Genomic DNA, 60,948 nt, shown 5'->3' with positions numbered 1-60,948 from the left:
GTAGGGTCCCCGGGGCTTGGCTTTCCCTGAGTCTTTCTGTGGACTGAGCCTGCAGTGTTTATCCTGGGACTGCCAGCAAGGTCAGGAGAAAGAACACAGGCTCAGTAGCTGTGTGACCTTAGGAAAGTCTCTGCCTTCTTCCTCTTGTGCAAGTGATCTTACGTGCGTGGTCACTCAATCGTGGACTCCTTGCAACCCCATGGACTGTAGCCTGCCATATTCCTCTGTCCATGGGATTCTGGCCTCTTTTCAAGTCAGAATACTGGAGTGCGTTGCCATGCCCTTCTCCAGGGGATCTTCCCAACGCAGGGATCGAACCCATGTCTTCTGTGTCTCCCACATTGCAGATGGATTCTTTACCCTCTGAGCCCAAGTGACCTAATACCTACCTCAAAATTTTATTGTGAGGATAAATATATGATCAATACAGGAAAACAGTAGTATTCAATAAAGTCATTGACCACTTAGCCAAGTGAAAGTGACTTTTTTCTTAACTGCTTCTTTTAGGTGGGGTGGGGTGAGTGAGGCATTTGCCTTACTCCTCTTTGTAACAGAGACATCCTCACAAGAGTCCTACTAGATTATGACTTAGCACAGTGCCAGGCACACAGGGCAGTGGAATTTGTAGTCCATAGAGGTTTGATGAATGATGGATGAACACATGCATGATAATTGAGTCACTAGCCTCTGGAATCTAAAATCCTACTTCTAGAAACTGAAGGAATGTAAGCTGTTGCTGTTACGGTTGTTCAGGTTCAGGCAGACAAATTCTTTTCCTCTAAGTGGTTGATCCAGCCCTGTGACCCTCCAGGGCTTCTGGCTAGAAGCCGAGGGGAGGCTGTAGAGGCAGCGGTGGAAGAGAGGCTCAGCTTGTGCGAAAGGGCAGTCACCCTGTGCTTGACGGCTGAGCCGGAAAAGAAACAATGCTTTTTGTCCTTATCGGGTCTAGGGTGGGGAAGAGAAAGCCACAAGTCACTGAGTCTTGTGAATCAGTGCAGTGCCCAGAAAATGGACATTGGCCAAGGCTACACAGCTGTAGAGTTCTCTGTCCTGTAGATTGTCCAGGGAGGCTGAGCCCTGGTCAGCAGCAGAGAGGGCCCTCAGGCTGAGCAGTGGGGAAAGACAATGGCTGGGGAGGTGCCTGGGGATAGGGCAGAAGGAGTCCAAACTGGCCTTGACAACTTCCATGTGAAACAGGAGGGAAGGGTGCAGGGCACAACCTTTAAAAGAATATCCTAGCCATAGGACATTCCAAGAACTGGTTAGAATTCACTGGGTCCAAGATGGCGGAAGATTTGACTTCCAGTGGACCTTGCTGTTGTTTAGTCACTAAGTTCTGTCTGACTCTTTGCAACCCCAGAAACTGCAGGCTTCCCTCTCCCTCTCCTTCACTGTATCCTAGAATTTGCTCAAATTCTTGTCCATTGAGTCAGTGATGCTATCCAACTATCTCATCCCTTCTCCTCCTGCCCGCAATTTTTCCCAGCATCAGGGTCTTTTCCAATGAGTCAGCTCTTCACATCAGGTGGCCAAAGTGTTAGAGCTTCAGCTTCAGCATCAGTCCTTCCAATGAATATTCAGGGTTGATTTCCTTTAGGATTGACTGGTTTGATCTCCATGCTGTCCAAGGGACTCTCAAAAGTCTTCTCCGGCACCACAACTCAAAAGCATCAATTCATCAAAGAAAGCACTCAGCCTTCTTTATGGTCCAGCTCTCACGTCCATGATCTTGAGCCTTTTTATATCCTCATTGTAATATATTAGCATCTGAATGACCCACCCACAGGTGACATTCCTGAGCTAACCATAAAAAGCAAAAAGGTGGGTGGTGGCCCAATTCTGCAAATCCCCACCCCTTCCCCCAAAATAGCTGGACTACTCCTCCCACTCATTAGCCTATGAAATTACCCACCTTTATAAAAACTGACAACCCCATACCCTGGTACCTCTCGCCCACACTCTGTGGAGTCTTTCTCTCTAAATAAATCCACTTCTTACCTATCATTTAGTCTCTCACTGCATTCTTTCTGTGATGAGACATCAAGAACCTGAGCTTTGTTAAGTCCTGAGACCAGGTGAGTGATTGTATTTAGAAGATCATGGGTTCAAGTCCCAGTCTGGGTTCCGTGGTTTCACATGCACCCAGTTCCCCCTGTGAGATGGGCCGAGTTTGGAACACATCACAGAAGGTTCTGGGACCAGCGGCACAGAAGGCTGATGAGGGTCTCCTTCCTGTAATCTGAGACTAGTGCATGGGATGTGGCATGTGTGGGTGCACCCTGAAGCGAAACCTGTCTTGCTGCTGTCCAGAGGTCACTGATCTGCTGGTCAGAGGACCCTTGTGAAACCGTACAGCTCACACTGGGTCTCAAACCCAGTCACACCTCAGATGGGACTTGAACCCAGCCAAAACTCAGACTGGGACTTGAATTCCCGGGCTGGGACTCAAACCCACTGTTTTTTAACTGAAATTGCACTCCTGGTTTCAGGACTTAAAGAACGGGAGTTTTGTTTCGTGTTGGAGTCTCTCCTATGGACCAGATTTTTTTTTCTAAAGTGGCTTCTTCCAGGCTTATTTTTAAAATCTAATTATAGAGTATATGAACACTGTATATACAGTTATTTTACAGTTTTTTTTATAAATGATTTGCAGAAAAAGCCCTATGATCAAGACCAAAAAATATGCTTTCCCTTCTCTCCAGACCTGTTCCAGGTACTGCTGAAAAGATAAGGTAAGCTTTGCTTCATTTTTCTGTAAAGGATGTCATGTTGTTCCTATTTCAGTAAGTCAAACTTTTGTTTTAGAGACAATTTTAAAAGAAATTGAAAAATAGCAAGAAATTCCTTGTAATGTTACAGTGAAAACTAATGCAACTTTTGTGCCCCATCTTTTTCTTCTACATATCTTGCAAATTTGAAATCATAGTATCTGTGTGATTTTGTAGCCTTTTCATTTAGCATGCTCTCATAAGCATTGTTTGTAAAATTTTTAGCAAGAAATGTCAATGCTTAAAATTGTTCTTTTCCAGACTCTTACTGTTTCCAAAATGATAAAAGAATAACTAGAGTGACTAGATATTAACTAAATGTATTCACAGTTATTATCAGGAATGTATTCAGTACTGTATGCCAGGTTTTGTTTTAGGAGGTATCAGTGAACAAAATAGACAAGGACCCCAGTCTTCACAGAGCTTACTTTCTAAAGGTGAAAGACAGAAAATAGGCAAAATAAATAAGAAAATTAGATAGTGCATTAGATAAATAGTTTGTGAGAAGGACACATGTACTATTAAAAAAGGTAAAGCTGGAAAGGAGGAGAGGGAGGGCTGGAGCTGCCAGGAAATACATAACATTTAAAGGGGGACTTTTGGGTGAAGATTTGAAGGTTACAAGAGTGAACCAAGAGGCTAACTTGGGGTAAAAATGTTCCAGGCCTCTGCTAGAAAATACAAAGTTTCAGAGGTGTGGGAACATGTAAAAGGCTGGTCTGACTGCAGTAAAGTGAGCAAAGTGTAAAGAAGATGACAGCAGAGATGGTGGGACCAGATTGTATACAACTTCATAGGTCCTACAAGGACTTTGAGTCTGACTCTAAACAGGGAGTCTACAGCCATACCGCCCCGAACGCGCCGGATCTCGTCTGGCCTCAGAAGCTAAGCAGGGGTGGGACCTGGTTAGTACTTTTGGAGGCTTCCGTGGTAGCTCAGACAGTAAAGAATCTGCTTGCAGTGCAAGAGACCTGGGTTTGATCCCTGGGTCAGGAAGGTCCTCTGGAGAAGGGAATAGTTACCCACTCTAGTACTCTTGCCTGGAGAATTCCATGGACAAAAGCAGGCTACAGTCCATGGGGTCGCAAAGAGTCTGACACGACTGAGCAACTAACACTTTCACTTTTCACTGAACTGGGAAGTACTGGAGGGTTTGGGGCAGAAGAATATCATAATATGACCTTTATAAACTTAGTTAAAATAGGCTTTTCCTGGGTTCTATGTTAAGATTAGACTTGGAGGGACTTCCCTGGTGGCGTAGTGGATAAGAATCCACCTGCCGATGCAGGGGACGTGGGTTCGATCCCCGATCAAGGAAGATCCCACATGCTGCGGAGCAACTAAACCCCTGCACCACAACCCGTGAGCCCGAGCTCTAGAACCCGCAAGCCGCAACTACTAAGCTCACGTACCTAGAGCCTGTGCTCCGCAACAAGAGAAGCTACTGCAGTAAGAAGCCGGCACCCCACATCTAGAGCAAGCCCGTGTGCAGCAATGAGGACCCAGCACAGCAAAAATAAAATTAAAAAAAATTTTTTAAAGTAGACTTGGGGATAAAAAAACAAAAAAGAATAGGCTTGAGGAGAATAAAAATGAAAGCAGGGACACCAAGAAGCTATTTCATTAGTCCAGGTAAGAGGTGACAGAGACATGAACCAGTGTGGTTATAGTGAAGGTAGTGAGAAGTGGTCGGATTCCAGGTGTATCTTGAAGGAAGGGCTGATGTAATTTGCTAATGGGTGACTCTAAGGGCCCTGACCTGAACAGGTAGCAGTGTGGAGTTGCCATTACCTGAGACAGAGAAAACCTGGGAAAAAGCAGGTTTAGGGAGGGAGATGAAGAGTTCAGTGTGGGTCATGTGAGGCTTAAGATATCTATTAGATGTCCAAGAGGACTAGTCCATCAGGCAGCTGGGTATTGAAATGTAGAGATCAGAGGAGAGGAAGGAGCTCAAGATGTAAATTTGGAAGGAATCCAATGGTATTTAAAGCAAAGGTAGCGAGTGTAGCAGAAGAGATGAATGATTCTGGCCTAAGGCACAAGGTTCAGAGGTCAGAGAAATGCATTCATTCATTTAACCTTCACAACAAAACCCTCTGAGGAAATGACTATGATTGTCACTATTTTGTTTTTGTTTTTAGTCGCTCAGTTGCATCCGAAACTTTTGTGGCCCCATGGACTGTAGCCCACTAGGCTCCTCTGTCCATGGGATTTCCCAGGCAAGAATACTGGAGTGGGTTGCCATTTCCTTCTCCAGGGGATCTTCCCAACCCAGGGATTGAACCTCAACTTCTGTGTCTCCTGCATTGTAGGTAGATTCTTTACCGCTGAGCCACCAAGGAAGCCCTGTCATCATTTTACAAGTGATGAGATTCAGGCATAAAGAGATGAAACAACTTGGCAAAAGTCACATAGGCAATAAGCAGCAGTACTGGGATTTGAACCAGCCAGTCTGGTTCTAAGTACCATGCACTTAACCTCTAGGTTATGTGGGTGGGTTCTAGTCACGAGCACTGGTGGAGAAACTGAGCCTTGGGCTAACTAATTTGCTAATTGGTGACAGAGCTGGGATAGGAAATCTCTCGCTGACTCTCTGCTTTGAGAGATCTCTGCTTTTTTAAAATCATTCTGCCATGGTGGTGATTTAGTCGCTACGTCGTGTGTGATTCTTGCAACTCCGTGGACTGTAACCCACCGGGCTCCTCTGTCCATGGGACTTCCCAGGCAGGAATACTGGAATGGGTTGTCATTTCCTCCCCCAGGGAATCTTCCCAACCCAGGAATCAAACCAGGGTCTCCTGCATTGCAGGCAGATTCTTCACTGATGGAGCTGCAAGGCAAGCCCCAACATCTCTCAAGTTAAAGCCCTTAAACAACCGGGCTTTCCTCCTCTCACACAAACATTTTTTGACTTGTTACTGTGATTGGAAAAATGGGATGCCAGGTCTAGCTGCCAAGGCAGCCTCGGACCCTTCGACCCTTCCCCTCCCCTCTCTCCCAATCAGGAAGCCCATGGTTGGATATGGTTCCAATTTCCTGAAGCTCGGGTCTTAAGGTGATTCCTACATAATGGTTCTGTGTGGCTATTAGCAAGTTGCTTCCCTTCCCAGCCTCAGTTTCCTCTTCAGTAAAACAAGAGGATTGGGTCAGGACAGTTGTTCCCAAGCTGGTTCCATACCTGATTCATCCACCTGGGGACTGTTCAGAGTCTGTATTACCCACAACAGACCTATTGAATCAGACTCTGCTGGGGCGAGGCCCAGCCAGGAACTTGATGGTTCTGACACAGCTCTGGTTAGGACACCCTGGGTGAGATGATCTTGAAGGCCTCTTCTCAGCTCTGTGCGCTGATCTTGGACTGAGCTTCTCTGATGTCTCTCAGGCCCAGAGCAAGGTGGACTTCTGAGTAGAGGTCAAGAACTTGAGTTCTCATGCTCATCAAGCCCATAATTCAGCTCAAACAGTACCTCCCTCTGGACCCCAGTTTCCCCAACAGCAAGAATAGTTTATTGAGGGTGGGGCATAGGATTGCCCCAGAGTCATTCACCCAGCAAGTGAATTCACCCAGCAAGTTGAGCACCTACTGGACTCTCTACCAAGCTCTACAATTTGCTGGGTCGGAGTCTAAATCACATGGAAGGGTAATATCACAAGAGGTGAGGGTGGGAGGGTGGCTGCTGCCAGGCAACTGGTCCCACTTACCTAGACTTCCAGGCACGGATGCCATACATCTTATTTTAGCATAAGAGTGATGGTCCCCTCTCCCTAGACCCTCTTCCTGACCCTGGAAGCTCCATCTGGTCTCCACAGCAACAAGCAAGCCTGCCGGACTCTAGGAGGGAAGAATATGCAAAACTGGCCAAATAAAAAAATCATTAGCTTTTCTAGAGAATCACAGTAACAGATTCTAAAATATTAGATTAAATAATCCCATTCCAAATAGCACAACCACAAACTCAGTGATTAGCGTGTGGGCCCCAGCACCATAGCAGCATCACTCCAGAGCTTGCTAGAAAAGCAGAATCCTAGGCTCTGCCCCGGGCCTGCTGACTCAGAGTCTGCTTTTCAAGATTCCCAGGTGATGGTATGCACATCAGAGTTTGAGAAGCACTAAACTAAAAATAAAATCGCCTCAGAAAACCCCCTGACAAGAAATGTGTGCGAGACCAGCGTGAAGACAAGCACGTGACTTCCCTGACAGACAGCACGTAGCACATTCCTGGATGGGGCGACTCAGTGGTGTGAAGACGTCTGTTTTTACCACCGCAGAACGTGTCAAAGAGATTTGTGAAGTTCATCTGAAAGAATAAAGGGCCAAGAATAGCTTTTTTTTTTTTTTTTTTTTAAGAAAATAAAAATAATGAGATGAGATTTGCCCTGTCAGAGAGAAATGGGTGATAAGTAAGAATTCGGGTTCCGGAGGAAGCAGACCAGGCATTGAATCCGGCTCTACCACTTCCTTGAGTTTCCTTCCTTGAGCAAACTTCAGGAGATAGCGGAGGACAGAGAAGCCTGGCATGCTGCAGTCTAAGAGGTCGCAAAGGGTCAGACACAACTTAGTGACTGAGCAACAGCGACTATTACCACTTCCTGGATGTGTCCCTGTTGTGGCATGGTGTCCCGCCAAAATTCACATGTTGAAGCCTTAACCCGCAATGTGACTGTACCCAGAAAGAGATCTGTCTGTCTCTCTCTCTCCATGCCTGAGAACGAAGGAGAGGTCACGAGAGAGCGCAGCAAGAAGCAGGGCATCAGCAAGCCAGGGGGAGAGTCCTCACCAGAAACCAAACTCCATCAGAACCTGGATCTTAGACTCTCCAGTTTCAAGAACTGTGGGAAAATTAATTTCTGTTGCTTAAGCCACACAAACTGCAGTGCTTTGTTGTAGCAGCCTGAATGGACTAATATAGTCACCTTTGGAAAGATTTCTAACATCCTGTAGCCTCAATGTCCTTATCCAGGAGAGTGGGGAGAAGAATACCATTTAGAGTATTGTTTTTTTTTTTTTAACTTTTTATTTTATATTGGAGCTTCCCAGGTGTCACGGTGGTAAAGAATTTGCCTGCCAACGCAGGAGACACAAGAGACATGAGTGTGATCCGTGGGTCTGAAAGATATCCTGGAGGAGGAAATGGCAGCCCACTACAGTATGCTTGCCTGGGAAATCCCTTGGACAGAGGAGCCTGGTGGGCTGCAGTCCATGGGGTTGCACAGAGTCTGGCATGACTGAGCACACAAGTAGCCAATTCACAATGCTGTGACAGTGTCAGGTGGGCAGCAAAGGGACTCAGGCATCCATTCTCCACAAACTTATAATATTGAGTATCAGCTGGAGGCAAAGCACTTAGCACAATGCTTAGCCCCAACAGCTGTTCAATGAACAAGCACAATGGTAACAACTGTGCCACTGGAGCAAGAATTCAGAGAAAGGCCAGTGGAACAGAATAGACAACTAAAAAACATCCCTCAGTATTTATATAAGCTCTGGGAGTGAGAAGAAGTATTATATTTTTATTAACTGTTGTTTCATTCCCCCATGCAGTATAGGTATAGCACATGCTAGATGCTAAAAATATTTGTTGACTGCCTGAACTAGAATTTAGCACATACTAAAGGAGGACTTATATTAATATTAATGGTAAAAGAAATGGAATGATAGATCATATCATTACAGTTTATAAAGAAGCTTTCAAACCATGACCCACAGTAAGAAATATGTGAGACATCTCAGGCAAGTAAATACACTCATAAATATAAATTCATAATTAAAACAACAGATCATAAAGCTATATTTATCCCTATTATGTCAGATGGACTCTGATCTGTTCTATCCTATCCCATTCTACTCCTAGTCTATCCTATTAGAAAGAAAATTCTTGTCCCTACCCAGTAAGCTGACCTCACAATACTTATGAAGAGCCATCAACAGTCTGAAGAATACTACCTTGTAAGATTAATTTCCAATTTGAAAAAGGAAAAGAAATTATAGCTAAATAATATAAAGTTTTGAACTGAGAAAGATCTTGAGAATTAAAAAATGATGGGATAGGGACTTCCCTGGTGGTCCGGAGGCTAAGACTCCAATCTCCCAATGCATGGGGCCCAGGTTGGATCCTTGGTCAGGGAACTAGATCCCACATGCCACAACTAAGACCCAGTGCAGCCAAATATATACATAAATATTAAAATAAAAAAAGATATAATAAGGGCTTCCCTGGTGGCTCAGGGGAAAGAATCCACCTGCCAATGCAGAGACATGGGTTCAACCCATGGGTCAGAAAGATCCCACATGTATCGGAGCAACTAAGCCCGTGCACCACAGCTATTGAGCCTGTGCCCCAGAGCCCATGCCCTGCAACAAGAGAAGTCCCTGCAAAGAGAAGCTCGTGTACTCTGATGAAGAGTAGCCCCTGCTTACTGCAACTACAGAAAAGCCCGTGCCACAACAAAGAACCATCACAGCCAAAAATAAATTAATTAATAAAAAAAAAGAAAAATTATATAATGAATTTACAGTAGGCCCTTGTTGGTTATCCATTTTAAATATAGCAGTGTGTGCTTGACAATCCCAAACTCCCTAACTCTCCCTCCCCTCGCCCTGAGCAACCATAAATTTGTTCTCTGAGTCTTTGAATCTCTTTCTGTTTTGAAAGTAAGTTCATTTGTACTATTTCTTCTTAGATTTCACATATAAGGGATGTCATAATATATTTCTCCTTCTCTCACAGTAAACTTTTTAAAAAAAAAAAAAAAAAGAAATAATGGGGGAAATGTCACAGCTGCTGCTGCTGCTAAGTCGCTTCAGTCCTGTCCGACTCTGTGCGACCCCATAGATGGCAGCCCACCAGGCTCCCCCATCCCTGGGATTCTCAAGGCAAGAACACTGGAATGGGTTGCCATTTCCTTCTCCAATGTGTGAAAGTGAAAAGTGAAAGTGAAGTCACTCAGTCATGTCTCACTCGTAGCGACCCCATGGATCGCAGCCTACCAGGCTCCTCCGTCCATGGGATTTTCCAGGCAAGGGTACTGGAGTGGGGTGTCATTGTCTTCTCCGAAATGTCACAGAGGCACATGTTAACAGGTTTGGCTATTTAAGCCTTTTAAAACATCCGTCAGAGGGTTTTAGTGGGGAAGAGGCAGCTGTGGCTGAAACAAGACATGTCTGTGTTGGGGAGGGGAAGAGGACACTTAATCTTGACACTTTCTTCTTCCTCAAACTCAGCTGCCTCTGAGCATCACCAAGGCATTTGGATTCGGCCTCTGTCTGTGGCCTTATCTCCCTCCCCGCAGCCTCATCTTACTCCCGCCACCATTGTCTCACCTGAGCTGCCGCCTCCACCTCCTAACTGGTCTCCCCACTTCCACTCTGCACCCCACAATCCTTTCTCCTCACAGCAGCGAGAGTGAGACTTTTAAAGTGTAAGTGAAGTCTCTCCCTTCTTAATACTCTTTCTGTACAATCCAAATTCTTGCATGTGGCCTGGCCACTGCCCACCTCCCGCCTCATCCTCAGACGCTCCCCCTTCTCCTCCCTCCACACTCCCCTCTTGACTCTGGCCTGTCCTCGGTTGCATCTGAACTCAGCACTCTTCCCTCTCCTCCCTTCTCCCCTGGCTTCTCATTCCCCGTTCCTCAGCCTGGGTCACCGGCACCCAAGCCCAAGCAGCTCCCTCTCTCATAGTGTTTTTCCTCCCTAATGTATAAATATTTGCTATCTGTTTTCTCCTTTCTTTCCTGCTCACCTCCCCTGAATGGTCTAAGTTCCTTGAGAGCAGGGAACTCCCAGTCTTCTTGTCTACAGCAGCTTTGGTACACAGCACTGTGTCCAGCCTGTAGTAAATGGTCAATAAACAGTCACTGAGTGAGGGCATGCTAAGACAGGAGCAAGGGGGACTCCAGCTTTGCTCCTGCACTTTAGAGGCCCCTGCTGTGGCCCTCCCATGCTCTGCCCTTCCCTACAGGAAGCAGAGAATATGTGTCCACCAGGCTTTTCCCCTCAAGTCCATGTACCTGGGATCCTAGAATTCCTTTCGCAGTGCCCCTCACCCGCTTCCACGGCCTTCAAGGGCCTCTTTCCTGGGTCCATCACCCCAAGGACAGGTTGGCTCATCTATGTGTGCATCCCTAGGCCTGAAAAGTGGCCAATAGTGACTGAAGTTTGGGTGTGTAGTAGAACCTAGATGTGCTGGTTGAGGTGGCCGCAAGCATGCCCCCGAGACCCTGTTCAGGATGGGTCGGAGGTGTGGGGTTAGAAGGGGGAGAGGCCAGCCCTGCCTGCACCTCCACATTCTGGAAAGAAACTCTAAGGAGTCCAGGAATTCTAAATTAGAGCCAGGACCTCCTGGTTGTTCTGAAGGTATATTTCTCAAGGTAGGAGGATAGACTATATGTATGTACATACATATTTAAATGTATTTTATTGACATATAGTTCATTTACAATGTTGTTTCTGCTATATAGCAAAGTGATCCACACATACACACACAGATATAAATATATATATATATACTTTTATTTATTTATTTTTAATGGAAGGATAATTGCTTTATAGTATTGTGTTGGTTTCTGCCAAACATCAGCATGAATCAGCCATAGGTATACATTATTCTTTTTCATGTTCTTTTCCATTATGGTTTATCACAGGATATTGAATATAGTTCCCTGTGCTATACACTAGGACCTTGTTGTTTATTCATTCTATATATAATAGTTTGCATCTACTAACCTCAAACTTCCAAACCATCACTCCCCATCCCCCATCCCTTGTCAATCACGTTTGTTCTCTTTGTCTGTGAGTCTGTTTCTGTTTCATAGATAAGTTCATTTTTGTCATATTTTAGATTCTACATGTAAGTGATACCATATGGTGTTTGTCTCTCTTTCTGACTTTCTTCACTTAGTGTGATAATCTCTAGGCACAGAGGATAGACTATATTTTATCTAATAAGTCTCTTAGCTTGACTTATGACTTCTACTTATTTATTTAATTTTCTTTTCAAATGATAATTTTATTTTTTAATTGAAGTATAGTTAATTTACAATGTTTTATTAGTTTCAAGTATACAGAAAAGTGATTCAGTTATATATATAAAACTGAATATATATTTGAATATATATAAAACTGAGTATATATATATATGTATATATATAAAACTGAATATATGTATTTATATATATATATAACTGAATCACTTTTCTGTACACTTGAAACTAATAAAACATGTAAATTAACTATACTTCAATTAAAAAAATAAAAAAGAAAATTATCAAAAGAAAATTAAATAAATAAGTAAAAGTATACATATATGTGTGTGTGTGTGTGTGTGTGTGTGTGTGTGTGTGTATATGTAAAACCGAAAAGTGAAAAGTGTTAGACACTCAGTTGTGTCTGACTCTTTGCACCCCATGGACTGTAGCCTGCCAGGCTCCTCTGTCCATGAGATTCTCCAGGAAAGTATACTGGAGTGTGTAGCCATTCCCTTCTCCAGGGGATTTTCCCAACCCAAGGATCAAACCCAGGTCTCCAGCATTGCAGGCAGATTCTTTGCTGTCTGAGCCACCAGGAAAGCCCCATATATAAAACTAAATATATATATATATATATATATATATATATATATTAATAACCATACATATATAACTATATATATAAGAATATGTAAAAAAATATGTATTATTCTTTTTGAGATTCTTTTCCATTATAGGTTAATACACAATATTGAATACAGTTCAGTTCCCTGTATTGACTTATAGCTTTTTTTTTTTTTTTAATTATAGCTTTTAAATATTAGATATATGGTCTATGGACATCCATTTGCACTCTTGCCCTGGGCCTGGCTGGGTGAGGCACAGGCGTGGCTGAACGAATGGACAACAACTTCTTGGGGCTGAGCTCTCCTTCCTGTGGATAGGGAGTGGGGACACACACACTCTGGGAGTTGGAGCTCCATTGAAACTTGACTCTCAAATCTCTGATGCCTTGATAGGAGGGGAGGAAATGAAAAACTGTCGTTTCAAAGCTGATGTTAATCCATTTTCACTCTAGGGAAACCGCTTAAGGGGACTTTTAGTTATGCAAATATAGCGCAGAACTACTCCTCTGAAAAGGAGATGCCTCTGGCCCAGTGGTCCAGTGGTCCAATGGCCCAGGAGAGCCACTTCTGGTCAGATAATGGCGATGGCCTTTGTTGTAGGCAGAAAGGCATCTCTTCAGATTCTATTTCCAAAAAAAATTTTTTTTTATATAAAGTGTAAAGTATACAATAATATTAAATGAACAGTCATGTGTCAGATATTATGATAAGCACTTTACATTGATTATCTCATTCAGTTTTCATGATACCCAAAATTATCATCTTCATTCTACAAATAGGGAAGCTGAGGTTAATAGAGTTTGAGTAACTAGTGCAGAGGTCATGCAATTAAGCAAGTGCAAAGCTGGGATTTGAACCTTCATCTGACTCCAGAGACAGAACCACCTCTATCAGCCTCTGGAATTGTTAATAATCCTCTCCTGTGGAATGCCCAGACTAGAATGGTGTCCTCAAGACTGACTCAGACAAGCAGAGCAAGAGAAGCCATCGTTTTCTATGAGGCGAATGCCAACTGGAGTCATCCTTCTGACTTCTAAACTTGTCTCTTGACCCAAGACGGAGAGGGTGGAACCACTTTACAACCAGGGCACAAAGATGCAACAGGCAGGAAGCGACCAAGGCCCTTTCCCACTCTGGGGCAGGCCAGGAAGAGCTGAGCCCCACCCAGGTGATCAAGCCAAGTTCAGAAGGGTGATGTTGAGGACAGCTTCAAGGTGATGCTGATAGGGATAGAGTGTCTCCCAGAAGTAGAGGGTCCCCTGGACAGGGGCCAGTGGCCAGAGTGACTGCTGGGGTGATCCATTTCAGCAAGTCGAAGGAAATCTGAAAATACTTCCCACAAGCAGCCTGAAGCCACCTCCTAGACAGAGCTGCCCCCTTGATGCAGACTGGGGACTGGGCACTGTATTGGAGACCTGCCGGTCCAAAAGAGAGGGGTGGATGTCCTTATCCTTTTGGGTGTGGAGGCCTGTAGGACTCAAGAGAACTTTTGTTTGTAGATTTAGCATTTTTTACTTTAAGCTTACAAACCACATTGTTAGCAGAGCACAGATGCCGCCTGCCTCCTCCACTCGATTTGCATTTTTTGGGAATCCAGGTTGGAGGTTGAGCAAAGAAATTGTAATAACTCCATCCTCTCCCACCCCTCCTCCAAGAAAAAAACCCTGCCTGTTTGTTGCAGCTCAATGGTTGCACTTTTATCGATACTTCTTAACATTATGCTGTAAGCTGTTGGTTCATATTTAGCTTGTGGTTGACCTAAACCACCAGATCTTTTTCATACAAACTGCTGTGAGGCCAGTTTTTCCCAGCCAAAGCTTCTAGTACACGTGCAACTGATCAAAAATAAAGTAAAATGTAAATGCAGGGCATTTCACTTTTTAATTTTTATTTGATTCTGGTCTGCTGAACTACTGTAAATATTTTACTCTGTCACCTTTTATAATAATCCCTTTGCAGCTTTGTATCATCTGCAAAACTGATGAGCATCAGTTACTTTGTAGTTAGTGAAAATTAATTACAAAACATTCATTAATAATTAATGAAAATGAAAAATAGGGCAAGACAGAGCCTTGTGGCATAGCATGACATTGGGGGTTCTCATAGTGTGTCTGCAAATCCTGGAGTTCCCTGGGACTCTTTCAGAGGATCTGTGAGATCAAAACTGTTTTCATAATAATGCTTAAATGTCTTTATCCCTCTCATTCTATCGTGAACAAATCTTGAATTTTCCAGAGGTTAGATGACATGTGATATTGCTCTAGACTAAGCAGAAGTAGTTATGAGAATCCAGCTGTCTTCCATGAGCCAGATGTTAAAAAGATTCGCAAAACTGTAGAACAAAACCACTCTTTTTTCACTATTTTTTTTTCTTTTTGGAACATATAACCATTTTAAATTAAAAGTTTATGTAATATAAAATAGAGAAACAACAAGGACCTACTACATAGTACAGGGAACTATGTTCAACATTTTGTAATAACCTATAATGGAAAAGAATCTGAAAAAGAATATGTATATATGTATATAAATATGTATAAAATATATGTATATAAATATATATATAATGTGTATATATGTGTATATATGTGTGTGTTTATTGTGTGTGTATATATATATATATATAAATTGAGTCACTTTGATATACATCTGAAACTAACACAACATTGTAAATCAACTATACTTCAATAAAAAAAAATCAAGTCTTGCAGAGCCTGTCTTCTGCAATGAGAGAAGCCACCACAAATGAGAAGCCCACACACCACAACTAGAGAAAGTCTGTGTATAGCAACAAAGACCCAGCACAGCCAAAAAAAGTCTAAAAAAATTGTTTAAAGCTTACATAACATACAATAGATTTATTATTACTTTAAAAGCAATTAATAAAATATTTAATGTATTTTATTAATTTTAATTTCCAATACAATAATTTTCTATTAAGAGATATAATCCACATAAATGAAAGTTCTGAGGGTCCTCAATACTTTTAAGTGTTAAGGGATCCTAAGGCTACAAAGCTCAAGAATCACAATGTTAGAGATATCCCTCCAGGCTGATAGCAAGCCCCTACTCTGTGAGTTGCCATAAGTACTGTGAAGATTTGCAGAATTTCCCTAGCACTTTTCTTCTAAGGCAGAGGCAGTGTAGTCAGGCAGACACTGAGGATTACAGAGACTGGGCTCTAATTCTGGCTGTGTCACTAACCAGCTGTGTGATCCTGGGTGCTGTGCTGAGTCACTCAGTCGTGTCCAACTCTTTGCAACCCCATGGACTGTAGCCCACCAGGCTTCTCTGTCCATGGGGATTCCACGCAAGAATACTGGAGTGGGTTGCCCTCCCCCAGGAGGTCTTGGATCTTCCCAACCCAGGGATCAAACTCAGGTCTCCTGAATTGCAGGTGGATTCTTTACCATCTGAGCCACCAGGGAAGCCCATGATCCTGGGTAAATCCCCTCATTTCTCTAGATAATTGTTTCCACATTTGTAAAATGAGGAGCTTTATGGGATTGACCTTTAGGGTCAATTTTTTAAAAACTAAAGCACTTCAGGGGGAAGGAGGAAGGGACAGGTATTTATTCTTCATTTTACCAATAAGGAAGTTAAGGTCAAAGATGTTAATGAGAAAGAAATGCTCAAGGACATGTCTTGAGCTGGTATCAGATTCAGGATTGAAGTTGACGTCCTTGTCTTCTGGGCTAAGACTTGATGCATTCAATTGGTAATATTAATAATAATAGTATTTGCATGTATATAGCATTAAAAATAAATTCATATTCTGAAACAACTCCAAATTTCTAAAAGTTGGACAGACAGAAAGAACTTTATAATTTTCGTGACTATGGGAGCCAGCTTCTGAGGTGGCCTGCAATAATCCTTTCTTCTGGTATCTGTGGGCTTGGGAGTCTCCACCCACATTCAATAGGGCTGAATATTGGCCAGTAAACTGAAGCAATCGGGTGTGTCATAAAAGACATGGCAGCTTCCACCTTGCTCTTTCTTAGATTGCTCTAGGGAAAGCCAACCCCAGTGTTCTGAGGACACATGAGCATCCCTTTGGAGAGTCACATGTGATGAAGAACTGAGTCATCCTGCCAACAAGGAGCACCAACTTGCATTCATGTGGAATGCAAAGGAGGTCACAGGTCTTTGGAGACTAGAAAATGACAAAGGCTGAGGAGTAAGTCAAGCCCTAGGATAGAGCAATGAAGGTATACTGCTGGACCTGTCAACTAAAAGAAAACTGCATTGGATGGTCTCTTCTAAAACATATGGAGTAAAAAGCACTAGTCAAATCAATAGCAAACTAAGTACCATGGGATACGTTGATTTGCTTTAGCGAAGAAATCATACTGAGAATAGCAGTTGTGACTGAGTCATCAAGTTTGGATAATCCATTGTCATTCTCCAAGTTCCATCAGTCTTTGGAGAGACAAACAGGTGATCTGAACGGGGCATATGGTAGGAATAAATACCTCTGTATCTGTCAAGACCTTGTTGGTGACAGTGATCTCTTTAGTCCTTCCAGGAATGCAGTACTGTTTTTGGTATACTAGTTTAGGAAATGGACACAGTTCTAGTGACTCCACTAAGCCTTTTCTTTTCTTTTTTTTTTTTAGCCTTTTCTTTCTAAAAAATATGTATTTATTTGGCTGAGCTAGGTCTCAGTTGTGGCACATGGGATCTTTAGGTGAGCATGTAGGATCTAGTTCCCTGACCAGGGATGGAACCTGGGCCCCTTGAATTGCAAGCAGGGAGTCTTAGCCACTTGACTTCTTCTGTCATGATAGCCTTTACTTCCTGGGTCAAGGGAGTGTCTACCCATTGCTGACTTTATCTTCTCAGATACCTGCTGAGTATATCTAAACTGCAGTATACATCCATCTATGTATTCTGGAACTGAGGAAAAATAATGGGATGGTTTCTGGGAACCACTGGGCTTGTTGTGATATGAAGCTAAGCCAAAACTCTGAAGATATCTGACTTTCCTAAGCCCCTACTTTGACTGAACCACAGTGGCATTTTGAGTCTCTAGGGATTAGTATCAGTTCAGAGCCAATGTTCAGTAATCCCCTAGAAGTCTGGTTATCTCCCCTTCCTAATGCACAGTTGCCATGGTAAATGGCTGCAGGTCCCTTCAGGAGAAAGGGTTGGTAGAAGATTTACAGTGTGACTGGCAATAGAGCAGGGTCCTTCCTCAAGGGGTCCCAGTCTTCCCTTCATTCCAGGAAGTTGGTACCGGCTCCAATCTAAGAACTGGTTGAAGAGCTCTTGCTCTATTGTTAGAAGTCAGATTTCTAATCACCACAACTAGAGTGTTTCACTCACACTAACCAAGTAAAACTCCTGTCCCAGGGATGCTCTGATCAGTTAGCCACGGCCAGGGCTCTGTAGGCCAAGCCACTTGGATGACTCTTCAGGCTCTCCTGCCCATTAAAGTGACTACTCTAACTTGTCTAGGTTACTAAATGCCTCCACTTTGCTTCTGACACCTGAGAGCTTGCCATTCCTATTGAGTTAATTCAGGAAACCCGTTTTGATGACTGTTCCCCTGCCTGCCTTTAGAGAAAGCCACTGCAGTGCTCTTCAAGATGCTGGTGTTCTAACCAATGTCTGTCTCAAAACCCTGGTGAAGGGAGTATCTTCTCTATCCAACCAGGAAGACTATACATTGGTTTTATGTTATCAACCTACTCTGGTGTTCAGAATACTTTTCTCCTCAATATTGGAATTTCTGACATCTCAGCTTCCTTCAGTGAAAGCTCTTTTTGGATGTAATCAAACTATTAGAGCTATTTCCAGCCAACATGAGCAAATACATTAAACCCAGGATCTCTGTTTAGTGTACTCACGTCAACACATTCAGCCCAATCCACAATAAATATTCCTTCCATCCTGACCCAACACCTTTAGGATCCATCCTCACACATTTTCTCTGGGTTTCTGTCCATATACATTGGCATCAGAGGGGGTCTGGATGAAAGGTAAAGAGTAGCGTTTGTACTATTCTTGTAACTTTCAGTAAGGGTGAAATTCTGTCAAAACAAAAAGCGAAACAATATATGAACTGACAAACTTTCAATATTCTTTTGGTGTGTCATGGGTCACGCTGGGGCCTGCTGTCTCTTGAATCAGGTCACAGATCCAATAGAGGTGGTGGGGTTAAGTTTCTAAGAGGATGAGTTGCCTGCAAGGCAATGACTTCTGGGGACATCATTACAGGTTCTTCAGGTAAAGGAAGAATAACTTCATTTTTACTGCCCAGGGAGGGTCGGCAGAACTTAGAGGTTAAGGACTTCTTAGTTTCCTCAGAATCTGTCCATGTGTCCCCATCCTAAGATGGGGTCTCATTCCTTCCCAGTCATAAGACCCTGCTTGGTTATGAATTCAATTTGTATGGAAATTCAGTTCCCTGCCAAGTAAAAATTGAGGGCTTGGTTATCAGAAATCTTGACCCTGAGGCTACAAGAGATAAAGGTTTCCTCCATGGCAGTTAGAGAAAGTTTTTGGTCCCTTTCCCAGATTTTGGACTGGGAATTTAAAGGCCTAGGTTCATTATTTTCTTTCTCTGAACTCTCCAGCACACTTAGAAGCAACCAAGAAAGCTCACTGTGTGTACTAAAATGTCCTAGGACTGCAAATATTTGGTTACTCTAAGGTTTGCCTTCCACAGGCATTTATCACAGTGAACATTATCTACAAGTGGGAATTAAGTCACTGCTTTGCCACTGAATGCCTTGGAACACTTTCCCACTGGCAATAATCATTAATGTGTTTAAATTTCATTAGATTAGAAAACCAATTCCAGATTCCCATCCTTAAGAATCTATTTCCCTGAGACCACAGTCAGAACCAGTAAGTGTATCAGTCAGGAAAACTTAACCACTGTGAATTATGAAATAAGAAGTTTACTACGGGAGGGACTTCCCTGTTTAGTCAATGGCTAAGATTCTGTGCTCCCAATACAGGGGGTCCTGGGTTTGATCACTGGTTGGAAACTAGATCCCACATGCTGCAATTAAAGATCCTGAGTGCCACAAGTCAGAACCTGCATGCTATAACAAAGATCATAGATTCCCTGTGCTGCAAATAAGACCCAGCATGGCCAAATATTAAATATTAACAAAAGGCACCTCAGCCAATCACAGTGCAAGAGTGTTAATAAAAGTGCAGTTTTCTATGGGTTAGAGCTTACACAGTTTTGGAAAGAGCTGGAGAAGGGAAGGATCAACAGAGAAGTCAGGATCAGGAAAGGAGTCATGAATATGGGAAACCCAGCACATCCAGCAGACACGGGACACTGACGGGAACGCTCATGAAAACTGCCACCTCTGCGGGCCTACCAGCAAGTGTCTGGAGGTGGGCCCAGGGCCACTGTTGGTCAGCAGGGCCAACAATCGGGAAGCATTGCAGGACTCTAAGAAGCACAGAAGGGGACAACAGAGGATGAGATGGTTGGATGGCATCACTGACTCAATGGACATGAATTTGAGCAAACTCCAGGAGATGATGAATGACAGGTAAGCCTGGCGTGCTGCCATCCATGGGGTTGCAAAGCATCGGACATGATGTAGAGACTAAACAACAACAACAAAGGAGAGCAAAGCAAGAACAGGCTTGAGCTCATTTTTAATGCTTGTTTCCAACAGTCACCACATCAAACCACAAAGATCTTCAGAGAATCATACTTGCTGCTTCATTTCTGCCCTCTGAATCTCATGCCCTTCCCTCATTTGACTAATTCTAACCTGAAACCATCCAGGGAACAGGATTCTGGCAAACATAGCTCCAGCTGAACCGAGTTCTCACAATACAAAGCACTGAAGTACTGTGCAATGTGTGAGCCTGGACTGAGAAAAACAACCCATAACAGACATTCTGGGGGACTCCTCTTGTGGTCCAGTGGTTAAGAATCTGCTTGCCAATGCAGGGGACATGGATTGGATCCCTGGTCCAACTCCAGGAAGATTCCACATACCTTGGGGGAACTAAGCCCACTCGCTACAACTACTGAAGCCCACACATGCTAGAGCCCGTGCCCCGCAATAGGAGAAGCTGCCGCAATGAGAAGCCCATGCATTGCAACTGGAGAGTAGCCCCCGCTTGCCACAACTAGAGAAAGTTCAGGTGCAGCAGCAAAGACCCAGAGCAGCCAAAACTAAAATAAAAAAGGCATTTTGGGGATATTGGAATGGTTTCTATATAGACTAGCTATTAGATGATTAACAGGGACTAATGGGTGTTTTTCTGGCTGTGATGTGCCACTTGTGGGGGTTTTAGTTTCCCGACCAGGAATTGAACCTGGGGTTGTGGCAGTGAAAGTCCAGAATTCTAATCACTAGACCACCAGGGAACTCCCATGAAAGAGATTATGTTAATTTTTATGCTTGATCATGGCACCGTGGTTATGTAAGAGAATGTTATTATTAGGAGCTAGGTGCTTAAATATTTAGGGGTGAAGTTTCCAATGGTTTAGCATTTATTTATTTTTATTACTTATTAAGTGACTATGGTAGACTGTTAATCATTGCTGAATCTAGGTGGTGGGTCTGCAGATGTTTCAATTTTTCTGTGTGTTTGAAATTTTTAATAATTAAAATATTAAGGAAAAGAAAAGACTGCTGTGTTTATTACTTCCTCTGGAAACCTTTCCTGCCCATCTCCCCTCTTCTCCTCCAAGGTAGCTATGTTGTTTCTTTTACTCTGCAAGCACCCCAGATGTAGCATTGAAACATTTATCACATTGTATTTCACTTTCTTGTTTTCTCATCTCTCTCTGCCTCTAAACTTTGAAGTCTTTAAAGGACACAGGTGGGACTTCCCCGGTGGTCCGATGGCTAAGACTCTGCACCCCCAGTGCGGGGGGCCTGGGTTCCATCCCTGGTCAGGGAACTAGATCCCACATGCTGCAGCTAAAGATCCTACATGCCACAGCTAAGACCAGGTGCAGCCAAATAAATAAATATTTTAAAAAGTAAAAGACACCTGTGTCTCTGGTCTTTAACTCTTCTAATGTTTCTTCCTGTTTCTGGCACAGAGTAGGTACTCCCTTAATCTTCATTCAGTCAAGAACAGAAGAAAATCTAATTGAGGAATTCTTTCAGGGATACCATCAAATTAGGGTTCAAGTGAATCTAAGGAAAGCAAGGTTTTGAGTTTAAGATTTTTTGTTTCAAATTACAAAAGTAATACATGCAAATAAAAAAATAAGTAGTGAAGTGAAAATGAAATTATTGTTTCATTCCTGTTTTATATATATACTCCAACCCAGGAGTCAAGAGTTTAAAATGTATCCTTCCAGAACTATTTCTATGCAATTATAAACACACACCCCCCCCCAAATGTTGTTTGGTAACTTACTTTTTTCTTTAACTTGATGACCCACATCCTTGTATTGATAGATCTACATCATTCTTTACACAGGCTACATTGTAATTCATTGTATTCATATATACTTACTTATATAACAACCACAAGAGCATGTAGACAGAGGAACAGTTTCTACATGAAACCAGTTCCATCGACCAGGGGTCCCCAAACTCCAGGATCTAGTGCCTGATGATCTGAGGTAGAGCTGAGGTAATAATAATAGAAATAAAATGCACAATAAATGTTATGCCCTTGAATCATCCTGAAACCATCCCCTTCTCCCTGGTTCCTGGAAAAATTGTCTTCCAAGGAACCAGTCTGTAAAGTGCCAAAAAATTTGAGGACGGCTGCCCTACAAAATGGGATTTGGTAACTCCAGTAATCAAAGGAGTAAGAAGAGCTCAAGGTTGAACTGTGGGTTCAGAGGCAGGGTAAACTGGCTAGGAAGGGACTTTACCAGAGTCTCAGCTTACAGAAAGACTTGGCCTTTTCAAGGAATAAAAGAGAGAGCAAGATGATAATGATCAGGGTAGGAAACCGAACTGAGCCAACTGACACATGTGTGACCATGTGAGCCCCTCATCTGCATCCGCTGACACCTTCCCAGTAAATTAACACAGCCCTTCGCAAACTCCGCACAGCCACCAGGGGACAAGAGAAAGTGGCCAGTGTATGGGCCTGGTTCATCTTGGAGGAGAAAGTCCCCCAGGTTTCCCAATGACAACAGAAAGTTACCCAAACAAGTGTTGATGAAATCCTACCAGAAGGCTGCTTCGTGGGCCTTTCTGATCTCATCAGTTGGGCCCCTCCGCTGCTTTCGCTTTCCCTACTGGTTCCTCACGCACAAAAACAAGCTTGTTTTGTCCTGTAGTTCTCCCTCCTCTTTAAGGGTCCTCATGCTCTCTAACTACCCAATCTTATCTCCCTGTAAATTTCTAATGCCCACCTTGTGTTCCGCTTAGACTGTTACAGTGTCAACAAAAAGATGCTGGAATGCACTGAGACTGTTAAAATGTGTTGTACCATCTTGGTGGTGTTGATCTAAACCAAAGCACAGGATGCTCCCATTCACATCAATTTACCTACACTGCTATCTCATAAGTGTATGTTTTGGGTTCTTTCTGCTGCTAACAACAGGTATTCACATTCTCTCCAGCAAGAATGCTGACTTTCATTCAATAAAAAAAACATTTTTTTTTAATGTTTATTTATTTGGCTGAGACAGGTCTTAGTTGCAGCACTCAGGATCTTTGATTTTCATTGTGACATTCAGGATCTTTTCTTTTTTTAGTTGTGGCATGTGGGATCAGTTCCCTGACCAGGGATCAAACCCAGGCCCTTCCATTGGGAGCTCAGTGTTAGCCCTTGGACCATCAGGGAAGTCTCAAGAATGCTGACTTTTCAATACTAAATATTGGTAGCATTATCTCTCAATTTTTAAGATGATTCTTTTTTTTTGGGGCATTTGTTTTGTGTTAACCTTTTAGAGTGTCATTCAGTGTTTTCTGTTATCAAATGTCTGTATCAGGTAGAGATCATGTTAACAAGTTATTGAAATACATAATCTTGTCACAATATGTTGGTTTATGATAACAGTAAATATGCATTTATTATTACATTGCTTTTTTGTAGGAAGCCTCTGAAATGTTTAGTATAATCTCGTTACAGAGAAATTATTATTATTATGATCACTCACTGTTATTTAAAACATGTAAATAAAATGTTACAAAAAATACAGAAACGTTTATAACATCAAGAATTCCTGGGGATTTTTATTTCTTATTCCCAGATCCAGAAGGTTGTAAGTTGATAAATTTTGAAGCTGTTCATATCGTGAGGGGGTTCATAATACTGCTATATGTTGTCATATGTGTTTAAATTTTTCTGTAATAAAAAGTAAAACAAAACTGGATCATGCTACATTCCTGCCTAAATTTCAACGGCTTTCTAGTGCCTTTAGGACAAAAGCCAAAAGCTTTTAAAGCTTGCATAAATTTGACCCTTTCAGCTCTCTGGCCCCTACTCATCTCGTTTTCCCACTACTTTCCCGCAACGGTAGTCTTCTTTCAGTTCCTCAAACTTACCAAGTATTTTCCTGACTAAAGATCTTTGTCCATTGTGTTCACTCAGAACACTCTTCCTGGCCCTATTTCCCTGGTTAACTCCTACTTATCTTTAAACGTGAGCTCCTGGGATTCACTGGTGGCTCAGTGGTAAACAATCTGCCTGTCAATGCAGGAGACATGATCCATGGCTCACGGCACAGAGCAACTGAGTCCCCGCACCAAAGCGGCCGAGCCTGTGTTCTAGAGTCTCGGAGCCACAACGACTGAGGCCCACATGCCCCAGAGCCCGTGCTCTGCAACAAGGGAAGCCACCGCAACGAGAAGCCCACGCATCACAACGACAGAGCAGCCCCTGCTTGCCACAACTAGAGAAAAGCCCTCACAGCAACGAAGACCCAGCACAGCCAAAAGAAAATAATAAATAAATGAATAAATAAAATCTCTTGGAGGCTTTACTTGGAGCAACCTCCCCTACCCTGCACCACCAAGTCTAAATGAGGTCACCCTCTGATAATCTTACACAATTTCTTCATAGCACTCAACACACTTCGTGTTGAATATGTCTATTCATTACTTATTGTTTAAATGACAGTTTCCCTCAGTATGTAGTAAGAAGAGACAGTACATCTGTTTTTCTCACCCCTGTTTTGCCTGTACCTAGCATAATGCTTGGTACAAAATAGGCCTACAGAAAATATGAGTTTAAACAATCCCAATTGTGCAAGGGAGGTAGATATATAACATTTAGAAAATAAAGTAAAATTGTTCTTAATGAATATACAACAGCTCTCAGTGATCACTAAGTTTTTTGTATTGCTCACAAACATGTTCTAGAATCTCACCCAAGATCAACAATGAGCTTGCTTTTTGTTGTTTCTGGAGTCTGCCTTTCTTCCTAACAGCTTTAATTAAGCCTAAAATGGATCCTTCAAGGTTGACTGAGAAAAGAAAATAAGCATAGGAGACCTAAGAGACATGGCAAGCAACTGTAACGTGTGGACCTTGTTTGCCTACAATTTGACTGACTCTTGTCCCAAGATTTAGTTTGGGGTGCAAGTAAAAAAGGTGATTTTACTATAGATCTTACAGATTTTTAAAAGACAGCAATGAAATATGAAAAACCTTATTCCGATAAAAATTTGGCAACTTAGATGAGATGGAGACAAATTATAACAACTGACTCAAGAAGAAATAAAGTACTTGAATTGTCCTATACAAATATTTGAATTTGGAGTGAAAAAAAAAAAATCTTCCTTTAGGCCCAGATGGCTTCTTTGTTAATGGAATATTAGTAAATGGAATTCAGCAAGTAAAGAGGATAACACAGTATTTCCAAGTTTGGTTTGAAATCAAGTTTGGTTTGAAATCAATTAACTTAACTTACCGTGTTAATAAAACAAAGGAGAAAAGCCATATGGCTATCTCAATAGAGGCAGAAAAAAGCATTTGAACAAATTCAAAATTAATTTGTAACAATAGCCACAAAACACTCACCAAGTTTTGTTTTGTTTGTTTGTTTTTTTGACCAAAAAAACCGTGTATGTAGCCTGCTGCTACTGCTGCTAAGTCACTTCAGTTGTGTCCGACTCTGTGCGACCCCATCTCTGGGATTCTCCAGGCAAGAACACTGGAGTGGGTTGCCATTTCCTTCTCCAATGCATAAAAGTGAAAAGTGAAAGAGAAGTCGCTCAGTCATGGCCGACTCTTCGCGACCCCATGAACTGCAGCCTACCAGGCTCCTCTGTCCATGGGATTTTCCTGGCAAGAGTACTGGAGTGGGGTGCCATTGCCTTCTCCAGTATGTAGCCTAACTTTCATGTGATTTCACTGTGCACTGAACCTCCCTCTACAGCCAATCCTGAGGGAGCCAACACACAACCTTGAACAGATATTTGTGAGACAGGAGAGAAGGGGACAGGGTGTGACTTTTAAAAGAATGACATGGGGGGGGTGGGGGGTGTATGGGGTGGAACACTCGCATCATTTCACTCTGGTCCCGGTGGTGGCCTGAGAGCCGCAGTGGCATGGACCACCCTCATCCGTCACCCACTGAAGGCTCAGGGTCGGCCCCAGGGCCTCTCTCCTCGAGGAGTTGATGGAGTTGATGGCTGTTCCACACCCACCATGTTCCAGTTCCTGTGAGTTGGGGAGAGGCTGAGCCAAGGGAACTGTGAAGGGGCTGGGCCGAGGGCTCAGGCAGGTTTTTGTAAGCAGCGCTCTAGTTTCATTAAAAAAAGAAAACAACAAACATAAAAAAAAAAAAAAGAATGATATAGCCGTTGAGGCTACAATATAAACTGGTTAGAACCAATGAGGCCCAAGATGGCGGAAGACTTGACTTCCAGTTGCCTTGAGCCTCATTATACTTTCATTGTAATACATTGCTGCTGCTGCTAAGTCACTTCAGTTGTGTCTGACTCTGTGTGACCCCATAGACAGCAGCCTACCATACGCTAAAATGCACACTCAGAGGTGTTGTGACAGTTCCAAGACTGAACATAAAAAGTCAAAAAGTGGGCAGTGGCCCAGTTCCTGGAAATTCCCAATCATTCCCCCAAATAGTTAAAATAATCTTTCCACTTTTTAGCCTATGAAATTACCCAGCCCATAAAAACTAACCACTCTGGTACCCGGAGGCCCCTTGCCTTCTGAGTCTGCTGACACTCTGTCTATGGAGTGTGTGTCCCTTAATAAACTTTCTTTCATGTTGGTATGGCTTGCTCTTGAATTCTTTCCTGTGTGAAGCTGAGGATCCTTACTTGGTGGCCTGCCCCAGGGACTCACCCAAGACCTGGGACATGACCACCATCCTCTTGTGCCCCATTCTCTTGCAACATTTGAGAGCCTATAATGGGTTAGTTATGTTCTAGGAGCCAAGGATACAGATGTGAACCAACAGAAGAAGTCCATACCTTAAAGAGTTCGGAAATATGTTTGAGTTTATTAAAGGTTCTAGGAGAATTCTCTTTCCTTTCATCCTACCCAAACCACTTCTGAAAACTCAGATCAGTGCCTGTCTTCAAAACTTCTCATCCCATGGGACTGCCCTGGTGGTCCAGTGGTTCACAGTCCTTGCTTCCAATGCAGTGGGTGCTGTTTCCATCCCTGGTCAGAGAACTAAAATCCCACATGTTGTGTGGCCAAAAAATGAAACAAAACAGAAACAACCCCCTCAAAGAGGGGGTTGTTTTTATGATAACATAAAATAGGGGGTTTTTTATTTATGATAACATAAATAAAAACCATATTTAAAAAAAAAACTTCTCTTCCCTCCCCAATTCTCCAGAATTTCTCTTAGATTTTGGGGTAAATGGGCTTTCCAGGTGGCACTAGTGGTAAAGAGCCCACCTGCCAATGCAAGAGATGTAGGAGATTCAGGTTTGATCCCTTGGTTGGGAAGATCCCCGGAGAAAGGCATGGCAACCCACTGCAGTGTTCTTGCCTGGAGAATCCTAAGGACAGAGGGGCCTGGTGGGTTACAGTCCATGGGGTCGCAGAGTTGGACGCGACTGAAGCGGCTTAGCATGTACACATGCATGGGCTAAATAGTGACTAGTCCTGCAATTTCTTTCAGTGCCCTAGGAGGTAGTTTATTTGGGCTTTGGAGTCTTTAAAACACATAGAGCCTCACTTGTTACCTTTCCCGTATCTTGGACTTCAATCCACGTTTAACTCCATGCTCTTTAGTGGAGCTCTAAATAGGAGATGCATGTTTTTCTGTCTGTCACTTGCAAATCTGGAACCTTATGCCTGAGCACTAGTTAATGATCCTCTTGCTCTAAACATTTTTTAAAAAACAGCTTTATTGAAATATGATTCATATACAATTCAAAGAGGTTTTCTGTTTAAAGTATATAACTCAGTATTTCTTAGTATATTCACAGTGACCTAATTTTAGAATGTTTTCCTCTCCCCTTAAAGAAATCCCGTACCCATTAGTAATCAGTTCTAAGCACTTTTAAAGAGGCTGTATGACTCTCCTTAGCTGGTTTTCTCAGGCCTCATTCTAGGGGTGGTCTTCCTCCCTGGCTTCAGTCTCTCTAGAACTGCATCCATAACTGGGGCACACATTCTCTCATGTGTATATTTGAACTTGCCCTTCTCCTATTTTCTTCTCTTAGGATCATAGTGGATGTTTTCTTCACAATATCCAGCCCACCTCCCCCACTAGTGCAGCAGCGAACATAAGTTGGAGTTCCCGCTCCTGGTGAAAAGAGGTTCTGACTAACCTGCACTTAAAATCTTTACTTCCTCTGTACTTTTCTGTTACATGAGTCAATAAATTTCCTTTATTAAGTCAGTTTGAGTGGGCTTTTTTAATAAAACTGATTATGGGATCCTACTTACCTTATTCACATTAATTTTTAATAGCTATATTGAGAGAATTTAAGATACAATTTATGTACATATGATCCATCCATTTAATGTGTATACACAGATGGATGGTTTTTAGTATAACCACAAAGTTGTGTGACCATGACCAGAATGAGTATTAGAATACTTTCATCACTTTTAACAGAAACCCTCTATGCAGTACCAGCCACTCTCCATTTCTACCTGTGGTGGACTTCTGACTTCCACAGCTACAAGATAATAAAAGGCAGTAACAGAAAATGAATAAGAAAATTAGAAAGAATGACATTTGTAATTCTTCTTTAGAGAAATGTCTATTCAAGTCTTTGCTCATTTTTCACCTGGATTATTTATCTTTTTATTGTTGAGTTATAAGAGTTCCTGGCTTCCCTCATGGCTCAGATGATAAAGAATCTGCCTGCAACGTAGGAGACCGAGGTTCAATCCCTGGCTCAGGAAGATACCCTGGAGAAGGAAACGGCAACCAACTCCAGTATTCTTGCTGGGAAATCCCATGGACAGTGGTGCCTGGTGGGCTACATTCCAAGGGGTCACAAAGAGTCAGACACAACTGAGCGACTAACATTTTATAAGAGTTCTTTATATATTCTGGGTACAAGTCCCTTATCAAATAAATAATTTGTAAATATTTTCTCACATTCTGTAAGTTGTCTTTTCACACTCTTGGTCATGTTCTCTGATCTGAAAAATATTTAATTTTGATAAAATCCAATTTATCTATTTTTCTTTTATTGTCTGTGCTTTTGGTGTCATATTTAAGAAGATTTTGTCTAACTTAAAGTCATGAAGATTTACTTCTATGTTTTCTCTTTTTTTTTTTTTTAATTTTTTTATTAGTTAGAGGCTAATTACTTCACAACATTTCAGTGGGTTTTGTCATATGTTTTCTCTTAAGATTTTATAGTTTTAGCTCTTACATTTAGGTCTATGACCCAGTTAAATTTTATCTGTGATGTAAAAAAGGGGTCCAACTACATTCTTTTGCATGTGGATATCCAGTTATCCCAGCATTGTTCATTGAAAAGAATATTCTTTCCCCCACTGAGTTGTCTTAGCACTTTGTTGAAAATTGGCCATAATAGGACTATTTCTAGATTCCCAAGTCTGTTCCACCTACATGACTCTCCTTATATCAGTATTACCCAGTCTTTTAAAAATTTTTTTAATTAATTAATTTGGCTGTGTCAGATCTCAGATGCTGCATGCAGGACCTTCGCTGTGTTATGTGGGATCATTTGTTGGGCTCCAGAGCAGGTAGACTCAGTAGTTGTGGCACTTGGGCTTAGTTGCCCCCTGGCATGTGAGATCTTAGTTTCTCAACCAGACTGGAGCCAATCAAAAAAGATATTCTACATCCAAAGATATAAAGAAGAAGTCACAACAAGATGGTAGGAGGGGCATACTGGTGATATAATAAAACTCATATTCCCAAGGTGGGCAACCCATAAACTCGTGGTGGTTTAGTTGCTTCAGCTGTGTTGAGCTGTTGCGACCCCATGGACTGTAGCCCGCCAGGCTCCTCTGTCCATGGGATTCTCCAGGCAAGAATACTGGAGTGGGTTGCCATTTCCTTCTCCAGGGGATTTTCCTGACCCAGGGACTGAACCCGGGTCTCCAGTATTGCAGGCAGATCCTTTACTGACTGAGCTATGAGGGAAGCCCAACTGGAAAACAACTATATTGCAGAACTTCTCCCATGGAAATTAGAGTTATGAGCCCCACGTTAGGCTTCCTAGCCTAGGGGTCTGGCATCAGGAGAAAGAGTCCCCAGAGCAATGGCTTTGAAGGCCAGCAGAGCTTGATTGCAGGAGGTCCTCAGGCCTAGGGGAAACAGAGATTCCACTCTTGGGGGGTGCACATGAAGTCTTGCATGAAAGAAAACCCAGGGCAAAAGCACTGACTTCATAGGAGCCTAGGCCAGAGCTACCTGCTGGTCTTGGAGGGTCTCTTGAGGAGGACTTAATTAAACTTAAAAACTTTTTGCACAGCAAAGGAAATCAAACAAAATGAAACACAACCTACAAAATGGGAGAAATTATTTGCAAATGATACTAGCGACAAGAGATTAACTTCCAAATATATGGTTTTTGCAGCTCAATATAAAAAAACCTCAAACAACACAATCAGAAAATGGGTAGGAGGTCTAAATAGGCAGTTCTCCAAAGCAGATATGCAGATGGCCAACAGGAACTTGAAAAGATGCTCCATTTTGCTAATTATTAGAGAAATGCTAACGAAAACTACAGTGAGGCATTACCTCTCTCCTGTCAGAATGTCTATCATCAGAAAGTCTACAAATGGGGGTGTTCCCTGGATGCCCAGTGGTTAGGATTCCAGGCTTTCACTGCTGTGGTCTGAGTTCAATCCTTGGTCAGAGGAACTGAGATCCCTCAAGCTACACAGCCCAGTCCGGAAAAAAAAAAAGCATTCAATCTTTCTCTATTTAAAAGGAAAAGTGTACAAATAATTAATGCTGGAGTAATAAATGTGGGGAGGGTGTGGAGAAAAAGGAACCCTCCTACACTGTTGGTGGTAATGTAAATTGGTGCAGCCACTATGGAGAACAGTATGGAGGTTCCTTAAAAAACTAAAAATAGAGCTACCATATGATCCAAGGATCCCACTCTTGGGCATATATCCAGAGAAAACTATAATTCAAAAAAGATACATGTATTCCTATTTTCATAGCAGCACTATACACTATAGCCAAGACCTGGAAACAGCCTAAATGTCCATCAACAGCAGAATGGATAAAGAAGTTGTAGTGTGTGTGTGTGTGTGTCTGCATGTGCCTATATGTATATACATATATATATATACACAATGAAATATTATTCAGCCATAAAAAGAATGAAATACTGTCATTTATAGCAACATGGATGGACCTATAGATTATCATACTAAGTGAAGTAAACCAGATAGGGAAACACAAATATCATATGATATTGCTTATATGTGGAATTTGGAAAAAAAAAAAAAGATACACATGAACTTATTTACAAAACAGAAATAGACCCATAGACATAGAAAAAAAACTTATGGTTATCAAAGGGGAAGAGGGAGGGGATAAATTAGGAGGATGGGATTAACAGATACACACTACTACATATAAAATAGATAGCCAACAAGGACCTACTGCATAGCACAGGGAACCACACTCAATATTTTGTAATAACCTATAAGGAAAAAGAATCTCCGTCTGTCTGTCTGTCTGAATCATTTTGCTGTACACCTGAAACTAATACATTATAAATCAAAATACTTCAATTGAAAAATTTTCAAAATTAAAAATTAAAAAAGGAAATCAAAGCATTTCCCCAATTTACTAGAAACTATGCAAAGCATCTTTTCTCATGATTGCATTAATGTTCTACTGTGGGAATGAACTGAAATGTATTTAATCAGTTTCATTTTTTGGTACCTAAGATGTTTCTATTTTTTTCAGACTCATATATAACACTGAATATTTGTAAATAACTCTTTGTATATATTTTGGATAATTTTTTAGGATAATTTAACAGGAAAATACTTGATATGCATCACCAGATTATTTCTCTAAAAGCAGCATCAATTTGCCTTCCCATCAGCAGGACTTAAGAGTAGCCTTTGCATTGCATGCTTGCCAGCACTGGATAGTCTTATTTTTTTCTTTTCTTTTTTTAACTTTTGCAAGTTTTGATAGATAAAAAAAATGGTACCTGGTTTCAAAAATTTGCATCTCTTTTGTTATTAGTGAAGTTGTACATTTTCCCACGTGTCTTTTAGCCATGCATGTTTCCTCTTTTATGAACTGTTCAAGTTCATTTACTTTTCAGGTGGGGTCCGTGGCCAATTCTGACCAATTACTTTGGATCCTAGCTTTCCTGTTCCTAACCACCCTCTTAACACACCTGGGTCATTTGCTCAGAATATACAGAAAGCGGCTTTCTAAATAAAGAGGATATTAAACAATACATAGATATCTAGAAATGGGCTTTTCTTTGTAAAGTGGAGAGATTGAAACAGTGGGGTCGGAGTACAAATATCCATTTCTGAAAGGACTATTAGCACTTTCTGACCAGATTCAACGGCCTGAAAAGTTGACAAATGTAGCCTTTTGCAAAACACCTCAGTCTTAAGAATTTCCATTCTTAAAAATCTCCAAATTTAAGTTCCCATTGTCTTACATACAACTTTAAATTTAAGTGCCTTAAGACTGTGGTAAAGATCTAAAAGTGCTTCCCTGGTCGCAGTGCAAGAGACCCAAGTTTGATCCCTGGGTCAGGAACATCTCTTGGAGAGGGAAATGGCAACCCACTCCACTATTCTTGTCTGGAAAATTCCATGGACAGAAGAGCCTGGTTGCAAAGAGTCGGACACGACTGAGTGACTAACACACACAGAAATATCTAAATGGTCTTGTATTTGGAAAAGATTTGGTATGGGGGGCCCTGCAAAAGTGATGCAAAGTCATTATCTATGCCCAAGGCAGGAAAAGAAAAACTAAACACAAACTGTCTTAGGACAGGTATGGATTAAATGTCAATAAGGATGAGCCAATTGTCAGCTGAGTGAGTTTCTGGCTCACATCATTGAAAAAATCTGGTTATTTCGTACGAAGAAAATTGAGAATTCCTTGATAACTTTTTGGATATAATAAGCATGTCCTATGGGAGACTGAGATGGGTTAATTAATCTGGATTTCAGCTGGCCCGTGGAAGGCAAAAGAGTATGATCTCAGAGGGCCGTGACATCATCACGTCATCCACCCATGTCTAAATTAGACCAGTCTATTAACATGCAGGAATTCTGGGCCTCAGTGGGAATCCCACAGAAGTCACACTACAATGTGAAGGTTAAGGGGGAATACCAGACCGGAACCTGACATTTCATTCTGCTTCCCTGGCAGGACCTTTTCAAAGAAACAAGAACTGAAATGTAGCTTGAACTGGCATGCAAAACAGGCCTCTATTTCAGTCTGAATCATGAGTAGGGGCCTCAGTGGGCCATGTGAAACTGAGGGGCAAAAGAAAGCCGAACACCAAGGCAAGAGCTGCACGTGATAAAAAAAATTGAAACGGTCTGGGTGACTGGACAGTTCCAAGCATTAGCACCCTGGGAGCTGGGCCAGGAAGCAGAATTTTATAGCATTTCCTTTCTGGCTAGAACCGTGCACCAGTGGTATTCTCTCTCTCTGCTCTTTCCCAGGATTCCTGCAGCTACGCCCCTGGTCTGCCGCAGGACTGCAGGACGGCAGGTCTCTGAGAACTGCTTGGCCATGTACTGCAGTGTGGCCACGTCGCCTCGTGCTCTGCCCCTCCCCCTGCCAGCCCAGGGTCACAGCAGCCTTCGGGGTTGCCAAGGAGCTGGCATCACCCAGATCCAGAGGGCAGACCAGTGGCTGAGGTGGCCAGCCACGTCAGTCATCTGCAACCCAGAGTGTTTATGTTCCCTGCAGTCCAGCGACGCAAGAATCTGTCAACAGTCCTCATATTTATTCTGCTTTCTTGAGCCTTCAAGAAGTGAAGAGCTGTCATGAACACAAAGCAAAGAAAGCTCTGATGGGGAAAAGGTTCAGGCTGCCTTCTTGAATTACCTTTCCTGCCTTTTTCTGCTAAGTCGTTTTCTTCCCTTCCTCCTGTGTGTCTCCCCTGATTGAAAGCCTTCCTTAACTGTGGCTAAGACCTGCTCACTCAGGTTCCTGTTCATCTCTCCTCTGACCATCAAAAATGAGTTTTCATTCAAGGTAAAGTTACCTCTTAACCCGGGAAGCTGAAAGAGTGTTTAGAGAAAATAAATGGATTTTACTGTTAGCTTAAGTTAACACATATGTCTTCAGTACATAGTAAGCTGGGAAAGACTGAAGGCAAAAGGAGAAGGGTGGGGGGGCAGAGGATGAGATGGTGGGGGGCAGAGGATGAGATGATTGGATTCAATGGACATGAATTTGAGCAAACTCCAGGACATAGTGGAGGACAGAGGAGCCTGGTGTGCTGGAGTCCATGGAGTTGCAAAAAGTATGACATGACTTAGCAACTGAAAAACAACATATTGTAAGCACCAAATGTATTTAATTTAATTGATAATATCATAGGACTTCCCAGGTGGTGCTAGTGGTTAAGAGACTCAGGTTCAATCCCTGGGTCAGGAAGATCCCCTGGAGGAGGGCATAGCAATCCACTCCAGTGTTCTTGCCTGGAAAATCCATGGGCAGAGGAGCCTATAGTCCACAGGGTCCACAGGGTCCACAGGCGAGCTGTAGTCCATAGGGTCACAAAGAGTCAGACATGACGGAGGCGACAGCACACACATGTACTTGAGAGCAAAGGCAATTTTATTTTCATATTATCTATGCACACATCATTATTGAAATCCCGGGACCTTTATTTAGACCCACCTAAGTCTAACTCTAGGCTTTATCACTTAGCCCAGTTGTGTCCTGGGCTTCCGGGTAGCTCAGATGGTAAAGAATCTGCCTACAATGCAGGAGACCTGGGTTTGATCCCTGCATCAGGAAGATTCCCCGGAGAAGGAGATGGCAACCTACTCCAGTATTCTTGCCTGGAGAATTCCACGGACAGAGGATGTGATCTTGGACAATTCATTTCACTTCTCTGAACCGCTTATCACATGAAATGAAGATCCTAATATGATGCCTCATAAGGCTTTTCAGAGGATTATACACAAGAGCCTCTCGTTCACACTTGTGAACAGTTAAGCAACAACTGCATTACTCTGTGTACATGTTATTTCATACCTTCTCTCTGTACACCTCTGCTTTGTGACCATGATCTCTATGAGGGTGGTGCCAGGCTCTACCACCTGAGTTGGTGGTTGTCCAGTTGATTGATCCTACATGCACCATGCCAAGAAAGCTGAGATACAGTCTCGTGGTACTCAGGGTACCTTCCCAGGTGGCGCTAATGGTAAAAAATCTGTCTGCAATGCAGGAGATGCCAGAGACACAGGTTTGATCCATGGGTCAGGAAGATCCCCTGGAGGAGGAAATGGCAACCCACTCCAGTATTCTTGCCTGGGAAATCCTATGGACAGAGGAGCCTGATGATCTATAGTCCATGGAGTTGCAAAGAGTTGGACACAACTGAGCACATACACAGTAGAAAGGCCTGGATCATTGATCTTGAGACACAGGATTACTATCTGCATAATGAACCAAGCATGCTACGTCAGGCCATGATACATAGTTATGAAGTTTTAGGAAACTCAGTTGTTTAATTATTTGGTTATTCACCCACAAATTTTTTGAACATCTGTTATGTTGGAAAGCATACAAGTTCTCTTTCCACCTAAGCTTAGAGTTTCATTTATTTAACCTAAAGAAATAATGGGGCAATTTAACTAATATTCATTGGCAAGCATTTCAACTATGTAAGGGAATATTGTGGTTTATTAAAATAAACCAGAACCTTCGAAGCTTAGCTCTTGAGAGAAAATATCTAGATTGAATAACTGGCTGACCAGGGTCTTGACTCTGTCCCAGGTGCCCCCTCCTTCAAGTTTCCTTTGTCTTTTTTCTTTTTTAATTGAACTATAGTTGATTTACAATGTTGTGTTCATTTCTGTGCTATCAGTAGGACTTTGTTGTCTATCAGGTTTCCTGTGTCTTTGCTGTTTCCTCTTTTAACTCTCTGGCCCAAGCATAGATTATAAATCTTTTGCGTATTGATGAAATCAGCCAGAGTACTCAACAAAATACTCTATTAAAAAAAAGTATGGGGGGGCTTCCTGATGGCTCAGTGGTTAAGAATCCACCTGCCAATGCAGGAGACACAGGTTCAATCCCTGGTCCGGGAAGAACCCCCGTGCTGTGGAGCAACTGAGTCCATGCACCACAACTATCAAGCCTGTGTTCTAGAGCTGGGGATTTGCAGCAACTGCAGCCTGCTCACCCTAGAGCCCATGCTCCACAACAAGAGACGCTACCGCAGTGAGAAGCCACTCATTCAAACTAGAGTAGCTCCTGCTTGCCACAACAACAGAAAGCCGGCACGCAGCAATGAAGACCCAGTGTTGCCAAAAAATAAATAAATGGATTGAAAAAAAAAAAAAAGAACAAAAGGGCATTCTTAAAAGCAATATGAAGCATTGTTATGACTTCAGACAGTTGGTGGTATTTACTAAAGCCGATCACAATCATATACATGCAAAGACTCGGCAGGTTCATTCTAGGAATGTACCCAATGTGCATTTTTTGTGTATATTTGTTCACTAAAACCATGTACTAGGACAATGATAGCAGTATTATGTGTAATAGCCAAATATTGGAAACATCCTAAATGTCCATGTGAAGTAGAATAGATAATCAGGGTATCTTTACACAATGGGATACTACACAGCACAACAAACAGGCTATAACTCCAGGTAAAAAAATGTGTGAATCTCACCAATACAATATTGAGGGTGAAACCAGACACAAAAAAGGATCTGCTCTGTGGTTCTGTTTATCTAAATTTCCCAAACAGAGAAATCTGGGGTGTTTGCAATCAAGTCATTGTCACTGGAACTAGTCACTACAAGGGGCCCAGGGACTTCTGGAGGGTTAGTAATGTTCTCTTTCACTGATTTAGGTTCTGATTACAGGGGTGGAAATTCATTGAGGTGAATTCATTCATTCACTTATTACTTCTGCTATATATACAGTATATCTCAATAAAATGATCTTTAGAAAATAGTATAGAAGAGTCTGATTTCCTGATCATTTTCTAGCTAACTCATGAGCTTGGTCTGAATGATCTGTAACCCGCTCAGACTGGGCAAATACCCAAGCACTTTGCATATGTTCCTGTTTCCTCTGTCCCCTGAACACTCACTGGGAGCAGGTGCGCTCTTATTTCCCACCACGCAAGAGCTGATGTCTAGACAGTTGTGTCACCTTGGTGGCTTAGCTTACTACCCCCCTGGGTCTTCTAGTCAGTTTCTGTTTCCCAAATGAGGGATTTTCCCAACCCCAGAAAATTGGTAGGACTACGATGAATGATTCAACAAACGTGTGTGTGTGTTCAGTCGCTCGGCTGTGACCGACTCTTTGTGACCCTTTGGACTGTAGCCCACCAGGCTTCTCTTCCATGGGATTTCTCAGGCAAGAATACTGGAGTGGTTGCCATTTCCTTCTTCAGAGGATTGTCCCCACCTAGAACGGAACCTGCATCTCCTGTGTCTCCCTGCATTGCAGATGGATTCTTTACCCAGGATTCTTTATCAGGGAAGCCTGATTCAGTGAATAGGCGTATCTATTGGGTGAGATCCCAGCCCCTGTATCTAAGCATGACTATGCCCCTAATACGGGCTTCCCTAGTGGCTCAGTTGGTAAAGAATCTGTCTGCAATACAGGAGACCCGGGTTCAATCCCTGGGTTGGGAAGATCCCCTGAAGAAGAAAATGGCAACCCACTCCAGTACTCTTGCCTGAAGAATTCTATGGACAGAGGAGCAGGGCAGGGATCGAAAAGAATCAGAAATAACTTTGTGACTAAACTTTCACTTTTTCATGCACCTACTATAGACACAATAATAAAATAATCCTGTAATAAAATAATTACTGCATTCATGCCATAATTTCTCCCCTTTCTTAGGAAAGAAGCTTTATGAGAGCAGGAATTTTGTTTTATTCACTGCGTTATTTTATTATACTCATGGCTGCTGTAGCCCTAGCACACAGAACAGCCCCTGGCACATAATAGGCACTCAATTAAACTGTTTTGGGATTTCCCTGGTGATCCAGTGCCTAAGACTCCCAGTACTGGGGGCCTGGGTTCAATCCTTCCTCAGGGAACTAGATCCTACATGCTGCAACTAAGAGTTTATTTGCTACAACTAAAAAGATCCTGCATGCCGCAAATAAGACCTGGTACAGCCAGATAAAATATTTTTTAAGTGTTTTGAATGAAATAATTATTTTCAAAGAAAAGAAACATACCCAGAGGATGAGTGTGTGTTCTAGAATTAGACTGTTTAGGTTCAAATCCTAGTTCCACCACTTGCCAGCTATGAGATATTGGACAAATTATTTATTCTATTCATGCTTCATTTTTCTCATCTGTCAAATGGAGGAAGTACTAGTATCTTCCTCTTAGAGTTACTATGAAGTTTAAAGAACACATGTAAATATCACATATAGAAACAGCTTGGTGACCACTCTACCAAAAGTGGGCTTGTCCTATCTCTTAAAAATGCAAGAAAATTGAAGTATTCTGATCATCTGTGTGGCATACAATAGAATAAGTAATAAAAAGAAATTTAATAAAAACAAAATAAATGAAGAAAACACTTAAAAATGTTAAAATTCAAGATCCAAGCAAGATTTTTTTTTGTAGGTACAGACAAGTTTAACATAAAGCTTATATGGAGTCCTAGAGCTAAAGCTGAATTTGCTCAGTTGTGTCTGATTCTGCGACTCCATGAACTGTAGCCCACCAGGCTCCTCTGTCCATGGAATTCCCCAGGCAAGAATACTGGGGTGGGCTGCCATTTCCTTCTCCAGGGAATCTTCTTGACCCAGGGATTGAACCCAGGTCTCCCTCGTTGCAAGCAGATTCTTTATCATCTGAGCCACGGAGGAAGCCAGAGTTAAAGCTAAGAGACTGAAAAAATGCAGACCACCAGGACACTACTTATTCCTTCTGCTCTGATCCGCTCTTGTACCAGGTCTAGTTAATCCTGTGTCTGACTTCTTCCTGAGGAGGCCAGAGGTCCCATCTGAACAGCCTTCCTACAGCAGTGTCCCAATCCAGGTGGCCAAGCGGAAGTTGGCTAGACGAGACATTGACAGAGCGGCCAAGTTTACTGGTGGTGTGGCTGCCATAATTGGTGCGGCTGGTTCAGGGGCCGGCTTTGGAACAGTGTTTGGCAGCTTGATCATTGGCTATGCCAGAAACCTGTTTCTGAAGCAGCAGCTCTTCTGTTATGCCATTCTGGGCTTTGCCCTGACTGAGGTAATGGGGTTTTTCTGTTTGAAAAACCCTCCTCATTCTCTTTGACACTTGAGGCTCCATGGAGATTACCTACCCACCCCTGCTTCTACAACTCCATGCCCGGTGCTGGAGAGAATTAAACTTTAACATTAAATACAATGTTTCTCTAAAACAAATAAATAAATAAAATAAAATTTTTATGAGGAGGCCAAGAAGCTAGAACAGTTCAAACAATTTTGAAAGAGTAAAGTGGGAGGAATCACCATCTTACGTTAAGGCTTATAGACACATAGATAAATGGAACAGACCAGAAGACCCAGGAGTAGACCCACAAAACTGCGCAACTGAATTTTCACAAAGGGACAAAACAATTCAATAGAGAAAGAATACCCTTTTCAATAAGTGGTGTTGGAGAAATTGAATATCTATAAGCAAAAGAAAGACAAAGAAGAACCTTGACCTAAATCTCATCTCTAATACAAAAGTTAATTCAAAATTGATCATGAATTTAAATGTAAATATGATATCTGGAAAAGAAAAAACCCTAATTAGAAAAGATACACGGGGAAAAAAAGATAAAAAAAGAAAAGATACACGGGGACTTCCCTGATGGCCTAACAGCTAAGACTCTGCACTCTCAGTGCAGGGGACATGGGATGGATCCCTGGCCAGGGAACTAGATCTCATATACCACAACTAAAAGTTCACATGCTGCAATTAGAGCCAGCACAGCCAAAAAAGAAAAAAGATAACAAGTACCCCAATGTTCATAGCAGCACAGTTTACAGTAGCCAAGACACACAAGTAACCTAAGTGTCCATCAACAAACAAGTGGATAAAGAAGATGTGAAATATACATGTATGTGCTACTCAGCCATAAAAAAGAATGAAATAATGCCATTTGCAACAGCATGGATGGACCTAGAGATTACGAGGCTAAGTCAGACAAAGAAAAATATATATCACTTATGTATGGAATCTATTCTATGAACTTATTCACAAACAGAAACAGATTCAAAGACTTAGCATGTGAACTTATAAAGGGGAAAGTGGAGGGGAGGAGGGAAAAATTAGGAGTTTGGGATTAACAGATATATATTACCATATGTGGGCTTCCTAGGTGGCTCGGTGGAAAAGAATCTGCCTGTCAATGCAGGAGATGCAGGTTTGACTCCTGAGTCAGGAGAAGGAAATGGCAACCTACTCCAAAATTCTTGCCTGGGAAATTCCATGGACAGAGGAGCCTAATGGGCTGCATGGGGTCACAAAGAGGCAGACCCGATTCACTGACTGAGCAGAGCACTCCAGTGCATAAAATGGACACCAACAAGGACCTACTGTACAGCACAGGGAGTTAGAGGTTATGCTTGTAATAACTTACAATGGAAAATGATTTGAAAAGGAATCCATCTACAGCCAGAGGACCCAGCAATACCACTGCTGGGCATACACATTGAGGAAACCAGAATTGAAAGAGGCACATGTACCCCAATGTTCATTGCAGCACTGTTTACAATAGCTAGGACATGGAAGCCACCTAGATGTCCATCAGCAGGCAAATGGATAAGGAAGTTGTGGTACATATACACCATGGAATATTACTCAGCTATAAAAAAAGAACACATTTGAGTCAGTTCTAATGAGGTGGATAAAACTGGAGCCTATTACACAGAGTGAAGTAAGTCAGAAAGAGAAACACTAATACAGTATATTAACATATATATATGGAATTTAGAAAGTTGGTGACGACGACCCTATACGCACGGCAGCAAAAGAGACACAGATGTAAAGAACAGACTTTTGGACTATGTGGGAGAAGGCGAGGGTGGGATGATTATAGAGAAGAGTATTGAAACATGTATATTACCAAATGTAAAGTAGACAACCAGTGCCAAGTTCGATGCATGAAGCAGGGCACTCAAAGCTGGTGCTCTGGGACAACCCAGAGGGATGGGGTGGGGAGGGAGGAGGGAGGGGGTTCAGCACGGGGGACACAATATGCACCTGTGGCTGATTCATGTCGATGTATGGCAAAAACCTCCACAATAGTGCAAAGTAATTATCCTCCAATTAAAATTTTAAAAATCCATTTTAAAAGTTAAATTAAAAAAAGAAATCTATCTACCCATCTGAATAATTTTGCTGTATACCTGAAATTCACACAGCATCGCAAATCAACTGTATGTCATTAAAAAATTAAAAAACATAAAATATGGAAAAAGTTAATCACTATACGATTCCATTGATAATGACATTCTCGAAATGACAAAACTGTCGAGAACGAGAGATGATTGATGGTTGTTGGGGCAGGGATGGTGTGTGTGTGTTGCTCACAAGTATGAAGTGATGGCGCATCTGTTGTGGTGATAGAACAGTTCTTTATCTTGACTGCGGTGGTGGTTCCATGAATCTATGTGGTTTAAAAATTGCATATAACTACAAACATGTGAAAGAATGCATACTAAAAAATGGCAAAAGCTGAATAAGATCCAGAGTCTAGTTAAAAATACTGTTCCATGTCAATTTCCTGGTTTTCATATTGTGCTACAGTTCTATGAGATATTACCATAGGGGAAGCTGAATGAAGAGCAAATAGTACTCTATATTCTACTGCTTCAGCTTTCTGTGAGTCTATAATTATTTCAAAATAAAAAGTGTAAAACTTCTCACAGCACATGATACAATAGTGCTCAGTGAACATTAACCATTATTCTCTTCTTAATTATTGCCATTATTATTATAAAAGGAGAATTATTCATTCACACTCTTTGGCACAGATTAGGAGATCAATAAATATTTGTTGATTAAATGAATGAATGATAGGTATGGAGGAAAGATGGAAGAATGATATTAATAGATTTTTATTTTTTTTTTTTTAATAGATTTTAAAATTGTGGGCTTCCCTTGTGGTCCAGGGAACCTGCTTGGACCTGCCTGCCAATCCAGGGGACATAGGTTCGATCCCTTCTCTAGGAAGATCTCACATATTTCAGGGCAACTAGATCCGTGGGCCACAACTACTAAAATCACATGCCCTAGAGCTTGTGCTCCACAAAAGAGAAACCACTGCAATGAGAAGCCCACGCACTGCAACGAAGAGTAGCCCCACCTTGCCACAATTAAAGAAAGCTCACATGCAGCAACGAAGACCCAGTGCAACCAAAAATAAATAAATGAGGATTTATTAAAAAAAAAAAAAAAAAGATTGGAAGCAGCCTTCAGGGAACTTCCATGCTAAAGGAAGAAATAGACATGAAAATAACTAAACATTTATTTTTAGTGGTGGTTTAGTTGCTAAGTCATGTCTGACTCTTGTGACCCCATGGACTGCAGCCTGTCAGGCTCCTCTGTCCAAGGGATTCTCCAGGCAAGAATACTGAAGTGGGTTGCCATTTCCTTCTCCAGGGAATCTTCCCAACCCAGGAATCAAACCCGGGTCTCCTGCATTGCAAGAGGATTTTTACTGACTGAGCTACCAGCGAAGCTCCTTCATGGAGGTAGTGGCTTTGAATTGAGACTTGGAAAATAAGTTGATGGAGAAAAGGATGAAGAATATAATCAGAGATGAGAATATCAAGGAGTTTGAGGAGGGTTTCGAATGCATTTCAAGAGTTTGGTCCTATATTCTGCAGGCAAAGGAAGGCCATTAAACAGTATATGTTAGGTAATTTCAGTGTCAGCGTGAAGGATGGATGAGCATGGAAAGAATGTGGGGAAGTCTCTCAGTCGTGTCCGACTCTTTGCGACCTCATGGACAGTAGCCTGCACCAAGCTCCTCTGTCCATGGGATTTTCTAGGCAAGAATACTGGAGTGGGCTGCCGTTTCCTTCTCCAGGGAATCTTCCCGACCCAGGGATCGATCCCAAGTCTCCTGCATTGTAGACAGACGCTTTACCGTCTGAGCCACCAGGGAAGTCCCTGGAAAGAGTGTCGGCCCCCTGTAAATATATAGTCCCTTACTAGGAGATCGGGCTTCCCAGGTGACACAGCGGTAAAAAATCCATCTCCTGCCAATGCAGGAGATGCAGGTTCAATCCCCGAGTCAGGAAGATCCCCTGGAGAAGGAAATGGCAACCCACTCCAGCATTCTTGCCTGGAAAATTCCATGGACAGAGGAGCCTGTTGGGCTATACATTCCAGGGGGTTTCAAAGAGTTGGACATGACTGAGCTACTGAGCAGAGCACTAGGAGATTACAGTATAACTGAGTTGATAAGACATATTTATGTTAACATTCAGCAGTCACATGTCCCTGACCAACTTTTCTCTGGTTTGGACAGACTTTTTAGAGGACTTTTCCTGACCTGTTACAAGAAGGAAGTTAAAAATATGAAGAAGAGTGTTCCAGTCAACTCCGTTTTGAATAATATCTATTTTCTAAAATTCCAGGATTGGATGGAAATGAAATCAGTATACAGGCCCATTTCTTCAGAGGTAGTTCTTAATTTCCCCCAAACAAATAGGTATCTTGCAGGAAAAAAATTAAATATGAAATCTAAAAACAAGTGATTTCTATAAAGCTAACACAAAGAAACTCTGCAATCAATTAAAGATGTTGTGATTTGGGGATTTGCACTTCTCTTTATTTCTCCACCTGGCCTATTTCCTGTTTCTAAGGTACTTTGGTTGCCATGGAAACATAAACAAACATAACTATTTTCCCCTAGCTGGACCGCTGAATTCCACCCTGAGCTCTATCCCTCTGCTTTCTCCCTCATGGCCACTTCCCATAACTCTGCAATTAACCGTCACCTTTTTCTGCCAACCCACCTATCTCCCTTCTCTTTACCCCCTTAAATTTCTCTCCTAATCTCCCTCTTCTGGTGTGATAGCACTCTTGAGTGTGTGGATAACTATTTGCTCCCAAGTTATACATTCTTTATGGAAACTAACCTCTCACCAATGAGATTGCCTCCTGCAAAGACTTGCATTTTTTTTTTGTGGCACTAAATAGATTAGAATTATGAATACTTTGGATATTGACACTTTGCTTTCTATTAAAGCTGTGTAAGTAAATAGTAATCCATTTTTATAAGAAGATGAACAGCACAGAGCTTCAAGAAATTAGGGATATGTATACAAATTGGTGGGCTTCCCAGTGGTAAAGAATCTGCCTGCCAATGCAGGAGATGCTGGTTTGATCCAGGGATCTGGATCTTCTGGTTGGGAAGATCCACTGGAGTAGGAAATGGCAACCCACTCCGTTATTTTTGCCTGGAAACTCCCATAGGCGGAGGATCCTGGTGGGCTACAGTTCACGGGGTTGCAAAGAGTAGGACACGACTGAGCTACTGAGCGTGGCACAGCACATACAAGTTGGTACAAAATAGTGATCCAAAACAATGAGTGACCTAGCTGAAATTAAGAATTAGAGGAAGTGGGGGTGGGTGAGAGGGATGCATTGGCGGATTGGGATTGACATATATACACTAATATGTATAAAATAGGTAACTAATGAGCACAGACTATACAGCACAGGGAACTCTACTCATTGCTCTGTGTTGACCTAAATGGGAAAGAAATCCAAGGAAGAGGGGATATATGTATACATGTGGCTGATTCACTTTGCTATACAGCAGAAACCAACACAACATTGTAAAGCAATTCTACTCCAATTTTAAAGAAAAAGAATTAGAGGAAATGGATTGAGGGGAGAGATGAAAATCTGGAAAGTTCATAAATGAAATATGTATTAACCATTCTCTCTCCTTCCTTCTCCTCATTCTCCTTCTCCTTCTTCCTAATAAAGTCATAACTTGGGACAAGCTGTGATCACAGACATTACATGATGCATACTGACATTCCTAATGGGTTGAGATATAGATCAGCTGGGGAGGAGACCCGACTGAACAGAAGCTCCTAGGATGTCCTGTAGCAACAGGTGAATCTAATGTCAGAGCTGTGTGTGATACAGGAGAAAGGGTGAAATACGTCGTCTTCTGTGATAATCACTGTCGAAATGAAAATCCAAGAAAAACCTTCTTGGGCTTTGCGCTGTCAGGGGCAGGTCCCACCAACATACACTCTGCTAAAAAGGAAACTGCAAAAGAGAACTCAAAAGATTAAACCCAGCTCTCCAGAGAGAGATGTATTTACACACTATACGTAGGTAAAGCGGGTATATTTTTAGCTCAGCAGATCTGGTCAAGCAAGCTTAACGTGAAAACATGAGTATTGTCCTATTTCAATAGACCCACCCAATTCAATATTCTGTCTTTGAGAGTGGAAGTGAAAATTTCACTTTTGTGTAGAGTTTATTGTATAAAAGACTGATTTAGTTCTCATTCTGCACTGCCATGTAATAAATCTACACAATCTTCCCCATGAGATTAACTTTTCTCTAGGACAGAGTCCCTGTTAAATCACCAACTATCTGGATACTTCGAGAAAAGTCATTGTAGGTAGACAAGTTAAACACATAAGCAAGCACTAATTTTTCAACATACACAAAAGTTTGCTAAATTGATAACAATAGGGTAAAGAGTATAAAGCAATTTGTACACCAAATGTCTCAGAATGCTGCACGTCTAAAGTCTTCATGTAGGATTTTAATCGTTCTTCTTATCAGTTTCCCTACTATTGGCTCCCACATCTCTTTGCTCTTAGGGTAGAGGTTATTTATGACAGACTGTCTTCCCTTCTAATACAGTTTCTAATCTACTATCAGCAGATGATAAATGCTACTTACATTTGCACTACACTTTAGCAGTTGCAAAATGCTTACGGGACCTTTGCAATTGACATCATTGTCTGTCAACAGTGCTAGGGGCGGCCTGACCAATCAGAATATTCCATCTCCCTCACCAAAGACTGGTTCAAGGATGGACAAATGATCCAAACTGGGCCTATCGAATTTGTCCTAGGATTTTTGTGAGACTGGTCAAGGAAACAGTACTTCTGAATATTATCTTAATGCTATAAAACTGGGTAAACCTGGAGCTGCCTGTCTATCTTACTGCCAAGATGCTAACATACAGAAAAATAGCTGGGAGATGGAGGGACATAGACCTGACAACAATATTGTCTGAACATCTGAATCCTAGACTTCTGAGCTTGAATGAGCTCACTCCAACATACATATCCATTTTTCATTTATCTTTGTTGTGTTGTGTTTAAACTGACTTGAGTTGGGCTTCTGAGTTTCTGTCATTTGTAACAAAAAGAGTTCTGACAAATACAAACTTCCCATCAACACTTTGAGATAATGGGAATATTATTATTGGTTTTACAGATTGAGAAACTAATGATTTAGCTTACAAATGAATACACATCATTGTAACTAGAAAGAGAACTTCAACCCAGGTCTCACATTTCTTAATCTAGAGTTCTTCTTTTTTGTTGTTGTTGTTGTATTAAATTCCTGGTAACCAAATGTGTTAAAATTGCATATAAAACAAGGGAAAGTATGCTCTGAGAAAGGGTCTGCAAGTAAGACATCATGGGGTCTAAATATTCAATGCTTCCAGGGACAGATTGGCTGCGACCTGACTCCATCCTCTGCAACTCACAGCTCAGAAACTTCCATCATCCAGTCAGTAGGAGCTCCAGGACTGCCTGGGGGACAGATTTTCTTTTTTTTTTTTTTTTGAAATATTTTGGTTTTTTTATTAGGAAGGATTTGGACAGCCACAAATGCTTTTTTTTTTAAGCATTCAGTTTATTTATTTATTTATTTTGACATTTCATTTTATTTTATTTTCCCATTTATTTTATTAGTTGGAGGCTAATTACTTTACAATATTGTAGTGGTTTTTTATTTTCAAAAGCAAAGACTCTCAAGGACTTCCCTCAGGGACCTCCCTGGCGGTCCAGCGGTTAAGAATCTGCTCATCAATGCAGGGGACACAGGTTCAACCCCTGGTCTGGGGAGATCCCACATGCTGAGGGGCAATTAAGTCTATGGACCACAACTAGAAAGTAGCCGCCCACCCCTCCCAACTAGAGAAAGGCTGACAGCAGCAACATAGACCCAGCACAACCAAAAATAAATAAATAAAATTTTTTGCAAGCAAAAAAAAAAAAATTAAGACTCAAAACAAATTTTCAATAGTTTCACTTTGAACATTTCCCCCCATGGATAATCTCTTTTTACTTCCTCCCTCCCTTCCTTCCCTTCCCTTTCTTTCTTTCCTTCCCTCTTTTTCTTTCTTTCTTCCTCCTTTCTTTCCTTCTCTCTCTTCTTTTTCCTCCCTCCTTTCCTTCCTTCCTTTTCTTTCTTTCTCCCTCCCTCCTCTTTCCCTCTCTCTGTCCCTTCCTTCCTTCTTTTTTTTCTCCCCAGCCATGCACATTTGTGGGATCTTAGTTCCCCAACAGGGATCAAACCTGGGCCCACAGCAGTGGAAGCGCCGAGTCCTAAACACCAGACTGCCAGACAAGTCCCTCTTTTTTTTTTTTTTTTCCTATTTTTTAATTTTCTTTCTATGTTTAAAAATTTTGCAAGACTTATTACAAGAAATAAAAATAGCAATCTCTTGCTCCCTCTAACCCATTTTCTTGCCTCACTTCTTACTCTTTTAACTGATTCCTTTGTATTTTCCAGCATATTTTGAATAACATGGTTATACTGCTACTTACTGATTTTTCTGTTTTACATATTTTCTACTGGCTTCCCTGTTATGGAAGATGAAGATTTATCTCTCTTTTACACTTACACACCACCACCACCATTACCACTGGTTTATATGTCCCATTCTTCATTCCCTAATATAATTATATCATAATTTTGGTTATTTAGACTTATTAAGATTATGAAGTCATTGTCATTGCTGTTTAGTTGCTAAGTCGTGCGACCCCATGGACTGTAGCCTGCCAGGCTCCTCTGTCCATGGGATTTTCCAGGCAAGAATACTGAACTGTGTTGCCAAATTTCCTTCTCCAGGCGATCTTCCCGACCCAGGGATACAACGCACCTCTCCAGCACTGCAGGCAGATTCTTTACCACTGACCCAGCTGGGAAGCCTTATTTAGTCATTAAGGCTTTGTAAATACTGCTCATCAATGAGTCATATAATGTCATATTAGTGTTCCTTTCTTGCAAAACTTTTTGCTTCCTGGAAGTTAATAAATATCTTTTCAGCTTATTTGTTTGAATGCTTAGTTTCCTAGGTACATATTAATTCAGCCCCAAACATCCCCCCAACTATGAAATCCTCGTTCAATACATTAAGTGCTTTGGATGTTCTAGTGCTTTCGTTTTTGGCAACATCTCTCCAGGAGTCACTGGACCCACTCCAATCTGGACTAGTCGCTGTGGCCCCAGGAGCACAGTGTCTGCCCAGGACTTCTTTTCACCGTCATCCTCAGATTCCCTTCACTTTTCTCTGACCTGTGTCTTTTCAGCCCATGTTTTCCTCCTTGGTTTATTTCTTCATTTTGATGAAGTACACCCCTCAATAACTTCTTGAATACAGCCACCATTTCCTGTAGTTGGGAAATTCATTTTTGAAGACTTTGCATGCTTGAAGACTTTGCTTTCCCACATCATGGATAGTTGGGCTATATTGGGGGGTTCTAGGCTGTAAGTAATTTTTCCCCAGAATCTTAAAGATATCTTTTCACTGCCTTCAAGTTCTAATGTGGCTCCTGCTGCTAATAACTTGTTTCAGTTGTGTCTGACTCTTAGCGACCCCATGGACTGCAGCCGACCAGGCTTCTCTGTCCATGGGATTCTCCAGGCAAGAATACTGGAGTGGGGTGCCATTACCTTCTCCGATGTGGCTGCTAATAGGTCTGAAATCATTTGGATTCCTAAGTCTTTCTCTATGTTTAATTAGTTTTGTTTCCTTTCTCAGATCTGTTCTTCTCTTTATCCCAGATTTTCTGATGTACCTTGAAGATGTAATGTTCCTCGTTGTGGGTCTATTTTCATTCACTGTGCTGGCTGTAGGTGGGACATTTCAGTGTGGAAAGTAACGTCTTTCAATTCTGGGGAATCTTCTTTAACTGTTCATTTGATAACTTCCTCCTCTCTGATTTCTCTGTTCTCTTTCTTGAGTACTTATTATTCAGATGTTGTATCCCCTGGTCTAACCCAGTTATTATGGGGCTTGTTTTTTGTTTTTTAACTCCTTTATTATCTATCTTTATAATTTCTTCTGTAAGATTTCCTCAAATTTGTCTTGCAAGCTTTCTGCTGTGTATTTTTTTTAATTTCTGTTATCAAACAGAGAAAGACAAATACTGTATGATTTTACTTATATGTGGAATCTAAAAAGCAAAACAAATGAATAAACATAACAAACTAGAAACAGTCACAGATAGAATAAACAGGTAGTTGTCAGAGTTGAAGAGGGTGAGGGGAGGAAATAAATAGCTGAGGGAAATTAGAAGGTACAAACTTCCAGTTGTAAAACAAATGAGTCACAGTCATGAAATGTGCAGTGTGGGGAATGTAGTCAATAAATGTGCAATACCTTACTATCGTGACAGTTTGTAAGCACACAAAAAAGTTCTGCTATCATATTTTTTTTTTTTTTGGTTGGCATAAATTCCCTTTAATAGTTTCTAAATTTCCAATAGGATTTAATTCTGAGGTTTAACCTATCAAGCCAGTATTATGCTTTACAATTTTAATGATTCTGGATTCCAGGTCATTTAAGATGAAAATAGAAATGCAAAGTTTACTTAAGAAATTTAATTTTTGTCTTCTATAGCATCTAAATCTTCATCCTCTTTATCATCATCTTCTATTTGTTGATCCTTTCTTAGTGGACAGGTCAATACCTGTCTGTTCCAGATACACACTTAGCTGACAATGATCTCTGAAGAGATAATTTTGAATTTGCTCTTACACTATCTAAATGGGATAAATAATCTTGTGGATACAGAGAATGTCAGAAAACCTCTAAATCTTCTTCAACAATCTTTTGTATATTTTGGTAGGCAGCAGTGTAGACCTCTAAAGCTTTTATGTGAAGTAACATTTCAATGGTGATAAATTTTGAGAATACAGTCTTTATATCCCTTATTTTCTGCTTTTCAAAACTGTCAGTAATTTCCTCCAGATGACGAGTTATTCGGGTCACATCCATTGTAGCTCTTTGTAATTCAGTTTCTGCCTGCGAAATAACATGTCGATCAGATGGGTTTCTCTGATGTGTTCTTTCTGACTGAGTTAACTGTTTAACTTCTCGATTCCTTGCTGTTAATATGGCTTTGATATCATCTCACTTCATTTTTACAATGGTTCCATAAGCTTTCAAAGGTTCAATTACTTCGGCTTCAAGTCTTTTAACCTCAGCTTGTCGATAATGATGAAGTTTGGCAAACTCATCAGCAAAGTTTTTCAGGCCCTGCTCTAAATGCGGGGTCTCAGTAGAGGCATATATGCTGATTTAATTCACCAGGAGGTCCGCTTTATCTCGCAGTCTGGCAGTTTTCTGCACATAAACAGCAAAGATTTGGCACAGCTCTCCAAAATGTTTCTCCACATTTGTGACAGCATCTTGCAGTTGTCTGGTTTGAGTGTCCTGGTTTTCCAAGCTGCACCTCAACATGCCGCCTCACTCATGACTAGAGACCCTGGGCTGGGCCCAATAACAGAGTCTCAGCACCCGGAAATGTGCTGGGGCACCCATATTTTTAATTTGCAAGAGTTCTTTCTTGTTTGAGTGTTTCTTTTCATAGTGTCTGTTCTTGTTTCATTAATTTGATAGCAACTCATTTCTCTGAGGATATTAGTGATATATTTTTAATTTCTCTTTTTATTTTAAGAGAAATCTAAATTTTCAAAAAAAAGACAAGAACGGGTTGTTTTGTTTTTGCTTTTTGGTTGTGTCACGCAGCATGTGGAATCTTAGTTCTTCAACCAGGAATCAAACCCATGACCCCCAAGTGGAAGCATGGAGTCCTAACCACTGGACCACCAGGGAAGTCCCCTCAAGAATAGTTTATTTATTTATTTACTTTTTGGTTATATAAATTAACCCATGTATTATAGGCTAGCGACATTATCAAATGGTGGTGCTTCTACTGGTCCTTCAATTCCTTTAGTCTTCTGATGGCAGACTTTACTGTGACAGCAGAAGTGATGTTGTAGGTCCAGGCACCACCAGCTACTGTTTTCACGCAGGAACCACAGTGCCAAATGCCCACAGCTCTTCCCTTCATTTTGGTTTTGCCACAGAAGGAGCAGGTATACTTGGCGTGCTGGCTGATTTCAATTTTCTTCACCATTTTCCTGAGGGAGGCACCATAACGGGTCCCGTATTTGCCCACGATTCCAACCTCCTTGGTGCACTTTGCCATGTTAACGCAACCTAGATCCGAGCCCAAGAGTTCAAGAATAGTTTAAAGAAAATTTTTCTTAAATCATTTGAGAGTAAATTGCCAGCACGACACCCATCATTACCAGTACTTGAGAGTATTTCCTCAAACAAGATCTACCTAACAATTTCATTAGAATCAACACATTAATACTGATACACGACTGCCATCTAATCCACAGACCCCAGTTAAATTTCTCCAATTGTCGCAACGCTGCCTTTTATAACAAAGGATCCAATTCAGGACCATACACTGCATTTGTCGTCATGTCCCTTTAGTTTCTTTCAGTCTAAAACAATTATTCCACTGTTTCTTTGGCTTTCATGATCTCGACAATTTTTTCACAGGTCACTTATTTTGTAGAATGTCCCTCAGCTGAAGTTTCCTCATGATTGACTTCAGGTTATGCTTTTTGGGAGCAAGAACATCATGAAGTGATGATGTGTTCTTATCGCCTCCTGTCAGGTAATACTAGAGGCCTGTAGCTGCACATGCGTGCTCAGTTGTGTCCACTCTTTGCGACCCCATGGACTGCAGCCTGCCAGGCTCCTCTGTCCGTGGGATTTTCCAGGCTAGGATACTGGAGTGGGTTGCCATTTCCTTCTCCAGGGGATTTTCCTGACCCAGGGATCGAACCCGTGTCTCTTGCATCTTCTGCAGGCGGGTTCTTTACCACTAGCGCCACCAATACTGAACACACACACACACACACACACACACACACACACACATCAGTTAATACCCAGGTAATAACTGGTTTCAGTGTGTCCCATTATTGAGATTGTTTTGATCACCTGATTAAAGCGATATCTGCTAGGTTTTTCCATGTGACATTACTCTTTTGCCCCTTGTAATTTAGTAAAAATTTTGTGCAGAGGTACTTTGAGACTGTATATGTCCTGTTCCGCTTCAAACTTTTACCCATTAGTTTCTTTGGCTTAATGAATTTTTACCGTGATGGTTGCCAAATGGTGATTTTTCAATTTATTGTTCCTTTTAATTTATTAGTTGTCATTCTAAAAGTAAGGAAAGAATTTCTCTTCTACCCATTCACTTACTTATTCATTTTTATATCAGTATGGACATATAGATTCCTATTTTATTCAGTGTATTATAACCTTTGACTGTCATTATTTATTTGATGCTCAGATTTTGTTAATGAGAGTCCCCATCAAGCCCCTTTTATGTTCTTTTGCTTTGTCTGCATTATTCTTTAAGCATCTCTTTATTTCTGACACAGAAAGACGGTCCAGGTTTATCTTGTACTTTCCCTATCTCAACTCTGGAATCAATCATTTTCCCAACGGTCCCAGGTTTCTTTTAGCGGAGGATGGTATTTAGACACCAGGATTTAGGCAGTAGAGGTGTTAATTGCCATTGGAGTATTGTTGTTTCCGGACTTGCCAGGTGGTGCTAGTGGTAAAGAACATGCCTGCCAATGCTGCAGATGTAAGAAACACAGGTTCGATCCCTGGGTCAGGAAGATGCCCTGGAGGAGGGCACAGCAACCCACTCCAGTATTCTTGCCTGGAGAATCCCAAGGACAGAGGAGCCTGGTGGGCTACAGTTCATAGGGTTGCCAGCCAAAGAGTTGGAAGTGACTTAGCACACACGCATGCATTGTTGTTTCCAAGCTCTCAGTGGATAAAGGTAGAAAATATGTGTATCCAGAACTCCACTTGCAGATACTTGCCTTCCCGAGAGGCTAGTCATTCTTATTCTGCTTAGACACCCATAACCTGTCTGGGGCCACTGTCACATCCAGCCCCCCCCATTCCGATGCTGTCTTCCCTCCCTTTTGGCTCTAACATATCACATTGGCTATGGACATAACTCCTTATTCTGCTCAAACTCTGATCTCCCAAACTGTATGGCTGCCCCTGCCTCCCCTGGACAAGTACTCTCCTTGTCCTGCCCAGGCTCTGACACCAAGCTTGGGGCTGTTGCCTCCTATCCCTCGATGCTTTGGGCTTCCCAAGTGGTACAGTTGGTAAAGAATCTGCCTGCCAGTACAGGAGATGCAAGAGACTTGAGTTTGATCCCTGGGTCGGGAAGATCCTCTGGAAGAGGAAATGGCAACCCACTCCAGTATTCTTCCCTAGGAAATCCCATGGACAGAGGAAGAACCTGGCGGGCTACAGTCTATGGGGTCTCAAACAGTTGGACATGACTTAGCAGCGGCAGCAGCAGCCTTGATGACAGACAGCTTGATGGCCTGTCTGACTCACCTGGCCTCTAATACCCTGGCAGGCAGCTGCTGCCGCCACTCCCATTCCCTCTACAAATATTCTCTTTACCCGACTTGGGCTCAATACCGATGTGGAATCCTTGTCACTCTACTTAGACGTCAACAGCCTATACCCGGCCGCCAGTGTCACCACCACTGTCTCCACCCCACAGAAGTCCTGCTTCACCCTGCTTTAATACCACCTCTCCCAACCTCTCGTAGATATCTAGCTGCTCATACCCATGGCTTTGGGACTAAATTAGTGAAGGGGAATAGAAGAGAGGAAGACAGGAGGCAGATTTCTACCTAGTCTATTTTCTGTAGGTAGTTTTTTTCTATTTGTTCTGGTCTCATCTTCATATAAGAGGACATTCTCAGATACCTAGTGATTCTTGGTTGTCTATGTGGGGGTGGGTGGGTGGAGGGGAGTGTTTGCTTATCATCTGGGTACTTTACTGATCTTGCAGGTCTATTTCTTGATAGGTCTTGTCTCTTTTACCTGCTCCAGAAACTAGATCTCCAGCTGTTATGCCCGATGTCCGAATCCCCGAGCGGGAAGAGAGAAGGCTTCCAAGACAATGCAACTCGCAGGAAGGGAAGTTTATTACTGACTCGAGCCAGGACTCTCTGCCCGCAACCAACGCAGTGGTGTGGATCAGAGAGCCCCGAGCCCAAGCTGTTACACAAATTTATAGGGTGAGAAGCGGATTTGTTTGCAAAGCAATTTCATTGGTCAATACTTTCCCGCGCGCGGGACTTTCCTGGGGGTTTCTGCCCGGTTCCTAATTTCCTAATTGGCAAACATCGGTCAGTGTTAAGTGAAAGCTAATTGGTCCTAATTGGCAAACAGTGGTCAGTGTTAAGCGAAAGCTACCTGATAATCTTACCAAGTAGGAAGGCCTACTCCTAATCTAAGCTGCGTTACTTCTGCTCGCCTCACACCAGCTCTCTGTTGGAATGAGGGAAGAGAGAGGACAGGTTGCCCAGCCACTTGCGGTCAGTGAGAGATTCTGGATGTCTAACAGCATTTTAACCAGACTCTCAGTCCATCTCCTGCTCATAGTCCCTCCTCTCCACAACTTCGAGTGGTACCAATATCGTCAGTTCCTGAGCCCTTGCAAGTTGTGTGGTGGAAATCCAAGTTGCTTCTTGGCTTACTCTGTCAGTTTAGGAAGCCGCTTCCCTGGTTCTGCTAACTCAGTCACCGTTACTCTCCTCTCTTGTTCTCTTTGTTCTTAAGCAGTGTTTTGTTTTGTTTTTTTCAGTCTCTTTTCTGTCATTTTAGTAGAGTTTCAAAAGGAAGTGGAATTAAATGTGTGTTTAATCTGGCGTTGCTTACTGGAACTCCAGTTTGAACTTTTAGGCTTTTAATTTGCCTTCATGACTCAGTATTGAGGTCAAAAGCCCAAAGACAATTTTTTAAAATTGCATCTTCTTTTAACCCCTCATCTTTTTAGTTCCTTTGTGTTTCTTTCCATTTGGCTGTTCTTACCATTGACCTATTTGCCATCTCATTCACTGTCCTATAGAATCCTCATTGCAATAGCAACAATAACAGTAATAAACAAATCTTGATTTCTCCCTGTTGATGAATAATTATGAGCCAAAGTATAACTTGGGAACAGCCTCTCAGAAAGTGCTGAGAACAGTTCAGCCCATTAAAGGTCAAAACACAGTTATATCAGTTTTTGAGACAGAGGGCTCTATTATATTAAGTGATATATTATTGGCAGTTTACACAATCCAGATTATAGGTCATTGTGGTTATAATATTTAAGAAGGAAGGATATCTCCTGAGGAGTTGTGACCCTTGATGAGATCAAGAAAGATGTTATCTCCTAAGGAGATCTAGTTAATGCAGATACATAATACACACCAAAGGGAAAGGAGGAAGCTCAAATGGGCAAAGAAAAATTTTGTTTAAATTTTTCTTGTCATGACATAAAATATAAAATTATAAAATTCATCATCCCTTAGCCACAGATCAAATTTATCCCAAGGCCTGGTGATTCTAGGTTCTCTAGAACCTACCAGTTCTCTCCCTCCACACTTGATTCCCACTCAAACCTTCATTTCCCACCTGGACTGCCTTCTGATCTTCCTGCCTCTTGCCTAGCTTCATTCCATGCATCTAATTTCTTTTTCTATAAGACAGATGCGGGGACTTCCCTGGTGGTCCAGTGGCTAAGACTCCGCCCTCCCAATGCAGGGGGCCCAGATTCTATTCCTGGTCAGGGAACTAGATTTCACATGTCACAACTAACAGCCCATATATTGCAACTACAGATCCCACATGCCGCAACTAAAACTCGGCACAGCCAAATAAATAATTAAAAAGAAAAAAAGTGTGATTGTGACTCTTGCCCAGCTCACAGTTTTAAAATTCAAAGTTGAGTGCTTTCAGGGGAGTGTGCAGGCTGGCAGTCTTTGTGAGCCCCCTTGCTTCCTTTAGGACATTGATTTAGGCCACCTGCCTTCCCCTAAAGGCATTTGAGCTTCTGATTCCCTGCTTAAATGATTTCTGCATTGCCCTCAGGTAAACTACAAACTCTATCTGACCTACAAGACCTGCATGATCTGGCCCTGCCCACTTCTCTTCAGCCTCATCTTTCCCTATAGCTCTGCTCTCTTGCCAACTGGAACTACTTTTATTTCAAACGTGCCAAACTGCATCTTGCCTCCAGGCTTTGTGTGTGCACTTCTCGTTCTCCCCTCCCCATTCATCTGGCTAATTCTGACTCATACCTCTATCTCAGTTTAGACTTAATTTCTTTTGGAAAACCCTGCCAATTATGTGCCCCCTCCTGCTGACTCTTGCAGGGAACTCTGTCTACTTCCTCTATAATAGCACTTATCACACATAATTATAATTACCTGTTTATTGTTTTATTGTTCTATCCCCAGAATGTGTCTCAGTATTTCCACATAGGCTGTTCTGTGCTTAGTCACTCAGTCATGTCCAGCTCTTTGGGATCCCATGGACTGTAGTCTGCCAGGCTCCTCTGCCCTTGGGGATTCTCCAGGCAAGAATACTGGAGTGGGTTGCCCTCCTCCAGGGGATCTTCCCAACCCAGGGATCGAACCCAGGTCTCCCACATTTCAGGCAGATTCTTTACCAGCCAAGCTACCAGGCATGTGTGCTCAATTGCTCAGTCGCCTCCGACTTCGACCCCTTGGACTGTAGCTCACCAGGCTCCTCTGTCCATGGGGTTTCCCAGCAAGAATATTGGAGTGGGTTGCCAGGATCTTCCCCAGCCAGCGCTCGAACCTGGATCTCCTGCATTGCAGGCGGATTCTTTACCACCTGAGCCACCAGAGAAGCCCAAGTTATAAACAGCATTTCTGAAATAAAGTTGATCAATTGAATTTAGACCTCTAGGTTTCTGTCTTAGATGAATGACGATACCATTAACCAAGATATACAATACAAGAAGGCCAAGGGAGGTTGCGGGGGTTAGACACAGGATGAAAGGCTAGTGAGGCAGCCAGGATAGATGTATCTAGTCCCTAGGTGGGACACAAGCCTGGGGGTTATACAACTGGTGGTTAACAACACACTAAATGCCTGGTGACCTCATGATGGGTGAGATCATCTGCAAAGGAAAAAAAGAGAATCAGGAAAAGTGGAATCCTTAGGAGTCAGGTGAGAAAGATATGGAGAAACAGTGATTATTCAACAATATGTAACCCTAGAGAGTAACATGTTCCCATGTGTGTTTTATAAATTCCCCCTAGATGCTTGCTGGTAGTCTACTGGGAGTGTGAGAGAACAAAGAGAGCTATGGGCAATTGAGTTTGGAAAATCCTGCTCTAAATAAATTTGAACAAATTTGTTCTGTGTAGGATTTTACATTTAATACATTCACATTGTGATTTCCCCCGAGGGCAACATATTCATGCATTCATTCAATTCCACAAACATCTTTTACGTGCTAGAATATAGGACTATTCAGTAAAAATCAGATAAGGGTCCCTGCCCTCAAGAACATGCATTTCTCAGAAAAGTCAGATATTAACTAATTAAACAAATTAACTGCAAGTGAGCTAAATGCTGCAGAGCTGAAGCACAGGATGCTATAAAGGAGTTTAATAGGAGGAAGAGGAACACACTTTTTCATTAGAGCCACTCAAGGGACCAGGGTTCTGTGGAACCAAATTGAGGAAGTGTGGCTGTAGAAAGGTCAAGTAGGCTGAGAAGTGGAGCATATGTCCGTGGATTTGAAAACAAAGAGGTCGTTCATGGTAGTGGTGAGAGCTGTTTCACAGAGTGGGAGTGGATGAGGTCTAGACAGACAATCCACTCTTTGGTCAAGTAAAGGAAGAAGCAACAAGGCTGCAGCTGCAAGGGGAAGAGAAAGTCAAGGGTAAACCTTTAGCCTTTAGTCTGAGGAGTCTTATACCTATTTGCAAGTTAAAAGAAAAGCTAGACAGTTTGCACTTAAAATAGTGAGGGCACTCATTCATGTATTCACTTGTACATGTTTGGTATATTCTTTGCTCCAGGGACTGTACTAAGCACTTGGGATACAGTGGGGAATAAAATATACATTGTGTTCCCTGCTCACCTATATTCTAATAGGGAAGACAAACACTAAACAAGTAATCATGGTGGACTTCCCTGGCGGTCCACTGGTTAAGACTTCGTGTTTCCACTGCAGGGGCAAGGGTTTGATCCATGGTCAGGAAACTAAGATCTCACATGCCATGCATCCAGAAATAAACAAACACCTCCCCAAACCAAGTCATCATGAAGAAATATAACAATTAGAACTCTGATAAGAATTATGAAGAAAATAAACAAGATCCTGTGACAGAGGACAGGGTGTATGTGTGTTCTGGAGGGTCTTTGAGGAATGACATTTGCTTGAAGAACAAGAAGCTAGCTGTGTAAGGAGAGAGGAGAAGTGCTTCTGTTAGAGAAGACAGTAGGTCTTGAGGTGGGAAAGAGTTTGCTGATGTTAAGAACTTCCAAGGGCCACTGTGGCTGGAGTAGAATGAGCAACAAGGAAAGTCGCAGGAGCTGAAATAGGAAGGATAGGTAGGACTTGGATAGTATAGGCCCTTGCAGACCAGGGAAGGGAAATGGGAGCAGATTCTCAGCATGTTGGGAAGCTATTGACAATGCAAGGTGCCGATGCTGTCATTTACATGAAAAATATCACTGAGGCTGTGTGGAGAACAGACTGGGATAAGACAAGAAGGGGAAAGTAGGGAGCCCATTTTAGGACACAACAGCAGGAAACAGGCCAGTGGAAAACAAATTCTGTCTGGTTGATATTGGAGGCAATGGGGTAATAAGGAGCAGACAGATTCAGGAAATATTTTAGAGATTGAACCCATAGGACTTGGCGATGCATTGGATATAAGACAACAGGAAAAGATCTAGGACGAGGAAGTAGAAATTGAGATAATATGTAATTCCTTTGGAAGGATTGTTTTTGAAAAGGAGACTAAAGGGAATGTACAGTTTAGTTTGCTCACGAGTCCATTCAGTAAACATTTACTGAGCACCTATCAAATGTCAGGCCCTATGTCAGGTGTTGGACATACAAAGAATGAGGCATAGATAGATCCAGTACTTGTGAACCTACAACCAAGTTATCTCTGATGCCAAGAGATGTGCACAGTAATAGATATTTGCGCAATGGTGGCACCAAAGTGGGAATGCTTCACTCTGCCTGGAGCATTAGAAGGAAGGGATGTCAGGGAAGATGTAAGGCTAGATTCTGTGGAAGATAAGTCTAGAGGTAGAGAAGAGAAACTAAGGACTGAGCTCTGCAACCTTGAGTTTTTGCACAAAGTAGCAAGCAGTCAGGCTGCCCCAATGGCTCAGCAGTAAAGAATCCACCTGCTGGGAAATCCAGAAAATCCAAGTTTGAAACTTGGGTTGGGAAGATTCTCTGGAGAAAGGCATGGCAACCCACTCCAGTATTCTCGCCTGGAGAATCCTATGGACAGAGGAGCCTTGTAGGTTACACTCCATAGGGTCGCAAAGGACAAAACTGAAGTGACCAAGCAGGCACACACACAGGAAGCAGTCATCGGCTGCCAGTCAGTAACAGGTTAGAAGACTTGAAGGAATGTTACATGTTTTGTTTGTGTTCTCTGTAGGTGAAGTCACTGGTTTTGCACTTTCAGCAACCAGCAACCCAACCTTAGTCACAGGGTATTTTATGTTCATCCAGAGATAATATTGAGAGCATATCTCCAAAAATGTCATCATCTCCTCACGTTACTTATTACTCTATTATTTACTCAACATTTTTTGTTGTCGTTGTTCAGTTGCTCAGTTGTGTCCAACTCTTTGTGACCCCATGGACTGCAACATGCCAGGCTTCCCTGTCCTTCATTGTCTCCCAGAGCTAGCTCAAACTCATATCAATTGAGTCAGTGATGCCATCCAACCATCTCATCCTCTGCTGTCCCCTTCTCCTCCTAGTCAGCTCCCTGGTTGCTCAGACAGTAAATCATCTGCCTGCAATGCAGGAGACCTGGGTTCGAGGAAGATCCCCTGGAGAAGGAAATGGCAACCCACTCCAGTACTCTTGCCTGGAAAATTCCATGGATGGAGGAGCCTGGTGGTCTACAGTCCATGGGGTCGCAAAGAGTCGGACATGACTGAGCAACTTAACTTTCACTTTCTCCTCCTACCTTTAATCTTTCCCAGCATCAGAGTCTTTTCTAATGAGTCAGCTCTTCACATCAGGTGGCCAAAATACTGGAGCTTCAGCTTCATCGTCAGTCCTCCCAATGAATATTCAGGGTTGATTTCCTTTAAGGATTAACTGGTTTGATCTCCTTGCAGTCCAAGGGACTCTCAAGAGTCTTCACCAGCACCACAGTTCAAAAGCATCAATTCTTCAGCACTCAGCCTTCTTTATGGTTCAACTCTCACATCCAGACATGACTACAGGAAAAACCATAGCTTTGACTATACAGAATTTTGTCAGCAAAGTATTATCTCTGCTTTTTAATGTGCTATCTAGGTTTGTCATAGCTTTTCTTCCAAGGAGCAAGCGTCTTTTAATTTCAAGGCTGCAGTCACCATCTGCAGTGATTTTGGAGCCCAAGAAAATAAAGACTCTCACTGTTTCCTCTGTTTCCCCACCTATTTGCCATGAAATGATGGGACCAGATGCCATCTTAGTTTTCTGAATGTTGAGTTTTAAGCCAGCTTTTTCACTCTCCTCTTTCACTTTCATCAAGAGGCTCTTTAGTTCCTCTTTGCTTACTGCCATAAGGGTGGTGTCATCTGTATATCTGAGGTTATTGATATTTCTCCCGGCAATCTTGATTCCAGTTTTTGCTTGATCCAGTCTGAGATTTCACATGACGTACTCTGCATATAAGTTAAATAAGCAGAGTGACAATATATAGCCTTG

At 42.0% G+C, this 60,948-nt stretch overlaps 1 long non-coding RNA gene and 1 pseudogene across 1 annotated transcript; one reads left to right on the top strand and one right to left on the bottom strand.

Moving 5' to 3' along the window:
• Positions 1-1,962: 1,962 nt before the first annotated feature.
• Positions 1,963-24,193, top strand: LOC133046675 (uncharacterized). Its single transcript, XR_009690544.1, has 3 exons — positions 1,963-2,075; positions 2,654-2,732; positions 23,966-24,193. It is a non-coding gene; the product is annotated as an uncharacterized LOC133046675 (long non-coding RNA).
• A 25,514-nt stretch (positions 24,194-49,707) lies between these two features.
• On the bottom strand, positions 49,708-50,570 carry LOC133046596 (CBY1-interacting BAR domain-containing protein 1-like; annotated as a pseudogene).
• Positions 50,571-60,948: the final 10,378 nt, after the last annotated feature.

The sequence above is a fragment of the Dama dama genome, chromosome 1 (genome assembly GCF_033118175.1).
Source record: "Dama dama isolate Ldn47 chromosome 1, ASM3311817v1, whole genome shotgun sequence".
Classification (NCBI taxonomy): Eukaryota; Metazoa; Chordata; class Mammalia; order Artiodactyla; family Cervidae; genus Dama; species Dama dama.
This window is presented reverse-complemented; position numbering and strand designations above follow the sequence as displayed.